Source organism: Protomyctophum bolini, assembly GCF_963924005.1.
Source record: "Protomyctophum bolini genome assembly, chromosome: 8".
Lineage (NCBI taxonomy): Eukaryota > Metazoa > Chordata > Actinopteri > Myctophiformes > Myctophidae > Protomyctophum > Protomyctophum bolini.
Window position 1 is genome coordinate 26,569,204 of NC_137869.1, and position 59,432 is coordinate 26,628,635.

Here is a 59,432-nt window from a genome sequence, read left to right on the forward strand (position 1 = left end):
ACACGCACGCACGCACGCACGCACGCACGCATGCATGCACGCACGCGTGCACGCACGCAATGCACACATACTGTATAGCTCGATGTATCCTCCTGCCTGTTGCTTCATTCCTTCAGAGCGGGTTCAGTTCCAAGAACCTCCCTCTGCTCCTCAGTATTCTCACTGATCTCCACCAAGGATGTAATGGTCTAAGATGGGCTGGTCATGTATCCTGCTTCTTAAGAGATCAGTGCTGACCTTGAGCTCACGCGCGCGCGCACACACACACACACACACACACACACACACACACACACACACACACACACACACACACACACACACACACACACACGTCCTGCATATTGTAGCATGGAAAGCCTTATTGTACATGGCATTGTGTGTGAGTGAGGGAAGAGGGTATGCTAATCAGCAAAGTTCCTTCTGTTTGCCCTTGAACATGTCTAAGGCAGGGTTCGATTTGCTGGGGCCTGGGGGGTGGATGGGGAGAATCCATGACTCTGCTTTTAATGTATATCATTATATGGCGTCCGTATTTTGTGAAAATCTATAAAAATAGTCACACGCAAAGATAGCAGATCTACAAGTTGCCCATCATCATGACGCAATGTGTTATGATCTTGTATAGATCACCTTTCTTTGCCTATCTATTTGGTGTGCGACGTGTAGGGCTTAAGTGGTTAAGAACTCTTAAGTCTTCCCGGCCCCCTCTGCTTTTTACAAACTGAAGCCTGCATCATCTGCATGGGTCAGATGAGCCATGAACAAGAACTGAAAGAGAAAGTAATGGTAAATAGTAATACGTTATGGCCCTGCATGAGTGCATGGTGTTGTTTAGCAATTATTCTGCATTGACAGGTGTCGAGTAGAGAGTGCTCGTTTGCCCAGAGAGCAGACGTAGCTCTGAGCAATAAGATCCTCAAGCTCGTTGAGCTTTCCTTTCAGGGGTGTTGAGTTCACTCTGACTCATGTAAACACGGACAGAGAGAGAGAGAGAGAGAGAGAGAGAGAGAGAGAGAGAGAGAGAGTGTCCGGTAGAGTTTTCACTAACTCTGATTAGATCAATACTGAAGGTATTGCTGTGTGAACAATTGTCTAGGAAAGGACAAACACTACGCTACTAGACTCCATTAAATGTAACAGTTGTCATAATAGGAATTAATGGCAAAGACAACCGAATGGACGGATTATTACACATTGACTGATGCATGTAAAAGATGATGGAGTTTGCATGTTCTCCCCGTGTCCCCTAGGGTAGGTAGGTATACCCTCACAAAAAACATGCAATAATCCTGTTCACTAAACTGCCTCCCCCTGGCCAGCCGGGGCGCCTGATGGAGGGGAAAGGAACTGGTTGGAATAACGTGTTCCTTCCACGCGCTACGTCCAACCAGGGAAACTCCCCCCTGTCAGGTGTGAAGTAACAACTTAGACACTCAGGCATGAAGGAAGCATGAGTTCAAGTCCGTTGCTCTCCCCTTGTCCCCCATTATGGGGACTAGGTTGGTGGAGGGTGTGTAGAGCCCAGGATCACATTAGAAGATTGACACAGGGGTGAAAAATGGGTTACAAAATCGTGGGATAAAAAAAACAGTTGGACTTGATAATACCGTTTTAATCTTCTGCTGGTGTATCAGGATTTGTGTTCCAGACCAGTCAGATACATAGGCTGTGTTTAGGGTTTGATATTATTGCAAACAGAAAGTTCTGAGCTACACCGTGAGGACCTTAGAGAGAGAGATCAAGTTGGGAGGAGTCACAACAGGACGATATATGTCTTTTAGCACACTTAATATTACACGCACGCACGCACGCACGCACGCACGCACGCACGCACGCACACTATATATATATACATTAGACACACACACACACACAAAACAGCACGTTGAGCGGAACGGCACCCCAGGGTCTCTGACCTATTTAGGGCCTGTATAATTACATACGCGTGCGTGTGCGTGCACATAGCTGACTCACACACACACACACACACACACACACACACACACACACACACACACACACACACACATGCCTTTACTGTACAATTCATGGCCTATAGGAAACGAGGAAATAATTCTACATTCATTTTCCCCATAGACGTTTCAAAAAGTATTTATTTAAAGACCTTTAAAGCCTCGGACAAAGCCAAAAGCCTACAGTTGACAAAGCATGACAATAAACTTTTTATTGTTGTTTTTCCTTCTTTCTAAATATTTGTTCGGCCCAAAAATACATGTTTATTGTCATGATTTGTCAACTCGGCTCTTGGCTTTGTCCGAGGCTTTAAAGGTCTTTAAATAAATACTTTTTGAAACGTCTATGGGGGAAATTAATGGGGAATTATGTCCTGGTGCCCTCATGTTGAAAGGGGGCGGGACTGCGACAATCTATAATGTTGGTCTTACAATACAGTACCTCTCCTTTAGACCAGGGGTCTGCAACCTTTTGGAAACAAAGTGCCATGTTTTTATTTTCTAGATGTGCCATGTAAATTGTCAACAGTAATTTTAATGACAATCATTTTGATTGTCCACGAATGTAACTGTGGGGTTTGATTTGGGCTCTGCTGTAGCCGGTGGAGATGGGGGGGAGTGGCTCATGGGAGCAGTCAGTGTCAGGGTTTTTTGAATGGCAGGTGTTTGTGATTGTGACTAACGAGGTTGATCTCTATTTAGTAGAGTGTTGGGCGCGGCCACACAGACTGAAGACACACACAGAGAGCAGAGTGCAAGAGAAGACTAACTGAACTAAAATCTGCGTGGCAGGCAATGTTCCCAGCATGGCTGGGCTGACTTTATTTGTCACTAAGTATTTATGTTATGTTTAACCAACTGTCTGTGTGGGGCCAATAAATGAGTGAACCTGCATCAAGCTGTCATTCCATGTGACTGACAGGAACCCACATTAGCAACAGACAGCGCTACAATAACCTTTTACATGTTTTACATTATAATGATCATTAGACTCAAAACAATAACCTCGATTCTCTCCCAGACTCCCTACAAAGTCAGAGTTCAGAGTTTTAATGAATGTAGAATTATGTACATGGTGTAATTTGCATACAAATGTGAGGGACTTAATTTATTTTACTTTTTAAATAGTTCATCAAAAAATGCTCTCTCACACACACATGCCAGTGTGCCAGTGATAACCATGCCAATGTTGACACCGGTGCCTAAGGTTGCCACATGCTTTAGACCCTCCTCCTGCTTAGACGCTCATCTTTGGCTTCGTTTTTATTGGGTTTTTTATAGACATGACAAAACAAGACATACATGACGACACATACACCAGACTATAAAGCATATTAAACATGACGACACATACACCAGACTATAAAGCATATTAAACATGATGACACATACACCAGACTATAAAGCATATTAAACATGACGACACATACACCAGACTATAAAGCATATTAAACATGATGACACATACACCAGACTATAAAGCATATTAAACATGATGACACATACACCAGACTATAAAGCATATTAAACATGATGACACATACACCAGACTATAAAGCATATTAAACGGACCAGACCTACATCGATTTTGTCTCCATTTTGTCAACGTGTGTGTTCTTTTTTTGTCTCCAATATTAAAATGTGTAACAGAAATGCAGATGGTGGTCCCATATCATATGCACTTGTTTAGATAAAAAAAAGAAGATAACAAAAAGTAGGAAGGGATCAGAGAGAAGGGGTGGGAGAAAGAAAAGAGAGAGAGATAGATAGAGAGAGAGAGAGACCTTGGACATGGGGGCCCCTTGCCAGAGATATAATAGCGCCGCTATGTCCTCTGGGTCCTTATGTAATGTTAATGGCACTACTGCAACCTCGCGCTGTACACCCCATCAACCCCAACCCACAGTGCACCTCCTTTACTCATCCCCCCTGCATGTATACGCTTTCTTTCTCTTCTTTTTCGCTCTCTCCTCCTCCTCACTTCCACCCCACCCCATGCAGCCCCACCCCACCAACCGTTCCTCTCCCTGTCATCCATATCACCTCCTGGGTCCCCTCCTCCTCTCCGTCTCTATCCCTCTCTCCTAATACCCCACAGCCCTTCTTTAGTTATCTGACCCTCGTCTCTTGGCAGTAACAGTGTTTTTATTATCTAGCTACACCTGTGCCAGGATGGGTCAGATACTGCAGTGGAGCCGACCGTCTTCACACAGTCAGCTATCACCCAGCAGTCAATGCAGCGACACAGCCAGAGACACAGAGAGAGGGCGAGGGAGTGAGAGAGAGAGAGAGGGAGAGAGAGGGAGAGAGAGAGAGAGAGAGAGAGAGAGAGAGAGAGAGAGATAGAGAGTCCGGTCAAGATGTAAGGCTTTAATTTGCATTTACTGTAAATTTAAGGTACAAGCGTGCATGTATAACGTGTGTGCGTGTGCGTGCGTGTGTGTGTGTGTGTGTGTGTGTGCGTGAGTGTGCGTGCGTGTGTGTGTGTGTGTGTGTGTGTGTGTGTGTGTGTGTGTGTGTGTGTGTGTGTGTGTGTGTGTGTGTGTGTGTGTGTGTGTGTGTGTGTGTGTGTGTGTGTGTGTGTGTGTGTTTCAGCTGTAGTGGGCCTGGTGATGCATCACTGTGGCTGTGGGCTTTCTTCGGAGGGGGTGGCAGGCCAGATATGGCATGCTGTCGCCAGAATGCCAGAATTGGTCTCTGCTGCCACTTGCCGAAGAACCTCAATGGTTCCTGACAGCTCTCTGTGTGTGTGTGTGTGTGTGTGTGTGTGTGTGTGTGTGTGTGTGTGTGTGTGTGTGTGTGTGTGTGTGTGTGTGTGTGTGTGTGTGTGTGTGTGTGTGTGTGTGTGTGTGTGTGTGTGTGTGTGTGTGTGTGTGTGTGTGTGTGTGTGTGTGTGTGTGTGTGTGTGTGTGTGTGTGTGTGTGTGTGTGTGTGTGTCACTGTCACCACCGGGACACACCGGCACAAACTGGGGGAGAAAACCCGATGACATGACAGGGTCACCTTGCGTCATCTTGTCTGCACCGTCTGTAATCGGAGAAATACTGTATATACAGTGATAATTCCACATGGAGCAATGGGAGCAGAGAGGCTGCCATCATCGTCAAATCCTCTGCTGTGTCAGCAGAGACTCCCATACTGTATATCATGAACCTTTAGCCTTTAGACACTTTATGGGGACATTTCTACAGTGTACTGATATTCTTTTACTTAAGTGAAAGTATTAATACCACAAGGTAGAAACATTCTACTACAAGTATAAGTAGTGCAAGCAATTCAAAATGTACTTGAGTAAAAGTTGGCAACAAAATATATTTTAGTACTAAAGTTTTCAAAACGATTTGGAAAATAGCAGATACACAAGCTCACAACGCGTTGCATCGCGGCACGTTGAGAGCTTGAAGATCTGCTATTTTCAAATAATCCTCTGAGATGTGGAGTTAGAAGTAAATACTTAATACTCTACTAAAGTAAAAATACCTCAAAATTGTACTATAGTATAGGCCTACAGTACTTGAGTAAATGTACTTCGTTACTTTACACCACTGCATTTCTACTCTTTCAGTTTACATTAGCACTAGTCTGAATTTTGCCCTGTATTGCAGCTGCCACAGCACTTTTCACTCATGAAAGGTTTGCTACGATCCATACGCCTTTCCAACAGTGACCCGTTTCATAATCATACAATTACATACATTTACACTTGGGACCTGGCCCTGTACAAGCACTGACCTCTATTACTGATCACTGAGGGAGTACATTAATCATTCACTGTCCAGATTAAAACCTGCTAATAGCGCCAGTGTGCCTGTAACCCTTAGCCCCTGATCCACACTCAAGAAATTAGAGGTTGAATTTATTGGAATCAAAACAAAACTCATAATCTATTTTCCAGATTCCCCCAGCTGAGGATACAAGCTGGTGTCATCAAGACTGGTTATTACTTTAACCTCTCCAGTAATCTCAGAAAAAGGGGGGTTAGGGGGTACATTGGCGGTCATTTGCTCTGCATGCGATGCAGGAAGGCTTGGCATGCTGCCCTGTTAGGGTATTTTCCAGGCCTGTGAAAGCGGGATTGCCACGCCTTTTGTGGAAGACAAATAGAGGTGGAGGGAGGACACGACTCACACGAGAGAGAGGGACATATACTGTAGGAAGGAGAAGGAGCTAAAAGGAGAGAAGGAGGCAGAATAGAAACACAGACCCTGGAATTGAATCAAATTGACTTATCATTCAAACAGGACCTTCCTCTAAGGTCACAATAATAACACAAAGAAAATATCGTTTGTCTTACTGACTGAGTGAGCCCATCCTGTACAGTGTACACAAGTCAAGTGTCTGTCAGCTAGCCTATAGATCTGGCACACATGACCAGCAGAATGTACCTGGCTGTGACAGGGCCTTGACACAAGGATACCTCACTGGGTTCATATCCAAGCCCATGAAGCTGCAGTCCCATCGCAAACCTTTAAAACACTCACCACTCTCTTACTCTATATGGCTTTGACCTCTGACTTTTTCACCCAAGAACGTATACATCTCTTCATAACAGATAATTTGATGAAATCAAACTTTTATGAAATATTTTTGAGGGCTCCTGTCAACAACTATAGTGTTTAATGTCTGAACACAAACATTCAATGCCATTGACAATGAATGGAGAATTTACGTCATGTGTCTGAGCAAATCGGCATATGTATATGTCGGTGGGAACCCTTGGCCAATAAAGGACCACCATTCTTGATGATGCCGATTATAGAGCGCCCCTCACTTCACACGGGTGTGATTTTTTGATTATGACCTTGACCTTTTTTTTACCTAAAAGTTCTTCGCACAGCCTGATCATTATGAAAATCCATCCCCCTAGTGGCCACACACACACACACACACACACACACACACACACACACACACACACACACACACACACACACACATGACCGAAAGGTCGCGTATACAATCGGCCGGTGGCTGGCCTCTCCCTTATAGATATAGGGTGAGAAGTTCAATCATCCGCAAGAGACTCGGACTCCTTCATAAAGAGCCAGCTAAGGTGGTTTGGGCATCTATACGGATGCCTCCTGAGCGTCTTTAGACCTATAGGGAGGTCCTTGATGCACATCCTACTGGGAGGAGACCCTGTGGCAGACCAAGGACCACGATGGGGGGGATTCTCCACACTGGTCTGGGAACTCCCCATGCAGGATCCCCCAGGACGCAGTGGGCTAGTAATGCTGCCTGTGAAAGGGATGTCTGGAGCTCGATATGTCTGGAGCCCGACTCCCGATAAGAGGTTGTAAATGAATGGACTATATTCAGTGGTCCATGAGAGAAAGAGACATGCATATATTAATTCAACGGTAAGTGTTTTAGACAGCATGAAGACTCTCCACCATGTAACACATGAGGTATAATATAACACATGTGTTTTCCGTTCACTTTGATTCACACACAGTGATTGGACGGAGAGTTTCATAAGGAAGAAGAGTGCTCCTCCCATGTGCCTCATGATGAAGCCTGAGAATAGCAGCTCTGTGGTCCCGTAATAGAAGTTCTCTACCTCAGAGAGCAGTAGCTCATTACCACAGGACTCCCCCCCAGGGCTCTGCAACCCCCGCCCCACCTGCACCGACCACACATCACCTCACCCCCCTGATGGAGATGGGTCCCCTGCATTCTATTCTGAGAATGCCAAACGCATGCAACCGCCGCCTAATTTTAGCTTTTCTAATTGCAGGATTTAGGACTACCTTGTTTTCTGCATCCCATTTCCGTTGCTTACTCCGTGGTCCAATGACCTACATTATTGCAGAAATAAAGGAAAATCTAGAGAGAAGGCCTGGAGCCGCATTCGAACCCTGGCTGTCACGATGTCACATGCGCACTAACTGGACGAGCCAGCAGGGTACCCTGTATTTAGCCATCCAGTGTCCTTTTTGTTGCCCTTTTGTCACACATCTGTGTCATCTCTCCCCCTGCCCACCCCACCCTCCCCTCTCCGTCCCTGGCAGGCTGGAACCAGGCGACACCTTTCCTGATTTGGACGCTTTATGATGAGAATTCCCCACCTCAATCTCTTCTGTTTCCCTTCTTAACCCTCCCACGGGTTTCCTGCATGTGCCCTGACTGACGCACGCACATACGCTGATGTGTGCATAGACACACACACACACAGACACACACCATAGAGTGACATGCACGCACGCACGCACGCACGCACGCACGCACGCACGCACGCACGCACGCACGCACGCACGCACGCACGCACGCACGCAATCTCAGTATATCTTCCAATCTCTCTATCAGAGACATGTACTTGAATGAAATATGCAAAGCCAAGAACCTATAGGAGTCTATGTGGTTTTCACTCCAGACTGCAATAATAATTTTGATGTGGTATAAGTGAGTTTAAAACTGATGATTTGCCACCCTGAGCCCTTGTGCGCCTGCACGCACACACGCACGCACGCACACACACACACAGACGTATACCTTTCTGCACCACTGTGTCCTTACTCCTTGATGGGTTGCATCCTCTCTTCTCCCTCTTACTATCTGTCTTTGCTTCAATCAAGCGTTGTCTGTTTCGTTCCAGTGGAGTGCTGGGGAGTTTCATTCAGACAGCATACGTAGATGATGAAAGCTTTTGGAATTCAGATCATATTTTATACAGAGTCCCACTTCTTCCCCAAACAGACACAGAGAGACAGATACTCTCCAAATCTCGGTTTTTGCCGATAATCACCTTATTCTACTAATATAGCAATGTAACGATGAAATGGAAAACATGATCATCAGGTCTTGCTGTTATATAAGGAGGAAGAATTCTTTCAAAAAAGTGTAGAGTATTTGTTAAAATGTCGTTTTTAAGGCCTGGGCCGTGGTTCAGCGTTTCAGGCACCTTGGCCGGAAGCCCGAGTCTGGCAGTGTGCCGCAGGTTTGACGATCCCGGCGGCCTTTATTACTGCATGTCACTCCCCCATCTCTCCCCCATTTCCTGTCAGCCTACTGCCTGTTCCTCTATAAAATAAAGGCGAAAGCCACCAAAAAAAACATATATTAAAAAAAAGAAAGTAATTTGTATGTTCATTAAGTATGCCTGATTTGCCTGGTGGGTGGTGTTGGGTGGTGATCCACTTGAACTGAAGCCACGCCCACAGCTGTTGTTGTATGATATGGGGAGGGGCTGATAGTGTGATGTCACTACGTATGTTACTGTTTTTTTCATTGGCCCGTTTGACTGTCAAGGTTTCAGCCTCCAGGAAGAAACCCTAAATACAAAGGGAAGACATCATTGCACTTAACAACCACACCAAGGGGTCTAATGAAGCACTGTCACCTCTTAAACGCATGAAAAGTCACGGCACTCCATCTTTAAGTCAGGATTTAGAAGGGGTTTATAGAATCGGCCTCAGTAGTAAAACATTTGAATGCTTTTTCCACCACCGCTAAGTGGGCAGCCATAATTGGTCTGTTTGATAGATGACTAAAATGTTCCCATAAAAGTTAGCGGAGAAGGTTGTGATTTCAAGTGCCATTCTTGCCGAATGTTTTAATATTCACAAGCTGATGGAAAAATTGGAGAAGGCTTTCATATTACTCAGCACAGGTTTCATGTGTAATGAGAGAGCATATGAATACATTAGGTATGGAATGACCTGCTATGACAAGCAATTTAATTTCAAACACAGTTTAGGCACCTGTGGGACAGAGCAAATTAGCATTTTTAAATAGGGATTATAATGGGCCAGGCCACGTTGTGCGTGCGTGTGTGCGTGTGTGTGTGTGTGTGTGTGTGTGTGTGTGTGTGTGTGTGTGTGTGTGTGTGTGTGTGTGTGTGTGTGTGTGTGTGTGTGTGTGTGTGTGTGTGTGTGTGTGTGTGTGTGTGTGTGTGTGTGTGTGTGTGTGTGTGTGTGTGTGTGTGTGCGTGTGTGTGCGTGCGGTGTGTTGGGGGGTGATGGAAGAATACATCTCTTTGGAGGTAACTCACTCCAGCATGCTAATCCTGTCCTTTGAGAACGCACACACTCACTCCATTAACAGAGAGGCCTGGAGGAGTCCTACATCATCCGTCTTCTTATTATTATGAGGAGCTGAGCGGTAGAATGGTGTCTCTTTATGAAAGGTCAACAGCCATGCTCAGACGCAGAATGTCCCATTTCAAGTTTTCAAAATGTATACAAATCTTTTGAAATGTGTATAGGCTAGTATGTACGGTGCTGCGTTGCTACTTGACTATCGGCTCTTTAGTCGACTGGTAACGTACGTGCCTGTGGAATAGGGGTCCCGGGTTTATGGAGCCAAATAGAAGAGCTACAAGCTCACACCACGGGACGATGCAAAGCTTTGGGGTGGTAATAGCTAAAGTATATATAGGGCTTAAGTTTTGAAATAAAAGAATATATTATATGAGTATTGAAAATATATAAGTATTGAAAATTGTAAATACCCACTAAAGTATAAATACCTCAACATTGTAAGTATTGAGTAAAGGCAAAATTACTTTACACCACTAAAGGCACTGTCCCCCGGCCACTGATTAAAGAGAGGAATTTCTCTGAAACTGTCATGATTCAGGGCTTATGCAATGACACGCTAAGTCCATGCCATGGGCTTTGTATCAGAACAGAGGGAAATCTTTAATTGACAGCAAGTTGATTTGGATATCCTCCCTGAAGGCACACACATCTCTTTTCACATGTCCACCCCGTGAAGGTCAACCACAAAATGGTGTCCCCTGGAGCTTTGGATTTATTGCACGTCCAAGGACACTTGACCAAGACAGACGGGCTCAAACCCTTATCTTGCAGCCAGTTAGTCTGAGTTAGAAGGCTTTTTCTCACTGCCCTGACACTTTTGGTCTGGTGGATCTGACAGTGAAAGACAGTGATTGTGTCCTGCAGGACACCTGTAGGTTAAACAATACATTTAATATCATTTATTTATGTTTGGTTGATTCTGTCTATATAGAAAATGGGCATTTTTGTTTTAATTTTGTAGGCTACCTTACCTTTACATTGAAAGCCAGCTGTGCAAAGTTTGATCATTAGGGCAGGCAGTGTGTGTGAACCGTGTGGAAGATGCAATTATCACACAGTTTTCAACTGCAGCCCAAGATTATACTAACTCAAGTCTAGGGATCAAGCATTCAAAAAGTTAAACCCATTGTCACAGGGCAGCCCATGCCCTACACACACACACACACACACACACACACACACACACACACACACACACACACACACACACACACACACACACACACACACACACACACACACACACTTAATTTACACACTTGATTAAGGACATTGCACGCACGCACACAGTGAGGCAGACAGGTCCTATCATATAATGTCAATACTGTTGATGTATGCATTTACAGGATGTACAAATGAAAGGATACACACAGGGAAAACCTTCAGTTTATTAACCTGTGTGTTTATTGTAACCTCACTGTTTGTATGGCCTCTCCAGTGCTGGCACTTTAAGAAGGGGGGGAAGGTGCCAAGTACTGTTGAGGAGTAGGGGTGTTCCACAATGTAAATTATCAAAGTATGTCTATTATCTGGGGAAATGAATGTAACCCCATATGATGATTAATCTACAATAACATCTAGGTATGGGGTTACTTATTCAGGTTCAGCTGATATCTGTGAGCTTGTAGATAAGCTGTGTATATTTAATTGCTTCTCTGCTGGTGGTAGGATCCTCTCCTATAAAGGGGAGACTGCAGGCAGAGCTAGTCAGTTATGCTCAGGCAGGCATCATGCTGACAGCCCATGCAGTGAGAGAGCTGCTATAGGGCCCATGTCATGGGCATAGCCTAGTGCAGTTTGTTATTTTTCCTTTTTCCTACGTTGTGCGTTAAGTATTTTTTAGTTATTTGTTTTGTATTTTGGCCAGTATTATTTTTGCTGTTTGATTTTTCAAACAGCACTGGAGCTGGAGTTTTGGAGCAATAAAATCCACCAAAAAGCATCGCTGACTGTTTTTGGAGCCTTGGCCCTCGGGCAACTTTACACCCATATCTATTGCAATACGATCTACAATTAGCATTATGGAATAATAAAAACTGAAGATATTGTGGCTTTATTGAATCCCTTTGAAATCAAGTATGCCACTACAGTACACTATCAGTAATACATTATTGAGTGCATTCATATTTCTTTAGTCAGTCAACTCAAATGCAATGATAGCAATAGCAGGCTACCTTTGTGTGTACAGTGTGTAGTATTATTACTTCTGCTGTGCTGAAAGAAAGCATAAAACTGTTAAAGGTCAGCATAGTATTAGTCACAGGATAATTCGACGATGTGGATAGAAGACAGCACTGTAATAATAAAGGCTTTAATATAGTGTTTTGTTTGTTGAGCTTGAATTGAAAAGATCCCTGTGAAGAGCAGAGGTTCTGATCTGATCTTTTCTTTTCTTCATGCTCAATGCATTCTATCTCACAGGCCTGTTGGAACTATGTGCACCTCACTCTCTCGCTCTCTCAATCTCTCTCTCTCCACCTCTCTCTCTTTCTGTCTTTCGCACGCACACACAAACACTGCTGTAAAAAATCTGATCGATAAAGAAGTTTACTTTCTTGGCCAACAAAAGGAGACCCATGTGGAGGAGAGGAGACACACTGTTGTATTTCGCTCTCCACCCCCCCACACACACACACACACACACACACACACACACACACACACACACACACACACACACACACACACACACACACACACACACACACACACACACACACACACACACATACAGTACACACATCTTCAACTCTTTTATCCAGGATCCAATTTTATATTGATCCAAAAAATATACTGTCGCTTTTTATAGCTGCAGCCTCCAGAATGGTATATCGAATCTCCTCTTTACAACACTCTCTCTCTGTCTCTCTCTCTCTCCCCGCCCCTCTCTGTCTCTCTCTCTCTCTCTCCCCGCCCCTCTCTGCCTCTGTCTCTCTCTCTCCCCGCCCCTCTCTGCCTCTGTCTCTCTTTCTACCCGCCCCTCTCTCTCTCTCTCTCTCTCTCTCTCTCTCTCTCTCTCTCTCTCTCTCTCTCTCTCTCTCTCTCTCTCTCTCTCACTCGCTCTCTGTCTCTCTCTCTCTCCACACCCCCTTGGTCTTGTCATATCTCTCTTAACCCAGCTTTTGGGCAGCTTCCAACTATTTAAAAGCATCCAACATATTCACAAAACGATACTGTAGCCTACTTCTAGCTGTTCGTGCCATGCATTTTGTGCACTCACAACACAGTATAATTGTCCAAGGGATTAATTATTGTTGTTGTTGTTATTGTTGATGTTATTATCATCTTTTCTTATGAAAGAGGGACAGAAGGAAGAATGAGGGGAAACGGAGAGCGGCGCTGTGAGCCAGAGGTGCAGTATGCACTTTCAGGCTGTGTTTTTGCTGAGTCAGGAAAGCCCTCTTGGTGAGCGAGAACAGGAAACTTCACAGAGAGTGTTGCAGAATGGCATTTGCATATTCCACACCCTCATCACATAGCCCCCCCCCCCCCCCCCCCCCCCGCCCCACACAGACACACACACACACACACACACACACACACACACACACACACACACACACACACACACACACACACAAACACACACACACACACACACACACACACACACACACACACACACACACACACACACACAGTGTATATTCCCCATACAGGAATCCCAGCTGGCTCAGCTGAGGGTTTTGCAGGTGGATCATACCATATGGCCAAAGTCCTGAAATGTGCAAAAACGAAAAGGTCCTGCAAAGCGGTGCAGCATGCAGTGTGCGTGCGTACGTGTGCTTGCCTTGCATGTGTGCGTGTATGTGGGAGTTTGTGTGGGAGAGTGTTCATGTTTGTGATGCGTGTAAATACGTGAGTGTGTGTGTGTGTGTGTGTGTGTGTGTGTGTGTGTGTGTGTGTGTGTGTGTGTGTGTGTGTGTGTGTGTGTGTGTGTGTGTGTGTGTGTGTGTGTGTGTGTGTGTGTGTACCAAACTCAGAATAGCATCAATAGGGCCATCCATCACCTCAGACACACTAGTCACTATGACCAGACTCCGTGGGACACAGAGCTCAACCCTCTGAGAGAACGAATGGCCATGTGAGGAGGCATGTGCACCCAGCATATAGGCGTACAGTATGTGGGGTTACTGTGTTGAATTTGAGTTATTCAAGTATAAATTATGCGATAGAGAGGGTGAAACAGCATATTGTTGCTGTTGGGAGGAAACAACCTAACTCCATTTTTGAGGTTTTAGATTATTATTATTATTTATTTATTGCATGAATCAGTGCTATTGAACATAAGTATTAAAAAGCACTCTTAACTCCATTGGACCCTCTAACTGTCTGCTAAAGCAGGTAACTCCACCACCTCTCCCCCTCTCATGCAAGTTATTGATAATATATAAAGTCACAACACCAACTTTGATGAGGCAGTATTGCTTTGTTTTCAAAATATAAAGTTGTCTTCATTTCCTCTGAAAAATGAACATTTTGTGGTTCAGTGGTTTCTTCCCAACAGCAGAGATATTATCGTCACTGACGGGTGTCCAAAACTGTGACTTCTTAGGAAAAAGAATCTCTGTTCCAATGGATCAAATTTTTTGTCACAGGCTGTAATGTCTTTCATTGGTTCAACATTATAAAACCCAAAGACAGACTTAAGCACGTTCACTTTCACTTAAAAGGAAAGATTTTTAGTCAACATGTGCCGTCACAGGTACCCAGTCAAAATGTTGACATTTGGATTTGGTCAAATCCGTCTCAAGACATCACCCGTTTGCCATCTTGGGAATGACAATGTGTTGCATTTCTAAGTCCCCAGACTTATAGGTGCAGATCCACAATCATCTGGCAATGTGAGACTAGTTTAGGCAGGGCTTATCATCGGTGCTTATGGACCACTCACAGTAGTAGTTATAAGCAGGAAGGTTCTTAAACCCCCTGAAGGACTGCAAGCCTCCTCCTATAGCTATACCGTGCCATGTTACTCTGCTACACATTGATGACAGGGCTTTCCTCAGTTCCTCCATGCTGCTTTCAACGTGAAGACTATTGCACAAGTGCTCACTCACATGTGGGCATAAAGCGCTACGGGGAAACGCTGACCGACAACCACCCACAGAGGTACGTTTTTCACTTTGCAATACAAGCACATTTATTTGCTGAAGTTTAACAAAAGTGGGGAGGGGAAAGCAACCAAACAGCAATAACACAATTTTTTCCCGGAGTGTTTTTTTCCCCAACAGGTAAGCTAATTTGAGTTCAAAGCACACACTGAGGAGAAACTTTACAGCATTAGTAGCCCTGCAGGGCTGATCAGACCACGGCTGTCAGTGCTTTGCTAATTAGACCCCAATTTCCAAGCTGGAAACAGGCACATATATTCCTTAAATCAGCTGAACCAGGGGGCTCAGCACTGTCCTTGGTGCTGAAATCTCTCCTCAACCTTCTGCTCACCTCAGTGGCTATGCTTGTACCAGGCCCAAATTGACCCTTCCCCCACACGCACGCACGCACGCACACACACACGCACACACACACACACACACACACACACACACACACACACACACACACACACACACACACACGTTGTCCAACATGACACTTCATTCGACCTTTTCATTACTATTCATTTACTGCACAGCTTGCTGTCACTACCCTACCCTATCATTGTGCCTACCAGTACCGTATATGATTGATACATCTCATACTGTTCATAGAAGCTCCTGCAATGAAGAGAGGTCATCCCATTCCATCTCAGGTACTATGAACAGGGAAGTCCAATATGTCTCTCTGCTCATCAAACCTATTTAGTGACTGTAGTGCACCATAGTCATCCAATGAATATTGGACAGTTTCATTCAGTAACATTATTCCCTTCAACAACATGAGGTTGAATTGTACATGCCGAAGCCCTGCCTGGATAATGAATCTCTAATACGGTTTTGTGGGATCTGCCGAGAGCAGTGTGCAGATATTTTCGGTTCCTTCTGAACAGTTTTTTTTATCCTGCAGCCGTCAAATCTCCAGATGTGTGTGCATTACCTTGAACTGACTTCAATAACACAAACATCCCTCAGGCGCTGGCAAAACAAATCAACGTGCACACTGAACACACCCACACACACATACACAGACGGGCGGACGGGTGTGGACAAAAAAGCCAAAAAGACGATTTTCTGCTAAACTTCATTCTCTTGCCTTCCTTTGCCTTTGTTAGAATTTTTTATTTTATTTATTTTTTCAGGATTATTTAAGGAACATACATATAGGCTTTTATTCTCTACCACAGTGGAAGTGGGACCATTCTTTTTCAGAGTAAGAATTGTAAAATGAGAGAAAGAGTAATGTGTGACGTGGCCAATGTTCCTTACGGTAGTAGCCGGGGATGAGGATCGAATGTTTCCTCGCAGTCAGAGCCAAGTTTCCAAGGAGGCTGATTTAGTATGTATTGGCAGCTGTGAATCAATGCTTTATGCTTGCTTATAAATTAGCCCTGTGGTACCGTGCATGGCTCCTTACCCCTGCGTCGTAACAGGCAGGTGAAGGATGGAGCTAATTGCAATCACTCAGCAGGCCCTGAGTCAGAGGCAGCAAGCACTGATAGCACTCTTCCTTTTTCCTATACTACATTTCACTACACTGTTAACATTCACTCATTGGCGTGAAATGTTATTATAACTACATGTATAATGGAGAACTAATTTAATCAACACCATTTTGGTTATGACTGTGGTTCAGAATGATTACTTTGAGTTGTGTGGTGTGTAATTGCTGACGTCTTAATTGCGTGGCAGGCTAGCAGCAGAGAGCATCTTGGGAAACTGTGAACTAGACAAGTTGGATGTAGTCAAGAGGCCGGATGATGGCGGATTTTGCTCTTGCCACATCAGCAAACTCACCAGACACCACAAATACACAAAATCAAACATCTTCAAAATCTTCCTTTCTGAAGTGGGGATGGGTTGGGGGAAGGCCTCTGAGCCGGCTAGGTGAGTCTTTGGTGAATCTTTGGTAAACACAAATTATGTATCCCCCTCCTATACCACTGCATAGAAGAGCTGATATTCTGCCGGATCAGCTGTCTCCGTAGTGTTGATATCAAAGGGGTTAATGTATCAGTTCTAACTTCCCAGAGGATTGAAGCTAATCTCAAATGGTGGATTATGTAATGGGACCCTTAGCCCAGGCTAATCCTTCTTTCCTGCCATACTGTTCTTTGATGACAGCCTTAGCATAATTTATATTTATTTTCATCGTATGACTGGGAAAAGCCAGTTATTTTCAGTATATAAATTAGGTGGTATTAATATGGTGTCAAGGTGAATGTTGCTACCAGATTGCTCCTGTGAGAAACTGGAATAATTGTGGACAATTTCATTATCAGAAGATGTGACAAATCGCTGGCCAAAAGGACAGATGCAGCAGAGTGCTTGTATAATTAGACAGTCTTTATCCATTATCCGCTATGGATCTGAAATTGCATGTCTGACCATGAAACCATTCATGTTTACCCACTCATGCATGCTGACCCATGTCACACACACGTCCGCTATTGGCAGCTCAAACAAAAACAGTCATAACTCACTCAAATCTTGACGGATTTACAAACGGATTGGTTTATTACAAACGTTGTCAACGTGGCTATGATTGTCTGCTTAATTTAGTTTTTTATATGAACGTTGTATAAAAGCATATAAGTATGCGGACGTCTCTGACGTTTATAACAAACCAAACCGTTTGAAAATCAGTTGAAAATGTAGCAAGTTATGGTTATTTAAAAGTACATGCCCCATAGACACAATGTTATGCTGCCCCGAGGTAAGATGGCCGCCACGTAGCAACGTCGCTCTCCATTGGCCAGAGCACGGGTGAGCCAATATAGCTTTCTTATATATCTATATATATATCTGTTAAAGCCCAGTTGCACAGGATTTTCCGGTCATGAATCCATGGGTCCGCCCGCAGTTCAGGCTCTAACCACCCAGCCTCACTGGGGGCTTGGGGGGGGGGGGGGGGGGGGGTCTAATGCCAGGAAGAGAGGAGAAAGGAATGGGAGGGAGCGGACTCCGATTATCTCATTATCAGACTCAGCCAGGCGATTAAACTGGAAATCCCACCACAATAAACTCAACACACGCACAGCCACACGCACGCACGCACGCACGCACACACACACACACACACACACACACACACACACACACACACACACACACACACACACACATTGTGTATTCAATAAACAGTACTATCCTTGGAATAGCTTCACTATCTTTTCCTCTTCATTCTCTTTAATCTCACTCTCACACTCTCATACACATCTATCTACACTAGTATGCACCAAGTCTCTGTCTGTCTGTCTGTCTGTGTGTGTAATCCACGTAACTCGAGAACCGTTCGCCCCACTGACTTCAAATTCGACACACGCGTTCCACGCCTCCGCAGTGGCCGGTGTCAAGTAGGTCGGACCCATGGTTGTCCAGAACTGGATCTGGACAGGGCCCCTGCCCATGGTCCATATATGGAGCTGGCCTGTTCTGACATTATTCTGACGTCTGCATAGACTCCATATTTGGGCATGCCTGACAAAGATCTCCATATGGGCATAAAAGGGACACAGACATAATATCTGGGCGGGGCATGTATTTCCAACTTGCATCGTTACAAGTAGGCCAGTGCCACCGCTGTAGAGGCTCCAACGCATAATATCTGGGCGGGGCATGAATTTCCAACTTGCATCGTTCCAAGTAGGCCAGTGGCATGCACCGCTGTAGAGACCCCACGGGCACCGCTCTAGTAATCCTAAATACACATATGTTGAACAATGATAACATGCACCGCCCATTTTAGTAAATCAAAGGGCATGGACATTCAGACAGACAGTTAACCAACACACACACACACACACACACACACACACACACACACACACACACACACACAGACATGCTGAGAACAAGCCTTATGAGAGATAAACCCTCTGATTTTCCCCCTCACATGTATATATGCGTGTGCGTGTAACCCTTCCCTGCTGCTGGTGAGTTGTTGGCTTTTCCCCTCATCTCCAGTTAACTGATGTCTGTGGGCGGAATACACTGCTTCACTGATCCACAACTCATGGAATACTATACTCATCTCTCTGAATCACTCTCTGTGTCTGTGTCTGTTTCTGTCTCTCTCTCTCTCTCTCTCTCTCTCTCTCTCTCTCTTTCTGTTTACTTCTTTGTTCCTCTTTCCATTTCTTTTCTCTATGCATGTATGTGCATTTATCTCATTCATTCACTCTCTCTATCTCCAAGAGGTTTGGAGATCTGTTTCCCTGTGTGTGTGTGTGTGTGTGTGTGTGTGTGTGTGTGTGTGTGTGTGTGTGTGTGTGTGTGTGTGTGTGTGTGTGTGTGTGTGTGTACTGTAGGGCGGCTACATCTGTCTCTCCCCCAAAGAACATGTGTCTAGAGGAACCACTGCAGCACTGCGTATACTATGCACAATAGATGTCCTGCACACTGATGGGTCTCTTTCCCACAGTTTACCTCTCTCCTGCTTTGGATGGTTTCACCCAGCAACACTCCGAACTGAAGACCTCGTTCACACCGCCTTCCGTAACACTTTATTTCTAAACTAATTTTCATTTACGAGCTGTGGCCCCGTGCCAGGATTTCTTGGATTTATATGCCTCTGTCTATAGCTCCATTTGTCACTTTACCGTCCAATGCAGTTTTTACGGAAACTTACCTAGCAACTCTAGTGTGTGCCTGAATGACTATGCATGTGTGTGCCTATATAACTGTGTGTGTGCACACTCTTGATAATTTGATATCGACGTGCAAACTACTGCTGGTATTCTGTGTGAACAGACAGCAAGAGTGCGGACAATGTGACATGATGCATTAGAGCTAAGTGAACTGGTCTGGTTTCCCCAGAGCAGTGAAGACCACAGGGTACATCCCACTGTGCAGATTCATGTCAAGGATTTCCTCAGCAGGCAGCAGTGGTAACTAAGTTCATGTACTCAAGTACTGTACTTAAAGTAAAAAAAATAGTTTTTTTACTGTCTTCAGAATTCACAATTTGCAATTATATGAAAAACTTTCGTTATAGTTATTAGTTACCGGTACTTAGATTAGACTGTATATTTTGATTACCGTATTATTACAAAACACACTAACCACTTAAGCCGTATATATTTTGAAGCTTTTTGAAATTAGCAGAGCTACAAGCTCAGTGTCGCATTTTGATGCAGATACTTTTACTCAAGTACATTTTTAATATGGGACTACTTGTAAAAGTGTATATCTACATTGCAGTATTGATACTTTTACTTAAGTAAAACATGTGATTACTTCTTCCATCACTGCTCAGCTGTCCTGCAAACTCACAAGAAAAGCAGAGAGCTATACTCTGCCTAGCAGACGGCAAACTGCAGCCTGGAGATCATTTGTTTGATACTGAAAGAGAGGAGATGGGGGGAAATGGAGGAGGAGAGGGCAGGGAGAAGACAGAAAGCTTGACAGAAGGAGAGAGAAGGGGCCAAATTATGACGACCTCGATAGCTGAAGCCCCTGTCCTTCTCATCACTCCTGACAGACCGCTCAAAACGTTTACGCATCTGTCAAATCAGTAGCCGGGGTTCAAAAGGTCTGCTGTATACCCACTGCCATACAAGGATGAGACGACTTCTGAGAGACGGAGGGGGCTGTCAGTCGCCGAGATCTTTGTACAACATGGCAACAAAGATTCCACCTATCAAGTGAGTTCTGTGGAAGGGCTTGCTTTCTAGATTTTCAGCGTTGATCTATGCTTGCTGGTTGTGTCAAATAATATCCCTGTAATAAACACCTATTGGAAAATGGATTTCATATACTATCCTACTGACAAAGACATGTGGTTGTGTTTGTGTGTGTGTAGCCTATTATCTTTTTTTTGTCATTTATTTATACGATACCCTTTCGGGGATATATACTGTATGAGCACCCAAAGCATTTGTACAGCAATATGTTGTGTCCTCTGTCCCGTCTTCAATATGTTGTGTCCTCTGTCCCGTCTTCAATATGTTGTGTCCTCTGTCCCGTCTTCAATATGTTGTGTCCTCTGCCCCGTCTTCAATATGTTGTGTCCTCTGTCCCGTCTTCAATATGTTGTGTCCAGCTCTGTCCCGTCTTCAATATGTTGTGTCCAGCTCTGTCCCGTCTTCAATATGTTGTGTCCTCTGTCCCGTCTTCAATATGTTGTGTCCTCTGTCCCGTCTTCAATATCTTGTGTCCTCTGTCCCGTCTTCAATATGTTGTGTCCTCTGTCCCGTCTTCAATATGTTGTGTCCTCTGTCCCGTCTTCAATATGTTGTGTCCTCTGTCCCGTCTTCAATATGTTGTGTCCTCTGTCCCGTCTTCAATATGTTGTGTCCTCTGTCCCGTCTTCAATATGTTGTGTCCAGCTCTGTCCCGTCTTCAATATGTTGTGTCCTCTGTCCCGTCTTCAATATGTTGTGTCCAGCTCTGTCCCGTCTTCAATATGTTGTGTCCTCTGTCCCGTCTTCAATATGTTGTGTCCTCTGTCCCGTCTTCTTTGGTAAAAACCTACTTGAGTTTGCGCTCTTCTCCCCCTCTCTCCCCTCTGTGGCACACCCGTTACGCGATGCTCAGCCAATAACGGTGCAGAATGACACACCTTCCAGCCAATCACAGCACGCAATATCTGACATTCCGTCCACACATTTCATCCTCACATTTTGAGGACGCATTCTATATAATTATTAGTTAGGTTTTTGAATGCATGCAGCTTTTCGAAATTACGTCATGTGGCAGCAAAGTCTATGGACTTTGAATGTTTATTTAGAGCCTAATTATAAATTCCCCATCACCTGGCAAGTCTAGGGACTTCAGGGCAGTAAAAGACGCCGCAAGACGTCATCTTGCCGATATAAATACATCTTGTACATTTATTTCATTTTTCATTGACATGAGAACATCAACCTGCCCCAAACAATCTGGGCGCCACTCACTTCACATGATTGTGATTTTTTGTATTTGTCCAAGTGTAACCAAATGTACCCTACATACAGACCCAATTGGTTACATTTGTTCAGTGTGCTTTCGGAGTTAACACTCAGTATTTCACAGTGTAGATAGGCTAAGGGCGGGACTGCATTGAGAGTTGAGTTATGTGCACATGCAGTTAATCCAGCCATTGAGAGAGAGAGAGAGAGAGCGAGAGAGAGGAGAGAGAGGAGAGAGAGAGAGGGAGTAGGGTAGATAGAGCAACAGAGAGAGATAGGAGAGAGGGATAGAGAGAGAGAGAGAGAGAGAGAGAGAGAGAGAGAGAGAGAGAGAGAGAGAGAGAGAGAGGGAGTAGGGTAGATAGAGCAACAGAGAGAGGGGGTATAGAGATAGAGTATCTGTAGGAGTATAATTAACTCTGTGGTCTGCCTCTCTGCAGGCCTGCGGCACAATGCTTGGAACTGCTGAATCAGTACACAGAGAGAAGGGGATAGGAGGAGTGAGGAGAGGGATGCAGTGAGTGTGTGTGTGTGTGTGTGTGTGTGTGTGTGTGTGTGTGTGTGTGTGTGTGTGTGTGTGTGTGTGTGTGTGTGTGTGTGTGTGTGTGTGTGTGTGCACGCGCGCTTGAGTGAGAGTTAGGAATGGGGGGAGAGAGAGAGAGACAGATGGATCTAAAATGAAAAGTAAAGGGGTGCAGCCATTCAGTATATCCCATTGGGCCACAATGGGATAATCCTGCAGTTAAAACCTTATGAGAGAGGTTCTACCGAGTGGAAATGAGGGAATGTTGCTAGAAATACATTTGAAAGTAATTTTAATACAAGGTAATGGGAGCTCAAACTGATATTTAAACAGCTGCAGCACTTAGTGCCAGCGAGAATAAATATTATGCGCTTTCTAGTTTCTAGTATATATGTCTTGTGTATTACATACATGTACTAGGCTACTAGATTCAGATTCACTATACAACTGATAAGGAAGCTAATAGGTAGACGTCTGGCTGCATAATAGCTGACTTTTGTTTTCCATGAGTGTTGAACATTTGCAGACCTTTGAAGGACAGCAGTGCAAGTCACTAACATCAAGAGAACAGTGACATCTAGAGGCAATGCAATGAATGTGAACGCTATTGAAGTTTTAATGCAGAACTGTGAGGCAGTGAGCCCCCCCATCAGCCCGGCCCCAACCTCTGGAATAGAGCGTTGCAGTCCTGCCCTCTTTCATGAGACACTAGGACCAGAAGTGAATTCATTCATTTTTCACCTTTAAAAAAGTATTTATTTAAAGACGATTACACCATGGAAAAAGCCAACTCAAGTTGTGACAAATCATGACAACAAACAACATTTTGGGCCGAACAAATAATTACAAAGAAGAAAACCAACAAAAAAAGTGTTGTATCCTGCCGTTTTCTGCTTCTTTCTAATTATTTTCTTCTTCTTTCTAATCACAACTTGAGTTGGCTTTGTACGAGGCTTAAAAGGTCTTTAAATATATACTTTTTGAAATGAGGAAAATGAACGTGGAATCAGTGGACGCTCTCTATAGCAGCAAAATGTAAGGGCAATTCTTACTGAACCAAGCACTGAATATGGTAACTAGACACATTTTAATTTATGTATGAATAATACCCTGTAGGTCAATATCTAGCTTGTTTCTAAATAATGAATTGTGTTTAATAGGGGTTTACCCACCTAACTCGGGTAGCCATACAGTAAAAGTATCAGTTACAGCATAGCCAGAAGAGGGTCATATATGATGGGTCAGAAGGTTGAACTGTGGGTCGCTGACCCAGTGTAAAAAGACCTTAGTCACAGTTGAGGCCTGCATGGCCTCTCTTATGCTGGGAGGCAGAGACAGTGTCACATGTATAATGCATCACTGTGGGTGTCGGGTAGGCAGCAGACAGATGGAGAACAATGGAACTAAAGGCTACTGGTGAGGGGGGATACACAGAGGCATGTGTCTATAGTGAGGTATGTTGAACTAAAGGCTACTGGTGATACACAAGAGGCAAACAGACATGATGTGTCTAGTGAGGTATATTGAAGTATGTATGGAGTCACATCTGACATCTGTAGACTGTAATTTTTGTATTTGTTGGTGTAAGCCTAGTTTAGTTTTATTCCTTTGTTTTGTAGGTTTGACCTTGGCCACCCTGGTAGTTATATACCCTTTCCCCATTTATACATTTTTATTCAGTTTCTGTAACTTCAATTTGTCAGTAATATTTGTCAGTAAATGTACTTTTTCCATTACCTGTGTTTTGTTGTGTGGTACGTTGTTTTTTACTAGGAATCATTGCTTTATTTTATTTTCCAAGTTGTGTCTGTAGTCTGTACATGCACTGATATATGTATGGATAACCTATCGATACACATGGGCCTATATTAATTTATAACAGTAGGAAAGTTTTCACTTTTCAATTACCAAAGAAGAGCCAGCAAAGGGGATAGTAGCTTCCAGGGTTTGTGGCTCTGTCTAACTGTCTTATAGCTTTTAGCAAGAATGTAATGATTATTTGATTATTTAATACTTTTAGAGAAGATGACTGCTGCCATGCGAGAAGAGACATGAGGTTCACACTGCATGTTTTCATTTTGATCAAAATCAACATATTAAGGACTGGAGTAAACTCTATCTCCAAGTCAAAATATTCAAATGAATGTATCGAAGTGAATTTTATTCAGTGCTTAAAACACAGGATAAAATACATAATCTTACCTAATACCAACATAAATATTATTTATCTTACAAAAAGAATTAAAAAAAAAAAATTAAAGAAGCACATCCACAATTGCATGGCCAGACTAATATCACTGCGTAGATGTGGCAGATCTGTCTAGTTTCAAGGCTACAATGCAGTCCCTACACCACAGAACACTCACTGAAGGCTTTACAATGTAAATTTATGTAGAGTCTACATCAATATTGGATTTTCAAATGCGCAGTTAAGCTATTTGGTGACATCAATCTCCAACATTAAGCGTAGCTAGTCAGTCAGGTCGTTATTTATGTACATAAGAGAGATACACAGCCCAGAGGACCTATAATCCCTTGGGAGATTCATTCTCCATGGACATCCAGGTAGCAAACTATTCACAAACGCAAAGAACAGACTTGTGTTCTAGGAAGCCAACTAGTTACCTTGGGAGTACTGTATGTATTATTCTTATGTACCATTATGAAATTAAAAGATATTAGTTAGAAATGCACCGACTTGGGGCGCCCGCTGGCCTAGCGGTCCGGTCACATACCACATAGGCGCATGCCTGTGACAGCATGTCACAGGCATTCAGTCTCGATCCCAACGACCTTTGCTGCGTGTCATTCCCAGTCTCGGTCTCCCTGTTTCCTGTCTCTCTCCACTGTGTCCTCTCAATAAAAGCAAAAAATATGAAAAGAAGAAACGCACAGATTTGTCTGATCGCGACGAGGCCAGCGATTTCATCCCATGTGTCCATAGAGTCTCCTATAACTTCCATTGTGAGTTTCCATCACCCATGACCGTTCACCAAGAGCTGTGGCTCACAGAGGGTGTCTAGTACTAGTTGACTGTCTTTCCCTTGTAGGAAGCCCCAGGACCTGAGGAGAGCGGATCGCTGTGCAGGAGGAGTGCCAAAGTAGTCCATCTGTTTCTGGGAGTATGTCCGGGTTGGGGGAACAATGTTTCTGTAGGTCCAGTCCTTAAGAAACAAATGAAGCAGTAGTTTAGGTTACATGTTCATTCTGACCAAATCATTACAGTCAGGTACCTCAAATAATCTGGGCTTGTACGCTGCTTACAGTATGTGTAGTAGTAACCAATGGAACAATACCAATCACAGTTTTCCCCATTGAAACATTTTCAAACTTATCATAATTTGAGGCATCATTTATAACAACACCTTGTTTCATATTCGTATACTTACTTAGTATGTGACAATATAATCTATAAACCATGTCAGGTGTCAGCCCTTAGAATCTTCCAAATCTTTCACCCCAGAATCTGTACCTGCCAGCGGAGATTAAAGTCCTCTAGTAGCTGTATCCTGGCTTTTCTGGATGGCACACAGTCAGGAGGAGCAGGCTGTACCAGTTCAGAGCCCATCGCCACACCTCCAAACACCAGCAGAGATCTGATGGCAAACCAGCCACCAAATTTAGGATGCACACACACTCCAAACATCTTCTGTGGAAGACACAAAGACATTGTGTGAAGAATTAATACAAATACAAGGAGAATAGAAAACAAAACATGAACCCACAAATGTCACAGTAAACACTAAGTCTATGTAGATTAGAATATTGAATACTTTATTAGACAGAAATGCAAACAGCAACAGAGTAGTCAGTAGTCAAACGTCTAAATTAAGGATAGCACCAAAAATGTATGTACACTTGCATGCAATTATCAATTTGGGTGTGTGTAAAAATATGCAAAAATATAATAAACAACTGTAGAATTTGTTGGAATGAAGAGAAATCTCCCTTTTTGTTTGGTGTTTGTTTATTCTTTCATGACATACATTTATTTTGATGCAAAGTCTTTGATGTCACTGATACAAATCTTTATAAGGTATTCTCTGAATGGCAACATACTGTATAACCTCAATTCACACATAGAAATAACATAAGAACAACAAAGATACAATAATGTTGACAACAATCTGTTGCATTTGCACAGCAAAACAGTTGCATAACCGTTAATAAACGTAGTCACCAATAATAAATAGTTAATAAATGTAACTGTTGCATAAACTTTAGATTTAGAAGGCATTTGTAGAATCGGCCTCAGTCCTAGGACAGTACACTACAAGAGAAATACCGCATGGGGCATCTCACTGAGTAGCTCTTCTTACCTTTTTCCCCCATTGGTGGTCAGTAACATCTGTCTGTTGGTAGTAGAAGGCACCTCCAGATACATGGGCAGCAGTCTGGGCTAAGAACTTAGGTTTTCTACTGGGCAGCATCTCATAGTCATAACTCACATCCACCTTCTGATCTGGAAAACACTACAAATGAGGAAAAGGTTTAACACATTACTCACTAGGTCAAAGCGTGCACACACACACACACACACACACACACACACACACACACACACAGACACACACACACACACACACACACACACACACACACACACACACACACACACACACACACACACACACACACACACACACACACACACACCTGCAAGACAGCCGAGTTGATGTAGTGTTTGACACATTGGTCTATGGGGTCAGACACGCCATGGCAACCGACGCTTTCCATGAAGGGCAGAAAGGCTTGTTCAAACATGTCCGGGGTGCTGAGCACCACCACAGCCAAAGTGTCATCTGAGTAGGCAAGTTGGAGAGATGGGGGCAGGACTGTGTTGTACCAGCCTATCTGTGGAAAACACGAGGAAATAAAGTGAGACATAGGAATAGGAAATCACTCAACGGGCCTGCGTAGTGTGTGTAGTGCGTACCACCTGTTTTGAATTTGGGCATAATGCAGGAGGCGACTCAGGCGAGTTGCGACAGGAGGTTACGTTATTGAAAACGTGCACTTCCAATCTCCAACACATATTATATAAATAATCACCTGCACAGAATTTCTTGACAGAAAGTAGCTCATAACATGTCTACGGTGGATTTGCAGATAGAAAGAGGATAATTCAAGCTTTTCTTACAGGTGCAATGTTGGTGAGTTAGGTTTAATGTTGTTTATACAGTTAGAGCCAGGATTTTTCTGTTTGGACGTATGGGCTGTCAATGGCTGGTGTTTCAACTCTAGATTCAATATATTAAAACGAATCTAGTGTTTCAAATTGAAGCTAGGTACCCGGTCCCACAGGTTGAGAACCCCTGCACTAGTCCAAGACTGGTGTTGTCATCAATTGAGTCTGACATTTGTGTATCTCTGTCAGTCTTGAACAACACCTCCAAATTCAAAATATTAAGAGTTTACCCCAAAGCAAAGGAAGTTGCCCTTGTGTTGTATGTTCCATCAATAAAATGTGTTTACATTTGAATTGAATCCCAACTGTATACCACTGTATTCCTCAACGTGGCACTGTTTAACATCTCATCTGTGGCTTTAGGGTAATTACCTAATATTTTGAATTTGTACACGTGCATGGACAAATATTTGGGGGAGTGGTCCACACGGCTACACACGTGTCTGAATCGATCAAAACAAAACAGTCTCATCACGGTCAATTAAGAGTTAAAGACTAGTGCATGCGTTCATTGTGCATCTTCTCACTATCGATTAAAAAAACCCCATCAGATGTAGTTAAAAGTTCACAACCATACCTTAAGAGGATACATTTCAAATCCAAGCTTTGCTAGAAAGTCTTTTAACAACCTCATCGTACTTTCCACATTGCCACTGGACGACGCCATTGTTGAACGTCAACACAACACAGTGCTGGATTGTGGGAAATTGAGTCTTGTACGGCATCGGTGCATTGCATCTACAGTTTCACTGAGAACCAGAGATAACGGACCACCATTAATTAACTACATTTCCCAAACTACCATGCATGAGCACGTACGCCGGCCGGTGTACGTCTCGCTTAATTCCGTTGTTGGATTTAAAAGTATATCGCAGTACGGCGAGTATGTTATTATTATATTATATCCATTATTATCCCTGCAGTTATGACTACAAACATTTACTACATTAGCAGTAGCAACCTATAGTGACTCACCATTCCACGTATTGTACAACTTTTGCCTCTGCTAGCCGTGCAGATCGAGCAGTTTGCAGATTATTAAATAAATGTGTCACGTTAGCTCATTAGCTATTTTAAAATCAGTGTGTTTGCATGTAGTTGTACAGATGATTTTATGTAAACGTAGAAGGGAGCGTGTGACCATATATCCTAAGATTTAGACTAGATTTTATTGATTCTGAAATTGAAAATGTCAGAATCTATCAAATACAGGTCTACGACTAGCCCCTCTCGGAACCCTACATAAAGCTTTTATGAAATTTGATTGTCGCTTTAATCAAAGTGTCAGAAACTTTACTACATTTGGGTTCTGCTTGTGGGGCTAGTCTACGACTAGCTGTACATCTCCACTTCACATTTTTGTATGATAACAATCGCAGATTAGCAGCTTTGGTAGTTATCATGCATTGAATACATGCACCCCTATATTGTCACATGCAAATTGTGACAACAAATAATATGATGAACTTTTGAACCAATGAAACCACTTTTCTGCATAATTCAAATATGGGGAATTGATTGGAATGGTTATTTTACTTCCACAAAACTTCCATATATACTTAAATGCCCTTTTAATGCAGTATTTTGCATTAAAGCTTTACCATCTCGAAGCAAAAACAGCTGCTGGACAGCAGGAAAGCCACAACAATTGAACCACGCTCAGAACGTCGGAAACAAACGTTACTAAAATAATAATCATGCTAATATGGGGTTGGAGAACACAACGGAGACAGCGCTTCTTTCACCTGACAAATATCACTATGTGATCATTTCTTGTTTTATAATGGGATGAATCTAGAGTTGCAATACCCTCCACCTCCATTGACTCCCCATTCATCCAATTTGCATCTCTGATCTGCTTGTATTAACGGTGCCGGAGATTAGCTGATAACAGAACGAACAGACACACACACGAGACACACACACACACACACACACGGACGGACGGAGTGCAAAACATACTCTCTCCCCATCCCTTTGGCCAGATAATAATGATATCACAGTCATGATGACAGTCTTGTATCAAGGCTGATATGATAACGTAAAACATGTGACGTAGCTTTATAATGATGCCATATTCACATTCGGGTCAATAGATAGATGTCCCCTGGTGTAACTGCAATTGGTTCTCTCTCTGGCACAGCTCAAGAGACAAGAAAGACACTTTAGAACCACTGTTCAGTGCCAAGCCCACTACTGCTGCTCCTCATAGGATGGGTTAGAAATGATCTTGGCATCGATCTAACTGGACAAATTTCTACTTCGCCACTTCCCTTCCACTGTTTTCATTCTGCTGATGAGTATTAAAGTGATAATATAGCAGCAGCCTTGTTAAAATTTAATCTGTCACTCAAGTAGTGTCAAAGATCTCAACTGGTTTGTTTCTTCACCTGACGCGCGCAAACACCTCTCGAGTTACTGTATCGGTTTTCCAATGATTCCTAGTGCAAGGTCGATGCTAGAGGCAGCGCAGGTGATCCTGTTTTAAAGTACAGAGCAACAAATAACTCTGCTCTACATGTTCTGTCTGTCTTTTTGTTATTCAGCTCTAGAATGAACTGGGACACTCAGCTGAGCTCTTTTCTGTCATCAACAGATGGCAGTGTGGCCAAAATGAAGGTGAGTTTGGAATACTTGTGTCTGATCATGTGCTACAGTATAGGGAGCGCCAACAGCATGATATCAACTAAGGCTTTCTTTGCAACCAGACATACCTTGGAGGAACACCGTACATAGAAAGGACTCCAGTAGGTCCTGCCTGGAATCATTTTTTATGTTTTGTGCATCAGCAGATGCTAATTAAATCATAATCATAATCTTTACTCTTTGACTTGTTTTTGGACTATACATTCCCATCCCCACAAGACATCACTTGACCAAGCGACAATTGCCAGTGGCACCTTGGGGGGAGTGATGCTTCAGACATTGTGGACATGTAGACATTAAAAACACCATTAGATTACAAATATATTGAAAACAGGTTAAAAACAATTTTCACAAGGCATGTGTCCTGTCAGAAGCAGGCTAGAGACAGAATGCTGACTGACTGTAAGCAGTCATCACACTTTCTCTCAGTAGATGGCACTATAACACCACTAAACCTCAACAAGGAAAAGTTTGTGTTGTCTGAATATAGAAACTCTTTCATTGAAATGACCTTTTGACAAGAAGCTAAAGTTCAGAAATCCCCAGACCAGGGTTTTTTATTTTATTTTCATCTTCCCACAGGAGAGACTGACCTCACCAGGGAAATTCTCCAGAGGAAGAGAAGGTGGGCTAATCAGAATATTTCAGTTTTTCTGAGATTATGTGAAATGAGAAAAATGACCTATTTGTGACATATCTTTGTGTCTGACTACACTTCCGGACATTGCCTAGAGATCACAGTAGGCCGGGACCATGTTTGGGTCGCGGACCAATTTGTATGGGTTCCTTCCTACATTTAAAAACAATGTAATTTCAATATATAAAATCAAAAAATCTAATAATTTCCATAAATAAATAATGAGGTAGTGAAAACACACGTCGCAAAGTGACGTGTTGAGTATATCTGCTATTTTCACTAGTTTGGGTCGCCGGGCAAACATCTAATTATCTTTCTTTTGGGTCTTGAGCTAGAACGTTTTGGAACCACTGGGCCCTAGACCCTAGATAAGCATGGCAGTGAAGCCCTTTTTCTTTCCTTTTATGCTCATCACCTCCTCTTGCTGATAGATCTGTTCCATGTGAGGGAGGTGGTTGCTGCTTCCAGCCTGGACCCTCCTCATCCTCTCCCCCCACGTGCCCAGAAGCCTTCCTCAGCTCTCGGCCTTGCTGTGCAGTGGGAAGACCTAAGTGCTATCCAGTCACAGGTCCAGATACAGAGTCAGGTGTGTGTGTGTGTGTGTGTGTGTGTGTGTGTGTGTGTGTGTGTGTGTCAATATTCTACTGTTAAGATGTCAAAGACAAAATTTCAAACCTCTCCCGATGTCCTTATCTAAGGTGATTGAGTCCCTTACCCAGAAACTCCATGACGTTGACATTGAAAGACAGTCACAGCAACGTCTCATCCAGATACTACAAGGTAACTAGGGCTGTCACGATTATGACATTTTACATGACGATTAATTGTCTCACAAATAATTGCGATTAACATTTTAATTGTGTTTTTGTCATGGAACATTGCAACATTATTATGAATACAAATTACATTTCTGTTTGGCTTTTAGGCGTTGCAGTTGCACAGGGAAATGTTTCAAAAATGTTCACATGGGAATGATTATAACAAAGTATGCAAAATAATTGCGATTAGGCGATTATGTAATAATCAAGACAGGCCTAAAGGTAACTTGTCTTGCCCTACGGTGGTGGTTAGACTTCATATCTCAGTCATTACTGGGTGTGCTCGATGAAAGGAATCGTTTCTCATCAATCTGATCACTGAGTCATCAGATTCCACCTGGTTCCAAGTACAACCCATTTAATACCATGAATCACACTGATTGCAGTATTTGTAGTGTTGTCTTTATTTTTAAATTCAAGACATGTAAATCGAAGGCTAAAGTTAAAAAAAAAGTCTTAACCAGCAACAATGTATACTTTGTAAAACAAACCTGAGTTGCACTGTGCTAGGTGCGCTCTTTCCCCTTCTACACCAAATCTCTTCACAGAGAAAATGGCTGATGTACAAACTAACAATGCGTGAACCCAGAATACGGATGCTATAGGGATCAAGTTGTTTAAATGAATAATGCAAAATGATATCATCGATGTCAGATGGAAACCTCCAAACTCCAAAGTAGTTACTTTTCAGAATTCAAATAAAAAAACGGCAAAAGTAGCAGATCGACAAGCTCAAAACGTTTGTAACTTTTGTGTGTCGCTGTAGTATGATCGAGTAGGGCTATTAATTTACCAAAAAAACACAAAAAGTTAGAATATGAAGGGCTGTCACAATTATGAAATTGAATGTGACAATTCAATGTCGCTTGAGTTGCGATTAATGATTGTCATAATTGTGACAGGCCTAAGAATATGGAGATAAGAGGTTTCTGCCCGACAGGGACGATATCAAACTCAGCCACAAAGTTAGTAATAGAACAATTTCCTGCCCCCTTCCCAGAGGAGGTTCACAGACTACGCGAGGAGTCAAAGGAGAGGCAGAGGGAAGAGGAGAGGAGCCGACAGAGTCCGGAAGCAGAGAGACAGATGGAGCGATGGAGGCAAGAGGTTGGACGCGAGCTGAGCAGCCTCCGGGGACATATCAGCAGGGCCACATCGCTAGGCAACCCGGAGGAGAGGTGAGTGGGCAGGGCGGATCTGTGAGTGTGATGGTTTTATTTCAGTATTTTTTTGCTGTTAGCTTGGGCAAATTGGTGTTTTTCTTTTCTTCTTTTTTTTACTGAAATGTGCATTTATTTTAGCCCCATTAATGTAAGCAAACCCAGATACATAACAATCAGGAATAAAAGTATACAGATACCGGCAGGTAAAACAATTTGGGGACACACACACACACACACACACACACACAAGAAGACACAAATATACTGTATTGGTATTTAGTAGCTTCAAGAAATACTAGATGTAGACTGTAGATACCAACTGATAACATCTCTGATACAGGTAGTGACAACATTTCCACAATAAGGTTGTCAAACCCATTTCTCAGAAGTAATCTTCTCACGAGAAACACAACTATTCATTTCTGAGAACTATTTCAAATGAGGAGGGGTAGATAGACTTCCATTTTATTGCAATACATTTCCTAGCAACTGCCTGCCAGCCACCTTTTTTAGATTTACACTGATAGTGAAATTGTCTAAGTGTCTTCAGGGTCTAAGGGAACATCAGTAAACAGTGCCATGTTTCATACTAAAATTTGGATGGGGCACCATGTTGATCAGGTCTTATATTAGAATTTTAGCCACCTTCTAGGTGCAGGTTTTGTTTTGCACGTGCAGTTAAGTACAACACAAGGAAATGTAGTCTGACACATGTGCCCCCACACACACACACACACACACACACACACACACACACACACACACACACACAGTCGCTGTTATATGCAGTTTGTGACTTTACCTTCTTCATTACATGGATTCAAAAAAGGATGAGACGAAGGCACTCTTGTAGAAAAGTTAAAAAGCCTTCAATATAGTGGGTAATGCATTGCAAGAATATAAACGGCACCTAAGCGTTCATCAGGGTGACTCATAGATGCAGTTTGAACTTTAAGGAATCTGAAAGAAAAAAAAATGAGGATATGGAATAGGTGCAACATTAATATAGATATTAATTGTATGTATACCAGGCCAGCCAATATTGCGGTTAATATTTAGACATTATGACAAGTGTCTATAATCAAGCTGCCAATGTTAATTAACTTTCTGCTATGGTGAAGTTGGCAAGACACTTGAGTGAGCTGGAATTTGTTACAGGGAATGGCTTCTATCTTGTTGAGACAGTTACCTTATGCTACACATGACACTGTGGGTGATGCCAGGCATAAGGCAGACGGGTTCGGGCCCTACGGGCTAACATAGAAAATATGTATGACTTGGTAGGGCTTTCTCCTCTACTGTCCCAAGGCTAACTCCACCGCCACCAGTACATCGTGTTGAATCTATATTTCAACAATCTTCTTACTGTATTACTGTAAGCACCACCTTCATCTGGTAGGGCTGTGCTGTGCCCATCTGAAAAGACACCTCTGGTCCAGAACAAGATCTCTCTAAATTGAATGGGTGGGTTGCTATGAAACATGCTGCCTATTCACACACGCCAGATGATAATGTTGGTGATCCCGTGGCTCTCCTTCTGCTATGTTTGCCTATTATGACATGCCCACAATAGGGACGCTAGGGTTCATGTGATTACATGGAGCAGCACAGCTTCTAGGGTCTGCTGGCGGGGCTTTTAGACTCTTGTTTCATAATGTATTTGCTTTTGCTCCCAGTTTCAGTTCAAAGCTCCGCAGAGAGGAGTTGGAGCAGCTACGACGTGAGGTGGACCAGCTTAAAACTCGGCTAAGTGCGTCACCAACACACACAGATATTGATTCTACAGGACTGTACATGTCCTAATGCCAACACTGGGCTGTATACTGTAGCAAGGACAAGCACAGTCCTGCTCATGACGTTGGTATTGAACATGTACAGCAACTATAAATCACCTGCTCCTACTTGGTTAAGAATGTTCCTCTTTTACAACATATGTGGCTAAGTGTGGTGTATACACATTAGGTTCTTAACTTATTTATTGTCTCCACCAGGCCGAAGGCATGGGGAGAAAGTATGTTTTGCACTCCGTCCATGTGTGTGTGTGTGTGTGTGTGTGTGTGTGTGTGTGTGTGTGTGTGAGTCCGACGTGTCCATCCGTCCGTTTGTGTACAGCTAATCTCCGACACCGTTAACCCGGTTGATGCCAAATTTTGCGCACACACTCCCTGGATGTCAACGTTGAACCTCTGCCCCACAATTTCCAGAACGGCCTGTTATAGCGCCACCATGAGGCCGACTCTTGAAAAACACACCTTTTGATATTACTTCTCCAGATTCTGTCCAAAAATCCCGCAAATGGTTACACACTATCTCCAAAGTCATGTGTTCAAGACGGATCTGTCCGATATTTTATATTCCATCCTAATTGGCTAACATTGGCTTTCAAAGTTTGCAGGATTGGCCCGTTTTGAACTAAAAGCCTCAAATCATGAACACAGCGTGCAATTTACATGAAATTGTTCACAGACTTTCCTACTAGGCTGAGGAATATATCCCACCCTTTTCACATTGACCTGTTATAGCGCCACCAATAGGTGGATTTTTGCAAAACACATTTTTGGAACAAAATGCCTCAAATCATCCAATGGCCATCCAAGGCGTAAGAAGAAATGGCACCCTTTTCCCATTGGTCTATTATAGCGCCACCAGGACGCCACAACCTGACCTGTCCTGTTTGAGACCTGTGCCCTGAGGGGAACTTTATGTAGTTATTATTATAATCATTATTATTATGTGAGACAAACTGTATGCCCAGGCAAATATGCTGATGTGCTCTAAAGAAGTCAAGGTCTAACTTTGTAAAGCTTTCTGTACCCTGTTGTATACTGCTCACCTGTGGAGTATACAACTAGTAGAGTGCATAAACTTAAGGTTGCAGATAATGATGCATTACGGTTGCTGTTTGCGGTACCAAGATGGTACAGTGCCAGCCAGCAGTTTGGTAACTTGGGGGTTCCTACTTGTCAAGCCCTTCTGAGAAACTTAATGCATAAATTCATGTGTCGGTTAGTTGAGTCTGACAGCTGTGTCATTATGATTTTAACCAACCCTGTGAAGAGTTCCAATCGGTTCTCTTCTATGATTTGGAGACATTGGTGTAACAGCCTCTACAAACTGTGAGCATATTCTTTATGGTTTACATTTATTGTTGGTTGTTTTTTTTGTTTTGTTTGTTTTGTTATTTTGTATGTATTGTGGACCATGAGTCTGGAATAAAGATTGAACATTAACCTCCCCTTTCCCTTTTCCCATGTGACAGGGCGACAGGAGGAGGATGTGTTTGTGCAGCAGTCAGAGGGGAGGGAGTCCAGGAGACAGTACGAACGCAGCTGTAAGGTAAACTGAACACATTGTTAGTTTACAGTCCTAATGTGGTATAATCCAGTGCTTTGTTGGCACAACATAAAATCTGTGTGTATTCTACTTCTGGAAATACCACACCATGCATAATGTCACTGTAAATGGCTTCTTTATTTACATATTTGTTCCTCTAGTCTACAGTAAATATTACTGTTTTTGAGCGGTGCCGCCACTCTATTACGGAGCTATGTGTGTCCGTATGTATGCATGTCTGAGCACGGAAATCTGCAACGCCTAAAGTGGCCAGTAGAGTACAGCACAGAGTAAAGTGGCACAGAGTACACCAACAGCAGGGGTTCCCAAACCTATTTGGCCCAGGTATCCCTTGGGACGAAGATTTTTTTCCAGGAACCCCCTCATCCTCGCAACACCGATAAACATATTTGCAACCTTACATTTAGATGCCATTGGAACTATTTGTATTACAACTTTTCAATCAAAGTCACAACACATTTTCACAACATTTATTAACAGTCTTTGACACTCTTTGTGTACATACATGTGTCTAAGACTCAAAGCTAAACTTGCAAACTGCTGGACTAATTCACGTCAAATGTTTTGTGCACACTGCCTTCACTCCCTTTCTCTCATTGATGGAGCTCTGGTCTGGAGACAGAGGGAGCTCTGTCTCTGTCTCTCTCTTGCTAAACAAGCTCTGGTCTAACGTTGTACATATCACAATTGAAATCTTTGCCTAACAACGCTGTTTTGTACTGTTTTATGGCATGTCCATATTTGGGCACACAGACAAACACACAGTCAGCCAACTTCAATATATTACAGCGTGGCTTTTTACAGACTATCTACAGTACAATTGTGTGCCTGTCTTTTTTTTTCAGTCTGAACTAACATGAGCAACTTGTGAAAAGATACACTCCAATAAATTGAATCTCTTTCTGATTGAACTTTTTCACGTCGGCCCAGATGCTAGAGGAGCTCACAGACGGTTACAGAACACATTGCTTGGACGTGGCCAAGACTGTATCACAGTACACTCACACACAGCAAGAGGTCCACCAGATCAGGTATGTTACTGTGTATACTCATGGGTTTACTGAAAAATGGTGTCCTAATGCGCAATTTGTGACCAAATTATAGGATTTTATGGCAATCGCTTCTGCACATATTGCTAGTTTGACCACTTTCAAATGCTACTGAAAGTAGCCTAGCTACAAGCTCTCAATGTGTTGCAGACGCATTGAGAGCTTGTAGATAGTCTACTTTAGGTGTGCAATATGCTTCCATATAATAGAAGACATGCTGCCTTCTTGTGTGTGTTTGAACCTGTGTCTGTTCTTGGGTGTGTTTGTGTGTCAATGTCTTTGCCCAATAATGGTTATTGCTTCTGTCAACAGAGCGACTGTGGCACAACTCAAAGATGAGGTCAGGGATCTGGTTCTCAGAGACCAACACCAGCCCACACCTTTAATTTCCCAACGCACATCAGGTGAGAACAAGCGGCTGCTCTCCTGCTCTTTAGGATTCTTCCTTCCCAACCTGTTAAATCATAATACAACATGAAAAAATAATATGTAAAAAACAAATCTTCCAAAAATCATTATGATAAATAGGAATACTTTGTTATTATTCCCAAACAAGAACACAATCGTTTGATTGATGGTTAAAATGAACATGCTCTGAAAATGCACATCGAACCACCTTCGGCTGCCGCCTTAAGTGGTCAGATGGGTGGGCCGTGGGCCGCACACACACGTTAGAGATTTTCAAGTGGGCTCTGATCCAGTACTGGTTTAGAACCACTGGTAATGGACTACAATGACCCCCACACGCTGATGCTCTGACTCTCTCCCGCTCTTTATTAACACCCTGTGCGGCAAGGACGGAGTTCTCCGTTCAATCAATTAGTAACGCCCAGCGATCAGGACGGAGATTGATAAAAAGTACGGAGATTATTGATATCAAAACCGATCGCATCGCTCCACAGGCTGGGAGCGTCTCTTGCTCAACATTCAATGTTATTTTCCGATGGGACGTCATCGAAAATGTTCCACCCCACTTTAGCCGACGAGATCGAAAATCTTAATACGTGAATAACTCTTGATCTAAATTATTCCGTCTAATTCTAAGAAAAGATTATGTGTTAAACGGCACATCGCGGTCCCGTCGATTCGCGTTAGAATTAATCATACCTCCCGTTGTTGTCGATCGCCTCGGGAGTGTTTTGGCTACATCAAGCTACTTCAGCTACATCCGGGATAACATCCAGTCTGTTGCTAAATGTGCTCCGCTGCTATAAATCGCTGGGCGCTCTGATTTAATGGATTAAATAACCCTGGGCGTTTGGTGTGTTAACATATCGTTGTTGTCGGTCAGAAAGAAACCTCTTATCTCCATATTCTAGTTTTTCCGTGCCCGACTTAATGCCTTACTCGATCACACTACAGCATCATACAAAAACATTGCGAAAATTGCAGATCTACAAGCTCAAAATAACAGTAGTGGGTCACACACACCAAGACTTAATTCAGTTCAACATATTTATTGCATTTTTGAACAGGGACAAACGTTTCGGCTATCCAGCCTTCATCAGTGTGGAGACTAGAGTGACTTCCTTTTAAAGGAGTGGTGACACAGTGCAGGTGCACAAAATCACCGCTAATCACCTCACACCCGGTGGGTAATCACAGATTGGGACTGTGTAATAAAGTCTCTTGTTAGCAATCAACAATGTGACTAGCAATTTCAAAATATACATATATACAAAGCAAAATTATTACGGGATTGTTTAAACACAGCTAATGTAGGTCTCTGGGGAGTTTTTTTGCCTTTCATAGATCAGTTACATACATTAGAATAGAGCATTGTTTAAACACAGCTAATGTAGGTCGCTGGGGAATGTTTTTGCCGTTCGTAGATCAGTTACATACATTAGAATAGAGCATTATTCTTTAATAGCATCCACCCAATACATCGTGTGCGTGGCATCTGGGAAGCGGCTATGCCCAGATATCCCTATTGTCTTGGTGTGTGACCCACTACCGTTATTTTCATATGTTTTGAACGGGTAGCACACCTACAGTCGGTACTCGGTACGTGGTCACATGAAGAGATCTACAAGCTCAAAATGCTGAAAAATAACAGTTTTGGACAAATGATGTTTCCTGACAGACAATATACATTACATGATAAAGTACTTAACCCAGTGTTTTCTTTACCCTGCTGTGGCAATGTTTCCAGCGGCCGATCCGGTCCAAATTCCCAGCAGCCACAATAAAGGGGTCAGAGTTCAAGAGGAGGAGCCAGACTCTGACTCAGAGGACTTTAGCCCCACCCCTAGCTTGGCGGAGGTCAGTTCAGATGACCTGTCATGGCTGGAGGATGTCCTAGACACTGGTGAGCACTGAAGTAAATCGTGGTAAAGCATGGAAGCCACTTGTTATGTAGTTTACGGTAGTCATTTACATAAGACTTGCTTAGTCACGTTGTCTAGTGGCGAGATTTTCATGATTGGCTGGCCTCTAGCCAATGGGAGACTAGCCCTATACGGCCAATGGGACACTAAGCGCCACGGCCAATGGGACAGCCCGCTCTCCTCTCCCCCACCGCACCATGACTAGAGTCTGCAAACGCGACTACAGAAAGCCCCACAATATGCAAGAGAATGGAATGCAAGCTGATATACCTGTAATATACTGACTTGAGTCATTTCTTGTTTTTGAGGAGCGCTAGCCCCTCTCTCGAGAACAGCATTGTTTTATCCTCTTTTTTTTCCGATGGGTTCCCAGATTGAATAATGAGTCGGTTACCTTTTTTTTTTACTACCCCTCTGTATGGTCCCTACCCCCACTTTTACATGACAATCATAGCGCACATAAAACACACACATTAAACACCAGACCAGGCACTCAGTTCTTTAGATGGGCAGGTCACCAGATGGGCTCAGAATGAGGGAGGATTTATTCCTTTTTTTAATGCGGGATTGAACATGTTACTTTGGTGCCCCTCCCCTTCCCTCCCTCCCTCCCCCTCACACATCTGTGCCCAACGTTCTCTCTGTGACTCATCCCAACAACGTATGAGTCACTGGGGACTGGAGCAGCACCAGGCTGGGTGTTTAACCGACATGAATGTAGAGGTTGATGTGGCCTTATCGGAACGATACAAGAAGACGAGGCTACACGTTGGCGGCAGAGAGGAAGAGCTAAAGGGATTAAGGATGAAAAGAAGGACAACGATTGGAGCAGTGGTTCCCAACCTTTTCTGGATCAAGGCCCACTTGAATATCTGTTCAAGTCCACCCATCTGACCACTTAACGGCAGCCGGTCTTGGGTATTCACAAAAGCCCAAGTAGATGTTAAAATGACCTAAAAAAATTGAAAGTGAAATATCCCTTTAAGTTCATATTTATCTGTATATATGGATTTATATTATCATAAACCAGTGGTCCCTGCCCCACAGGTTGAAAAACGGATGAAGGTGAGGAGTCTGACTTGGCAGATGCACGGTTAGACATATAGAAGCTGCGGTTTATAGTCTTGATGTGTTTCCCCGCCCGGGGACAGAACACAGAAGCTCTCATTTCCTTTGCACCAATCTCTGCAAAGCCAACCTCTTCCTTGCAAAATGTGTGTTTGCAGACTTCGCACGTAGCACATACTTACTTGCATATGTGTGTGTGCGCAATGAATGCACGTGTGTGCACCGAGTAAAATCCTTTGTGTTAGTTTAACTCTGAAGATAGTACAAATGGAACCGAGACCTATGGGTCCCTGTGGTTCCATTTGTACACTACCGTTTAGGTCAACATTCACATTAGAGATTGAGATCTGTGTTCTAAATGTTTCCTAGAGCCATCTGTACAGCCTGCCTAATTTGATGATCTTATCGCGCGTGCACACACACACACACACTAACTGCTTCTTCTCTGTTCTTCGTCGCTGCCAGCTCCTCATCAAAAAGATGTCCTGCATGTACGCCTGAGCACGAAGTCTAGGCAAAGTGGTATTGCAGGTCCAAGCAGTGACCTGGAGGACAATGATCATGACGACGATGATGATGACGATGATGACGACGACGACGATGACCTTCTGGATGAGGAAAACCAACAATTGGGACCTGACCTTAGCTTTAATGACCTATGACCTTTTTAAAAGAAGGTTTTCTGAATCTGATTGGACTGAGGTTAACCACTTACACATACCTATCTGATCCTGCTCGGCAGGCACGGTATTTCCTTTCCCCTGCTTAACGGTCAATCACAAGACGCTGAAGGAGATCAGGCCACAGAAACCGCTGAGAACTACTCTGATATCAGCGAGTTCTCTTTGAATAAACTCCTGTAACTGTCTCCACATGTTCAGTCTGCATGGCATTCTGGGAATTATCTGTCAGAGGATGCAGGCAACCACTATACTTACACATTCGGACGTGTTGTGAGCATGTAGATCTGCTATTTGTGAAAAGGTTTGAAGGTTTTTGTAACAAAATATTTTCTGATGGGGGTCCGTGGCCAAATACATTTGAGAACCACTGGTTTATGTACATAATCTTGTTCGAGTCTAATGGGTTGAAATTATTTTATTAGGATGGGAATGATTGCTTGAGATGTACCATCTCACTTTCAAGGGGGTCCAAAGACTGTTTTGTCAGCACCATATTATATACAGTATATGCTTCAACAAAATTGGAAACAGATGGATCTATTTTAATTTGTTGCAATTCACACATGATGTTCGGTGTCCTCTGAGATCAGAGTGACCACAGGTTCTCTTTAGCTCAACGAAAGAGAATGACTAATTGACAATATACAAAATCTTTAGTGTTCATTGAACTATGAGAGAGAAAAACCGGTTGGGTTTCCCAAATGGCCACACTCTACCTCCTGAACGGCAGTTGTATTCTGACAAACTTTGTGCTAAGTCTGCTAACACAATTTCCTTTACAGAAATAGAACAACAGTATTGTGGTTGAAAACAGTCATTTATTTGCGTTTGTGCCCAGATAGTGACTAATGACTGTTGGGGAGATGAATTGAGCCTTTCTACGGCAGTAGTATGATATTTGCCAACTGTTGCACTAAGCTGCTGCTCGCAAAGTAGTACATTGATTCACTGTACAGTCTGTAAAAGAAATGCGCTGTATTTAGGCTCTGACAATAAAGGTCTGTAACAGTTTAAATAAAAGAGCTTGGTTTTCTAAGTTCTGTTTGTGTGATTGTATCTTTGTTCTTCTGTCTGGTGTCAAAGAGCAATTCACAAGAATTTAACAACAAACTATGAGAGGAAAGGCTTGTAATGTGAATCAGAAAGCCCAGAGGACATTTTTTTAAATATCTTTAATCATAAAACATCAAGAGATCACTCCATGATCCACAACAGAGAGCAAAACCTCTCGGGACAAATATGGCACTTCATAAAAGGGAATATCAAATGCAGGGCAGCTTTGGGACCTTTCTGTAATGACACAAATCTAAAACTATAGTTTATAGCCAGATAGTTATTGTATAAAGAGCAAATACCCACAGGTATTAGTTCCACAACTACAAATTGTTTTGTATGAGCCAACCCATATACCACTATTATTTTCTACCTGTGCACAGCAAATATGTACAACTGGTGACTGATTTAATCACTGTGGGTACATTTACTTTGTGGCTTTACTACAGTGCTTTCTGAAAAGTAAAGTGATGCTGTAGTACCGTAGAACATAACGATGAGAATTTGTTGCAATTACAATACATTGGACAATGCTTGCATTGTGTGGAAAGGAGTCTGGCCAATTCTGGTCTACAGCTGTCATCTCATGACTGACAGCCTCTGCTTAGAAGTGCAAACTGAGGCAAGTCCTAACAGCACTCCTGCCCTGGGCATTTGTTTGTATATGGGAATCAAACCACTAGTGGAAACGACTGGTAAAAAAGGGTTTGTCTATGAATGTAATGAAGATTGAAGATGAATATAGAGTATATACAGTAAAGAGAGCAGTTCCTACCCTGTGCAAGGCACTCTCCTGGGCTAAAGACTAATGTCCACACTAAAGCCTAAAGCGCGGTTCATCTCTGTCCTCCCTTTTCTTCGGAAAGGGAGGGGATGCAACTACAAATTTACGTCATTCTGATTTTCGGAAAGGTGGTCCCAGAACCTTTCCTCTGAACGCATGCAACAACACATGTCTTCCTGACTCTCCGAACTATTATAGCTCGGAAAGCCTTTTTGAACCGGAAGAATTTCCGATGTCAGAAGGATTATTTATTGGCGTTTATATTCTGCTGCACGGCAGTGTTGCTCGTCATAAATAACATATTTATTTTCTCTGACACCACTGTGCGACTGAGTATAAATGAGGCTTAAGGCCCAAAGACAGCAGGACCTTAATTATAGCAATAAAAACAATTAAATAACCCCCTTGAATGCACATTTAGAAATATGCGAATCCTTATACTGTACAGTACATACACGCAAACACACAGACAAACAATTCACATACTCTCATGCACAGACGCGCACACACACGCACACACACACACACACACACACACACACACACACACGCACACACACACACACGCGCGCACACACACACACACACACACACACACACACACACACACACATACATACCTGTATATTCTTTTTCTCAAACACACAATTACGTTTTCCTTTTTCTTCCACACTTTTAAACATAAAGTGCAAACTTAATAACACTCAAATCAGGCCTTTTGCCGTACTACCTCGTCTCAACACGTTACTCTGGCCCCTCGAATTCACCAGCATGTATAGGGCTTTGTGTACAAATACGATGCGGGTCTCTGGTGCATTTCAGCCCAATCCCTTCCATCCACCAGTATATAGAAAATACAACACTGCTCTCAGACCAGTGCCTTGCAGGGCTAGTTTTGTCCCAGTGGTGCCGTAAGCATTTTTTTATTCTGCTAATTCAGTGATGTCACTGCTAATGAGAGCATCCTCCAATGGATGACGATGCATGCATTATAAGCATGGATCTGGGTCAACTTAGTCCCATCAAACTTGTCAAGGCAAACATGTTATAGAATCTTCCTGTGTAGAATATGGTCGATTGTTGGCCTAATTATCATACAGAGACCAAATTGGGTGCAGCTTTTGGCAGCTGTTGACCTTAAAAGTCACCATCATTCCCTTTCCTACATCTCTATTCTAAAAACACTGGATAAATGGAAGCAATCAGAGGGATCCTTCTAGGAAATTGCTTACACCTACCCAGTGCTTTTTATTCTGTAGAGATGAAGGAAAGGAGACTTGGTTAGAATACTGAGGCATGCCCCGGTGGCATTTGGGTTCTTCAGTTGGTTGAGTCTTGCCTCCGTTAGTAGCTGTACATGGACAATGGTGTGTCTTCCATCATGTCATCCTACACAAGAAACACATACATAGGTTTATCGTAAAGCCAAAGAACAATGCATTTTCCTCTAGGCCTCATCAGGTTCTCCATACAAACATACATATCATCGCTGTCAGGCCGAAACCAGCTAACTCAATTTTTTTAGTTATATATATTTTTTCACAAATCAGTGCTATTGAACACCCTTTACGTCTGTGTGTTCAGTGTTGGTTAAAAATAAATATTTCACAAATGAAAAGTATTAAAAAGCGCTTCTGACAAAACCAGCTAACTCCATTGGTTTGCGAAACGGTGAGAATCGGTGATGAAAGTGCTTTATGGCTATCATAGAAGGGATGTACTGTATGTATTCACCATAGGTAAGTCCTGGAGCCTGCGGAACTCAGGGCGGTTGTCTCTTCGGCGTAGTTTGAGGAAGAGGAGCAGGGTGACGATGACAGCAGTGATGATAAAGGCTGACACCAGACCTGCTAGGAGGGGGTCCGGCGTGGCAGACTCATGGACTACTGTGGCTGAATAAAACACAGGAGGTACAGTCAGCAGAGCACACACAAACTGTACCATTAACATACAAGGTGGTACACAATATAGCTGAGATTACTGGCTTGACTTAACACACTCAAAATAGACGTAACTCATTTTGAAGAACAGTACCAACTAGAAAAAGTGCCCCTCAGGGCACAGGTCTCCACCAGGATAGGATTGTTTTTAGAGAAATGTCAAGTGGCATTTCTTCCTCAGCCCAGTGAGAATATGCGTGCACAGTTTCACTGCAATCGGACGCTGTGTTAATTATGTGAGGCATTTTGTACAAAAGGGGCCACTCCTAAAAACTTTGGAAGCCAATCTTAGCCAATCAGGATGGAATATGAGAAATCAAGCAGACCCGTCTTGATCACATGACTATAGAGATCATGTGTACCGATTAGCGTGACATTTTCATAAAATGTGACGGAGTAATATAAAAAAAATGTTTTACATAAGTCAGCCTTCTGGTGGCGCTATAAAGAGCAGATGTGAAAAATACAGGGCAAAAGTTTTTCCTTGGCCTCTAGGGAGTGTGCATACAAAGTTGTACACAGATCGGTGCAGTTATAGGAAAAAACACGAATACGAATAGGCCAGTTATAGCACCACCATGAGACTGATTCAAGAAGTTTCAATGGCATTTATTCCTCGGCCTAGTGGGAATGTGTGTGCAAAATGTCACGGAATTCACACAATGTGTTTTGTTCAAAACGGAGCAGTCCTGTGAACTTTGGACGCCAATCTTAGCCAATCAGGATGTGGGGCAGAGGTTCAGCTAGGGAGAGTGTGTTCAGAGTTTGGCTGCGCAAGGCAACGGGGCCAGAGATTAGCTGTCCACAGACTGACACCCCCCCCCCCCCACACACACACACACACACACACAGACAGACAGACGGACGGACGGAGTGCAAAACATACTCTCCCCATGCCTTCGGCCTGGTGGAGACAACATTTAAATTTCCCCCAGGGATCGGGTAGTTAAAGTAGTGACTAGTGAGTAAGGTTAGTCTGATTTAAAGAGGTGTGAAACCTAATAGGCGCATCATGTATATCTGTATTGAATCTTGGAACAGCATGTGTATCTGGAATCGTCTCGATGTAGCTCAGGACCAAGTTACCAACACTAGATTTATTCTTCCTAGCATGAAACGTCTGTATCTTGAACCTGCCTCTACTTGCATTCATTGCGCTGGGGGAGATCAATGAAGCAGCCTTTCACTGGGAGTGCTGTTGATATAATCACAGTGAAACTTTTTACCAAATATGTGTGTTTGGCATGCACATGAGTGAGCAGGCACAAGTATATGTGTATTTATCTGCGGATTTGTGTATGTACAGTATGTCTGGACAGACGTTGCTATGAGACACTGTTTTGTACACTCAGTTAGTTTTGTGCCAGAATAATGAAGAAGCACCACAAAATTGTAAAACTGTAAATACTGCAGAGGCAAATCACCAAGCCTAAACTAGAACTAATACAACCTCAGAGGGAGAGAAGCAAAGAGAGATTATGTATGTGTTTATTTAAACTTTATTCAACTAGACAAAATTAACTCTAATTAGGAATGATGGCCTGGTGAAAAGGCAGAACAAAAGCTTAAGCCAAAATAAACAATTCCCAAGACAGACAAAGTGTGTGAAGAAGTCAAGAAGATGAGAGAAAGAGAAAAAGAAAAGAGGGGAAAAAGAGGAGTGACGAGAACAGATAATGCTCGCGGCTCTAGTCCCATGACTGTCTCTGTCCCTTGACCCAAACAGAGCACTGATTGTGGAGTGGTTGGTGGAGATGGCACTTCTATAAGTTGTGGATGGGAAGTGCACATGTTCGCTTGTGAATGTTGTGTGCTGTGTATAGATAGTAGTAGTAGTATTAGTTGGTGTGTGTGTGTGTGTGTGTGTGTGTGTGTGTGTGTGTGTGTGTGTGTGTGTGTGTGTGTGTGTGTGTGTGTGTGTGTGTGTGTGTGTGTGTGTGTGCGCGCACGCACGTGCACATGCGTGCGTGTGTGTTAAGGGCAAGAACTGGCTTGTGTTGGAAAACAAATAACAGCATTTTCTTTGTTGTTCAATTCAATTCTGTTTGTGTCATAATATAATGGTAAATAGACTGTATACACAGAAGCACCAAGATACAAAACTAGATCCACTTACCATCACCCCCCATGTTGAGTTGGGATGGGGAATCAACGTGAGGTTTCGCCTGGACAGAGGAGCTGCTTGGTGGACTGAAGGTAGACTTGGGGTGCGTTGGATTGGAGGTCTCAGGATGCGAGTCAGACTGGGGAGTGGGGAGCGAGGTGACAGGGGGAATGGGGATCTCTTGGTGGGTGCTACTGGTTGAACTGGACTGGATGCTGATAGCAGTGGTGATGTCGGCCTCTATACTAGGGTGCAGTTTGCCCGGTGATTCAGTGGTGGGTATGGTTGTTTTGGGGTGATGGGCGGCGGGATGAGGGGGCGGGCTAGAGGCAGAGGTCTGGTGGGTGGGCGTGTGTGAGCTTGCGAGGTGTGGTGATGTGGTAGGAGGGGGCGGGGTGATGTATGTTTGTTTTGAGGCAGGAAGGACTGTGTGTGTGATAGTGGTGCTGCTATGGGAAATGTGTGTGGTGGTGGCAGTTGGGTTCTCAGAGGGGGCAAGTGTGGGATGTGGTTGTGACTGCTCCGTAAGGCTTGTATCATTTCCTGGCAGGTCCATAGAGGCTAGAAAGAGAGGGAGAGAGAGAGAGAAGGGGGGGGGGGCATAATTAGGATGATACCTACTTATTGTACAAATTGAAAGAGACAATTACATTGCATAATCACCTAAAAGAAAGTGACTGACATGGTCTACTTTATAACAAAACTCTCACCCACAGATATACCGCCTCAGCCAGCTGGTTCTGGGACAAACACAAACAAAGCCACCAGGCAGAAACCCCATTGGACTAAATCAAATGATAAGACAACAATAAGAAAACTAGAAAGGAGCATGCAGTCATGTTGGACATTCAAATTCAAATTTCCAATTCACATTATTGGACTTTTAAGTGTAATTTAAGTTAATTGTACCAACACAGCTCTGTTCATATGTGGCAGTTCACCCTGCCACTGAGACTGAATGCCTAAAGTTTGAATTATTATTTTTTGTGTATGTTGCAGAGAATTATATTATTTCGGGCTTATATGTATATTGGATGACTCTTGGTTGTTAATTGCTTGTTGTCTCCATGGTAGGGAGCAACTATCAGCTGTGGGGTGTGTGGGGAACCTACCAACAGTATGAGGGTTTGTTTAGACTAGAGTACCCTGCTTTCTCATTGTTTGGATGATATGGTTAATTGATTGAATAATAAGTGATGTATAATAATAATGTGATGAATAATATGTGTTGTCACTGGACATTATGAAGTACTGGTTTAATTGTGGAATCAATGCAGGGTGGTATGTTCCAGTGGGAGGGGCTTAGCCTTTATATGTAGGGAGGCCTCCCACTGTCTGGCAGTCTAAGTAGGACTGTGGAGGTGGAAGGAGTTCCACCTGTCCAGGTGCCACCTGTCCAGGTGCCACCTGTCCAGTATCAATGTAAATACTTTTGTTTTGGGTGAATAAAGACCCTCTGCATCAAGGACTGCCTGGAGGTTATTTATATATTTTTTCCCATTTTCCCGGTTTTTCACACTAGGCAAGTGTGACATCATACATTCCTTTATTCTATAGGCCTAGATCTTTAACTAGATTATCAGATCACTATTGTATGCAACCTGAAGATTTAGTCCTATTTTCAAGCTCAATCTGATCATCAAAATTGTTACTGAAGCAGCTGCGTCGAGTCCGGGGGTGCTTGAGGGCTGAAGCACCAACTGACACAATGGGGGCGTTCGGAAATAGCGCACTGTGCAATGCAAACTAATAGGCGAGTGCGCTCCCGCACTGGGGTGCGGGGCGGGAGGGCACCCACTGCCGTTATAAGAACTTTCCGCGCCTGCACTGAAGTATGGCCATTTGAAATGTTAAACCCTGCTGTAACACTGCTCTAGCATCATCATGCCATATGATCATGCTAGACCCCTGAACAATGTTTGTGCAAAGTTTGGTGATCAGAGCAACAGTGCGTCTTGACAACCTGTGGCCCCTGGTAGCAATACGCTAGGTTGTATAACATGGACCCTGTCAGCTGTAAACTGGGTTGTACAGTGAGTGATGTCCACCGTCAGTCGACCGTAAGTCCACTGTCAGTCCTCACACGCAATTTTAATATTCTTTCCCCACTTGTTTTATCAATATAAACATATGTTTCCCTTGCCTAGAGAGATAGAAAGCTAAAATGAAGCACCTTTGAATTTCAATTTAATTTAATCGAGAAACGGAGGGAGAGGCGAGAGTTAATGGCTTTATTTTTTTATTTTGTGTAAGTTTATATCCCAAGTCCTTACAACATTACTGAACTTGAATAACTGACTCAGCGTCACTATGTGGTTATTTTTTAGGTAACCGTACTGAAATGAATGGAATCCAGTGGCTTCCTGGAAATCATACAACCATCGCTTTGGAAATGGGCGGCTGTAACGTCAGGCAAACGTGAGTCGTAGTCAATGGACTGTCATGCCAGACCAATAGTGGTTTTCAACCTTTTTCACATCAAGGGCCATTATTTATTCGTCATCTCAGCCATGGCACGGACCACCATTTGATGACATTTAGCGGCCTCGCAGACCCAAAACGAAAGAATATATTGTTGTAGACTTCTTGTAAATAAAGTAATGCAGATGTTTAACAATAATGTAACTTTTGAGAGCGTAAAATGAAACCAAATAGACCCAGTTTCATTTTACGCTCTCAAGAGTTAAAGATCTATAAGGGTCCATTTGGTTACCAACTCTCCATCATTTAGCTGGGGACCACTGGTTGAAAACCACTGCTTTAAGCCATGCTCAATGGTTGATTAATACTGTGTTTTTTCAAATAAAGTCGCCCAAATATCTACTATAGGCCTATGTGTGAGTGTTAGCTGTCTGTCTAACGCAGGGGTAGGCAACCTTTATTATCAGAAGAGCCATTTTTGGCCCAAGAACGTATTGCAATTCTATCTGGAGCCGCTATAGTTTGCTTTAAGTAAGCAAACTATCATTATTTAGTTTGCTAATTTCTCAAAGCATGTCAAGTATACTGTATACCAGTAAGCCAGCAGCATTGGTGATGAAAACAAACAGATGTCTTATCATGAATACATTCTTCTATTCTTCCATTTTCCTTCATTAAATATGATTCTTATTTTTATCTGGTGTATAGGCAACATTGTTTTGCAATATCAAAATGAATGAATAACTTTATGCCTACTACAAATTCAATAATAAATTATGATTAAATGTAAAAATAAAAAAAAAGAAAAGAAAAGAAAAAGAAAACCTCTTATTCCTTTTCATACTTCTTTGCCGTAGCAACTGGGAGCCACGGGAGAGGGCCTATAGGAGCCACATGTGGCTCTAGAGCCGCAGGTTGCCTACCCCTGGTCTAACGCATGAACTGGAGTTTTGTGAGCCTGTGTGTGTGCGCATGTGCATGTACATGAGAGTAAGAATAGGGTGAGATAGCAGTGAGTGTGTGTTTGTGCTTCCTAACTTTCTCACCTCCTTGTGACAAGTCACACTGCATTTAATCATGCAGCTTCACTTGTCAACATTCAACTCCATTCTCCTGGTTCTTGCTGCAGTACATTTCCCTCTACAGAACACACCATCCATGTCTTTTCATGTACTGTCTTCAAACTGAACACACACCATCATATGTATTTTATTTCACTGTCTGTCTATGAACAAAACACAACGTCTTTTTATTTAACTGACTGCTGGACGTCCGGTCCTGTACTTGACTATGGTGTGTGTGCGTGCGTGCGTGTCACTCAACACCTGACCCCTGCCACAGCACTTCAGTCAGACTGGTTTCTCTCTCTGGACCAGGAGAACACAGTAGAGATAACAACCCTGTTAAAAATAGCTTCCGACCTCTGAACCTCCCTCTACGGGGTTTCCTTCTAAATTCCTCTGAACTACCACAATGCTCCACTAATGACAATGCTCACGAGCACACAAGAACAATGACAAGAAAACTCTGTTGTCAGCATGTACACAGCAACACCCTCACAGTTATTTGAACTCTTGAGTGTTTTTTTACACTTTGTACCACAAAAGTGACAATAGGTGGTCTGCTAAAGATATTGTATATTGCAGGGGTTCTCAAACCTGTGGGTTGCGACCCCTCGGGGGGTTACCAAATTACTGTGCAATATACTACATTGCACAGTGCCCATGAATCATCACTGTGCGTATAATGTATCTTGCAAAGAAGACGCAAAGTTGAGTCTTTAGGGTGTTAAGGGAAATGTGTGTGGTGGCAGTTTGGTTCTTGAGGGACGGATATGTGGGTGATATTTCAGGTCAGGTTTGCATCCTGTTGTGTTGGGTAGCACAGGGGTAAAGTTCCTGCCCGGCTCTGCAGAGATTATGTACATCCAGACAGAGACAGAGACTATACATGTGTGTTTGAAACAACAAAATAGGCTTAAAGGGGAAAAAACTTTTCCATCCTGCTCGGCAGAAACCCACTGAATGCACTGAAAGCGGCTGCATAGTTACTTACCACTGGTATCGTTCCCGTTCAGTGTGTTCGGTGGGGATGACGTACTGGGGTAATGGTCAGCGTGGTTGGGAATGGTCGGGGTCGGTGAAACTGGTTCTGCCTCTGTATTTGAGTGGTTGCTAGAGCTGCTTGCATTGTTGCTTTCACTGGAACTGAAGCCTGTGTTGGTGGCTTGAGGTTTGAGTGAGTCTCCTATGGATCCCGCAGCCTCAAATTCAGAAGATGATGGAGGTGGCCCAGGGTAGAGGTCCGATTTTTCGGAATCCGTGCTTTCTGATGGCAACGGGGGAGTCATGGAATCCTGGCCTGGTGAAAACAGAAATATGCAGAGTTTAGTTAAATAAAGCTTAACAATCACATGACAGGTAATGGTCAAAGTTGGACAATGTTAATGTCCATGGAATCATTAGATTAATTTAGATAGATACATATATTATTTATATATAAGGAGTAAACTCTTCCACAGTAGGTGCACACAACACGAACCAGTAAAACAGTATATTATACAGTATTGAGAATAATGGTGGATGAATTGTCAAGTCTTACATCTATATTTGTAGAAGAAGAGAGGCAACATAAGTACTGGTGAAGGAAACGCATTGTACTAGGACCTCACATTTTAACAATGATTAGGTAAACAACAGAAAAAGACTGGGCCAAATGAAGACAAAGTTAAATCAACAAATATTAAAACAAAATCCTATCTATCCTCACAATTTAACCCACTACTTTTCCTAATTTTCCACAAGACAATTAACACAAGATAAAGACACAACCTAAACCACTCAAGCTCACTAAAAACAGAAATGCCGAGTGTAGTGTCTATTGATCAAAGAAGTTCTATAGAAAACAATTGATTTGACACAATCAAGTAAAGGCACTCAATGAGCCTAATCTCAGTCTTTACCATCCCCACCCTCCTTACACACACACACACAGACGCGCGTGCGCACGCGCACACACACACACACACACACACACACACACACACACACACACACACACACACACACACACACACACACACACACACACACACACACACACACGTGCGAGCGCACACGCACAACATAATATGGATAGAAAGGACTTCAGGGAAAATCCCTGGTCCTAAACTGATCTGTCAAAGTGTCCCGGTCCTAAACTGATCTGTCAAAGTGTCCCTTGAGCAAGCCACTTAACCCCTAACTGCTACAGTAGCAGTTTAATGCAGTTCAACACCAAAAAATACCCAAAGGGAGTGGGAACCATATTAAATTAAATATGCACATAGTACTAACACACAGGACGTGACACAACCCTTAGTGATTGTGGGCTGTTGGAGAGGAAGTGGAGGAGGAGAGGAAATTACCAGCTGCATTGCACCTTACACAGAGCTTTAGTAAGCTTACATAACAGAGAGCATCAAATGAGCTTTAGTTATACATTTAATTTACACATACTGAGATGAATGGCAGTTCATCTCAGTACAGTATGTACAACCCAATTGAGTTACAGTACATTATTTTGCTGAATTAACACTTTATTCATGCCTTTTGTCAGTAAATATTTTAATTTCCAATATTAAATCAAGACATCATCTAAGAAACACTCAAAAGACAAGTTCAAGAGGACGTACTGTTAGTACAGAGATAGATGGTCAAATATTCAGATTTATTTTTGCATGTTATCGACCACAGCACACTCATCAACATTATATATTGGCAAGGTAATTCAATGGGCTTTAGAGGCAATGTCACTTTTAATTAAGGCCTTCATAATCTTCACTGATGGAGACCAGAGCACCACTGACATAATGCATAATGTAATTACTGTTTGGTAATACAGTGACGTGGTGCCTTTCATTTGCTTCACAATCACTCACCCAGGGTGCGTGCGTATGTGGTGATGAGCAGGAGGGTGCTTATCACCCCCCCCCCCCCCCCACACACACACACACACACACACACACACACACACACACACACACACACAAAGGCTGATTTGAACCCTAAAAGACACAAAAACAGCCAACACTTAATAGACAAAGGTGTTCTCTACACAATACTGGCATTGTTTCCTGGCTGCAGCTCTATTAAAGTTTCTTAGATTAAGTGCTGTGGTTGTGAGTTTATTTTGTATGTGTAAGCAAGTTTAAGTGTGTGAGTGAATTACAGAAGCACCCACAGGGAGAGGGGATTGGGGGTGTGGGGGGTTAGTAGATGTACAAAGGTAACCACTGTTCCAAGTTTGCACACCTACAAAATCTTCAGTCTTAGTTGAACTCTAAGAGCATACAAATGGACCCAAATGGAACCATACATACATGCACACACCGTCATCTCTTCACACACATTACACATCAGTTTTCTTTTGTTTTTCCTGGCCAATACAACATATACCTGGGGAAATAGCTGTGGTTGACCTCTTGACCCTGAGGTCTGAGGGAACAGCCAGCCACTTCTCTGCAAGCAGCTGCACAGGAGCCTACTTAAAGCCGGATCATCTTTGCCAGACGAAGACTATGTTTTCACCCCTGTGCGTGTATCACTGTCCGTAATCTCATCTGGAGTCATGTGATAAACATGTATAAGTCAGGTTTTTCACTCTGTTTACGCCAGGCTAAAAGTAGTTGTCAGCATGAATTCCATTTGTTTCTAAAGCTGCCTAAAAATCTTTAGCAAATGTCCCTGTTAGCATTATTATTCATACTGTACAGAACGTTTGTCCCCCATAAGGCTGCAGTATTCTTTGTAGAGAAATCAGCTATAGATATTACCAAAAATGTACAGTAGGCCCATATTAAAGCTGTAATCCATAACTTCATGTGCCCTGCGAAAGTGTCCACTGGGAAGTTAAGTTGTTTATTTTAGAATTTCATGCATTATGCAGTGGTTCTCAAAGTGGGTGCTGTGGAACCCTAGGGTGATGTGCCGTAAGTCTGGGGCCAGGGTGCTGCAGAATACTTTGATATTGTATATATCACTTCAGTTTAACCACTTAAATCCTCGATAGTTAATCAAAACGGACCACCAAAACTACTCGTATGTTCCCCCAAGAATAGGGATGCTGGGGTTAGAGTTAGGGTTCAAGTGGTTGAATGTCAAGTAAGTTATTTTCAATATGTCGTTATGGAAGTTTTCATTGTGACACATACTGTATCTTAGGGTGATTTACATATTAATGTAAGGTTCTATAAAGTAACAATGTAATTGGATGAAAAAGTTATTTACAGGGGTGACCTGGGACAAAAACATTTGAGAACCACTGCATTCTGGTACCTCTTGTTTACCAGTAGTGGACCTACCTGACTACAGGATGTAAATGTCTCAACAGAAGAGAAGGGAGACCATCTCCAACCAGTACATTTATGCTAGTTGTGTTGTATTAACATACTACTCTACCATATTGATACAGTAGGTTAAAATAACATTTCATTCACAAAAAAAGGTTATGGATTTCAGATTTAAACTAACAGTTTTCTCTAAGGTAAAGGTCAACGTGCAAACAGCAGACAAGGAGTGTTGTGCTGCCCTTTCATCTCCACTCAGTCCATATGTCTGTATGGAGTGAGTGGAGATGACCAGTGATCTTTCTAGCCACATGCGCGCGCACACACACACACACACACACACACACACACACACACACACACACACACGGTCGCGCATGCAGTCAGACAATCAATGCTGAGATTGATTTTGTGTGCATGAGTATGAAATCTTTCTTTAAACTCAGATCTTGTGAGATTGATTCCCTGCACCACGGAGGAGGAAAGCGGCCTGCATTTTACACATTGTCATTCTATACCATAAAAACCTACAAATAGGCAGACACACAAGGGTGCAAACACATGCACTACCAAATGACTATATAATCAAATCAACCTGTCAAATCTGTCATCAACCAAAGTGCTGTATAGGTCCAAAAGAATAAAACAATACAATAAAATATAAATACAATCAGATACAATCAAATACAGTCAGAGAAGCAAACAATAAGACAGGAGGTGATCAAATCAAAAGTTAAAATTTAAGCTCGGCAGTGATTAAAAGCCAAGTCGAAGGAATGGGTCTTAAGCAAGGACTTAAAAATCTTGATGGCCTGGGCAGATCTAATGTGAAGAGGAAGGCCATTCCAATGCCTAGGGGAAGCCACAGCACAGTCACCCCTGGTTTACTTTTGAGTTGGGCAGTTTGCTCGCACCACAAATGTCAAATCTACAAGATCACACTTATTTCTTATGCATGACAATGTGACTGTAGTTATTAATAGTCTTGGGCTTAACTAGTATAGGTTACCATACTGTCAAACGATGGAAACAGGCTAATTAAAATGAAACCATCAAATGACAGTGTGCTCTGCTAATTTACAACCTGCACATGTCATCTACTGGACTATTTTCGCTGCTCATTTAAATTTCAGCTGGAAGTGTGACATTGCAGCATGATATGATACTTTCAAACGCCAGAAGTCAGTCACAGTGTTCATTCCTTAAATCTGAGCTACAGTATATTGATGGAAAGCAAGGAAGGGGCTTGGTGAAAGAGGGTGCGAGAAAGTGCAAAGAGATGTGGTTAGGGAGGAACTGAGGAAAGGGATTAGAGGTGAGAATGAAAACAGTGGGATGCAGAAAGTGAGAGGAAGAAGGTGGGGGTGAGAGAAGCGATGCAAAAGGAGTCTGTTCAAACGACAAGCTCGAAGGAATAAATTAAAATACACACAGAGGTGTGATTTGACTCATTTGAGATACAGTATGAGCTGACCAATTATAGGTTGGAGCCAGGCTTTGTTTATATGATGTTTTTGCATAGTAGCCTAGGCTATTGTAACCTAATACCTATACAGATGTATTCAAAAACATACAAGACCATTGCAGATAATAATCAATAATTCAGTCTGGCAGACTTGATTCATCTCTATCAGTTCAAACAAGTCATCATGGAAATGTGTGTGTGTGTGTGTGTGTGTGTGCGCGCGCGCGCGCGCGTGCTCTGTGTGTGAAAGAAAATGTAGAAACCAAAACATCCGAGCGAGTTGTTAACAAATTAATTAAGTCAAATCAAAAACTATAACGCATTATGAAATAGTATATGTGGAGACAGATATCCAGTTTACAAACAAACTGTCCGATGAAAAAGAAGACAAAACCAAAAAGGATCACCTACCCTGTACAATCGAGCCCAAGTTAATGAACAGGAGCGCACACAGCGCAATCTGGATCTTCTTTTCCATCTCACTCTGTCGTTTGGTTTGGTCACACACTCACACAGTTAAAGAGATAGCCTACAAATCTATCAATCTAGGCCCTTTTCTTTTCTTCAGATGGGTCCTCACTTATCGCCAAGTTTAAACTCCCCACACAGTCCTGCTGTCCTGTCCCCCTGTTCCAGAATAGTGCAAAACAATCGTATCCTATGACATGCGTGGCTCGGGCACTAGTATGAAGGCGAGCTCAAATCGTACAGCTCAGTGTCCTAAGTGCGCTCCCTCTGGTCTCTCAGATATAGTGCCACGTGTTCCCGACGCTCTACGGGTTGCCAAGAAGTATAGGCTACTGTACTGCTGTCCCTCCCTCTAGTCTGTATAGGCTGGCTAAAAGTGGCTATCCCAGCGACTGCGAACAACGAACATCGGACTGGCACCACAGACTTCACAGAGTGGCACATTTTAAAAACCTTAAATAAATACAAAATAATCATACAAATCATAGTAAATCATAGGCTACATTGTCTGAAGAGGATGATAACGGGAACCAAAGAGACATTATAGGCCATTATGGCTACAAATGAATGGAAACAAGTAACAACTCCAGGCTACCTTTTTTATCCTTTTAGCCTAAATGTCTTACTGTGTAGGCTAACTCGCGCTGTTTACATTTCTAATAAAGTTTCCAAGTTCTAACTAATACAATTATTCAATCAATCAATCAATCAATCAATCAATCAACCAATCAATCAATCAATCAATCAATCAAAGAGTGTAAAATTAAATGAAGTCATGCGGTGCCTATTAATCAGCAACTATTTTATTATAGACTAAAGTTATGCGTATAGGCTAAGTAAGGTATAATTAACGCACCAGGAAGATATATTTGTCTCATCAATCGAATGACGTAACAGGGCGTTTTACCAGACCAAGTGTAATATTTCCATTGAAACACATGGAGACGCTGTTGCTTTATATAGGCATATCCTGTGCGGTATATGGATGGATGCATGGATGGATGGATGGATGGGACAGTCGTCACAACAATAACATGACATTGACTCGTGTATCGTACAAACATTTTTTAGATCTTTGAAGATGTACCTAGCTATTGACTAATAATACTATTATTATTATTATTACATTTATTACATTTATTACATTTATTATTATTATTATTATTATTATTATTATTATTATTATTTGTAGCAACTCAACGGTTGCCCAGCAGCAGCCCAAAGAACAAATCACCAGCAGCAGCCCAAAGAACAAATCACAGCGCAGCAGTTGCCCGGGCTATGGGATGTAGACTGCACAGATGTGGAAATGAGCAGTGGTGGAAAGTACTGCACTTAAGCCAATAAATACACTTTTGAGTAAAGCCTATTTCCAATTTTCAGTACTTAATTAATTTACTTCTACTCCACTACATCTCAGAGGGAAATATTGTACTTTTTACTCCACTTTATAGGTTTTGATTAATGGTTATTATTACAAAAATACTTAACCCTATTTAAACTTCGGCTTTTTTTTTTAAATGCAGCTCTACAAGCTCACAACATGTGACTCATTGTGAGCTCGTAGATCAACTATTTTTTAATTGGCCTACAATTTACACATGATGATTGATGAATGATAACTTGTAAAACGGGACATTTACAATTTACAATGTAGGCATTTAAATAAAACTTCTGGGAAGCAAAAACAAACAAAAAACATAGTAATACATCAAAACATAAAAAATCATCAGGAATCCTACATAAGCTTAAGAACTTAACAAATGGAATATCTATCTAAGGAAACTATGTGTATACACTATAGAGTGCTATGTCTACATAAAGTGCTATTTAAGTTACATAAATTGAGCCTGTGTAGGAGGTCAAAGGCCAAGGCAAGTACTACGGCAAGTGCTATGGGCTGAAGAGGTGCGTTTTCAGACTGCGGCGGAAGATTGGGAGTGAATCTGCAGTTCTGATTGTAGGCTAATGCATAGTGCATGCCGGTAGGCCAGAAAGGAGGGAGTTACAATAGTCAACTTTTGACATGACTGATGTCTGGATAAGGATTAAGGAGCTGGGCTGACTCCTGGGTGAGGAAGGGTCTGATTTGTCGAATGTTGTAGACAGAAACCTGGTAGGGGTCTGGTCGGTTAGGTAGGAGGAAAACCACTTTAGTGCCGTCCCGCTGATGCCTATCGATCAGCTAGGGTGTCTAGGAGCAGCTGGTGGTTCACTGTGTCAAATGCTGCTGATATGTCTAGAAGAATCAGAAGGGGAGTGGGCCTTTTTGAATCCTGACTGGTTGGGATCCAGCAGGTTGTTCTGTGAGAGATGGAGAGAGAGCTGGTTAGAGACAACACGTTCAAGGGTTTTGGAAAGAAAGGAAAGGAGTGATACCGGTCTGTAGTTCTTGACATCTGAGGGGTCAA

At 42.7% G+C, this 59,432-nt stretch overlaps 3 protein-coding genes across 3 annotated transcripts; 1 reads left to right on the forward strand and 2 right to left on the reverse strand.

The window, feature by feature from the left end:
- Positions 1-24,793: 24,793 nt before the first annotated feature.
- mmachc (metabolism of cobalamin associated C) lies at positions 24,794-28,381 on the reverse strand. The gene is made up of 5 exons (XM_080769951.1): positions 28,290-28,381; positions 27,181-27,378; positions 26,844-26,996; positions 25,997-26,173; positions 24,794-25,688 (listed from the first exon to the last, which is right to left on the reverse strand). Exons 1-5 carry the CDS (start codon positions 28,377-28,379, stop codon positions 25,500-25,502), a joined length of 807 nt encoding a protein of 268 aa, XP_080626077.1. The 5' UTR covers positions 28,380-28,381; the 3' UTR covers positions 24,794-25,499.
- A 175-nt stretch (positions 28,382-28,556) lies between these two features.
- Positions 28,557-43,774, forward strand: LOC308319711 (uncharacterized protein). The gene is made up of 12 exons (XM_080769870.1): positions 28,557-28,595; positions 30,259-30,331; positions 30,941-30,983; positions 31,427-31,581; positions 31,694-31,775; positions 32,814-32,991; positions 34,653-34,726; positions 36,236-36,312; positions 37,261-37,361; positions 37,692-37,783; positions 39,535-39,690; positions 41,243-43,774. The coding sequence occupies exons 2-12, from the start codon at positions 30,266-30,268 to the stop codon at positions 41,437-41,439; spliced, it is 1,221 nt and encodes a 406-aa protein (XP_080625996.1). The 5' UTR covers positions 28,557-28,595; positions 30,259-30,265; the 3' UTR covers positions 41,440-43,774.
- On the reverse strand, positions 42,614-57,288 carry LOC308319713 (uncharacterized protein). Its single transcript, XM_080769872.1, has 5 exons — positions 56,965-57,288; positions 51,818-52,123; positions 47,354-47,902; positions 45,032-45,189; positions 42,614-44,686 (listed from the first exon to the last, which is right to left on the reverse strand). The coding sequence occupies exons 1-5, from the start codon at positions 57,029-57,031 to the stop codon at positions 44,642-44,644; spliced, it is 1,125 nt and encodes a 374-aa protein (XP_080625998.1). The 5' UTR covers positions 57,032-57,288; the 3' UTR covers positions 42,614-44,641.
- Between the last annotated feature and the right edge of the window lie 2,144 nt (positions 57,289-59,432).

Bases quoted from the DNA above. Each gene is read 5' to 3' on its own strand.
- LOC308319711 (XM_080769870.1), top strand. From the start codon at position 30,266: ATGAACTGGGACACTCAGCTGAGCTCTTTTCTGTCATCAACAGATGGC. The intron at 34,727-36,235 runs GTGCGTCACCAA...CCCATGTGACAG, and splicing joins CCAGCTTAAAACTCGGCTAA to GGCGACAGGAGGAGGATGTG. The intron at 36,313-37,260 runs GTAAACTGAACA...ACGTCGGCCCAG, and splicing joins AGTACGAACGCAGCTGTAAG to ATGCTAGAGGAGCTCACAGA.
- LOC308319713 (XM_080769872.1), bottom strand. From the start codon at position 57,031: ATGGAAAAGAAGATCCAGATTGCGCTGTGTGCGCTCCTGTTCATTAAC. The intron at 52,124-56,964 runs GTAGGTGATCCT...TGTTTTCACCAG, and splicing joins CTTGGGCTCGATTGTACAGG to GCCAGGATTCCATGACTCCC. The intron at 45,190-47,353 runs GTAAGTGGATCT...TGTTTTATTCAG, and splicing joins ACTCAACATGGGGGGTGATG to CCACAGTAGTCCATGAGTCT.
- mmachc (XM_080769951.1), bottom strand. From the start codon at position 28,379: ATGGCGTCGTCCAGTGGCAATGTGGAAAGTACGATGAGGTTGTTAAAA. The intron at 26,997-27,180 runs GTGTGTGTGTGT...CCTCATTTGTAG, and splicing joins TCAACTCGGCTGTCTTGCAG to TGTTTTCCAGATCAGAAGGT. The intron at 26,174-26,843 runs GTAAGAAGAGCT...TGTCTTCCACAG, and splicing joins ACCACCAATGGGGGAAAAAG to AAGATGTTTGGAGTGTGTGT.